Consider the following 72,089-nt stretch of genomic DNA (forward strand, 5'->3'; position numbering starts at 1 on the left):
TTAACTTTGTTCTTTCTTTCTATATTATTCTTAAGATTCTGTACTAAAATGGCGCCTTGTGTGACTACATTATACAGTTTCACTGTACTCCTGTGCTTTTGTAGTTGAGTACACATGACAACAAAAATCAAATCAAATCAAATCAAAATCAAAAACACTTTGTTGGCCCTGGAGTTACAAAGATAGAAGTGCTGCCTGGGTGCCTTTCAAATATGATGTTGGAATACCGATCTCTTTGGAGACCAGAACCTCCTGCCTGCCTGTCAGTAAAATTTGGAGATCTTTCTGCAAATCAAATGCAATAAGTTTTAACGTATGTTATCACGCAAGAAAATTCACCCACCCCCAGCTGGAGGTCTCTTCTGTTTCCAATCCTGCCCTGACGCTTAGCTGAAGAGAGAAAAAACTCCAGCCCACAGGTTTTGCTGAAGAAACCATGTGAATACCTGCAATACATCTTACAGATAGCCACCCAGTGCATTCATGGTACACTGATGTTGGAGGGAATGGATACTTAACCTGGTGGATGGGACAGTGATCATGGTGTAGAGTACAGAGTTGTTCCAACAACAAAAAAGAATTAAGTCTAACTTTAATACTAATAATAAACTTCTTTTCTAATAATGATGGAAGTGCACTGTTCTTGTGTTACAACTATTGAACGTAAATTGATGTATTAAAATTTATAAATGATATTCATTATATTCTGATGGTTAGAAATATATAATAAATAGATTGAAAGTTTTTGAAAATTTGTTTATATCAGTAATTTAGATTTGTAAGTAGTTAACCAGTCAATTGGGTTTATCAGATTCTAGCATGTATTAACAGATTGGGCTAGGTTTTAATGGGTGAGATGGGAATTGGGAGGAGGGAATTTTCCAGGAGGATCCCATCTGCCTTATTGTCATGTCAAAGACACAGGAATGGGCTGGAGATGGCCCTGCTGCCTCTGGAGGTAAGATAGAGGCAACAATGGGTCTCAAAAGAGAAAAAGGTGGACCAATGCTGATGTGGCACTGTTTTGAGGCCCATCATCATAGATGAAAGCATTGGTGCTACACCTACCCTTTTCACAACTCGTCAAACATTCACCTCTCTCATGCACTCACCCAAGTTTCATTTTTGACCCTATTATACTTTGCAATCCCTTCCAATATCCATAAAGTAAAATAAAAACAAAACAGTAACCGAATAAGTCATTGGAAAAAAAAGCTCCCCATTCAAAGTCCTGCCAGTTCTGACTAAGGACAATACACTTTCACTGCAGATTGCAGCATTTCCTGGTTCACTGTAAAGCAGGAGGCATTCTTCCTACTTTCAAATCACCGTTCATGACTTCAATCATCAGGAAGCCCTCCTGATAGCGGACATGATGTGAGCTAGCCATTCTTTAAAACAGTATCAGCAACTTTAAACAACAGATGGGGTGGTGCCACAACATGTCCCCAACCATGATGGTGAAAATAGCCAGAGCCAGGATTGGAGTTGGGAATTCTGGATCTGGAATGTGGCCCCCAACATTTCCCTGCCTTGCCTTCATTTCTGTCCCATCAGGGACAATGAAATTCCAACCCAATGAATCTCAAATCAATAGGCACAATTAATTAGCAGTCATATATAAACTACAATCCTATCTTTCGCAGGATAATTTTACTGAACCTGGTTGATGTGGTATGCTGCACAGTCCCGAATGCACAAACAATGTAATATGCTGCAGACACTCAAACGCAATGGGCAAATGATAGCTTCTAAATAGTATCCCACACTTTTAATCCCATTGTATTAAAGTGAACCCACTGAACATTTTTAGAGTCAAGACATATTAAATTCTAACAACATTTTACCTTTCTTCCCAAGGCTTTCTATTTCTCCCCACATTAACTGTTCTTCCAATTAAACACCTTCGCCCAGCTAATAAGTTGGTCCACAGTATAAAGTTTGAGGATTCATATTCAGGCATATGGCCATTGGCTGCAGTTTCTGTGAAGCTTCATATTAGTATGGATGCTTATCCTTCCAATTCAGAAATATTTCCTTCTAAAATGGTTGCACTCCCTACCAGAAAACTTGTTTTTAAAGAAAGATACTTTGATTATGGCTCAAGTAATGGCCCTGTCGAAACAGCAGACCAATGGAATTTTATATGGTTTCATAGGTTATATGCCTGGCATTACTTGTGCAGCATAATTTGAGGTTCATAAACACTTAAACATGTGTTACAACTAAAACATCAATTGGATTGCCTCTGCTTATTGTTTGTGTATGTTTCCCACTAAACCAATGCACTCCAGGATCCCCTCCAGCTAAAATTTCTTTTGTCTAGACATACATGGTTCTGTCGGTATTGTTAGCTGTACCTGGGAACAAAAGATCCACAGAAATGCTGTAAATTCAATGACAAATCAACCCTGCAAGTATGAGAAAAGACAACAGGGATACAAAGGCTACTGTGCCTGGACATACAAAAGAAAGTTATGCAATATTAGGTAATATACAAGTACAGATATTTTCTAAGGTCAAGACCATAATATTGCACCTAAATGCCTGTATCTCAATAAAATCCACAGCTTCATAAGAGAAATATAACCAGAACCTGAACCAGAACCAGGAACTGCCATGAATGCAATTAATATGAAAACAAATTACAAGAATAAATACCAAATATCAAACAATACATTGGTGATTTATTTATCTTATTGGATACAGTATTTTATTCTGGTTCATATATGTTTTAATAGATGTTTAAAAATAAATAATCAAGTTTAACCAGTGCAAGTTATATTTGCTGACATGAAACTCAAGAAGACATTTTGATAATCTATATGCAGTATTGTGCTAATCAACACTTTTAATAGATCCAATTGCAGTGCATATTCTCCCATTCAAAACTCTATTAAAAATCTTACTATTTTCAACTTGAAGAAGCAGTGCTATTCGTTTGTCAAACCCAAGAGGGTACAGGTATCCAGTGTAAAAATGAGGATGCAGTCTGAAAGACCAACTGTACATATTCATGGCCTGACATAAACCAGATCACTCCATTTGATCATATGTTTCAAATAACAAAATTAGGTGCCCCTTCAATAAAACTCCACTTAAATTAGAGCTATTATTTCCTTCTGTTTATTACAGGTATTGTAAAGCTGTCAGACGCCATACCGAAGCAATTACTAAATCACATCCAAAATTTACTTTTAACCACAAAATTTAAAATAAAGTTTTAAAAAACGGACACACACGCAATCATACAAAACATTGAAACTGAACTCCTCAATTAGATCTGGTTATGTATGCTTCTCACAGTAAAGTCATGAAAAGTTATTTTCTGCAGAATGAATGCTCTATACTGTTTAACCTTGGGAGTGTGTACAAACACTTGTCTTTGGTGTTTAGTGTTCATCCTAAAGGGACTGGTTCTTAAATGGGACCAGACGTTAAGGGACCTTTCACTCACTTGATACTGTCCATGAGAGTTTAAATGAACAGTTTTGGCTACTTAGCAGAATGGTAAAAGATGACAAAGGCTTCCTCCCACTGGTGGTAATACTGACCACAATCAAGAACAATCATGGTTAATCATTGTCCTGAGAGTTATGATACTCTGACAGTAGAATTATGAAGTTACATGTGTAACCCTTGGGGTAGAGTTTATCAACTATATCCAGAAAGCTCCAGTAACAATATTGTTTCATTTATAACCTTTGTCTTTTGTATTAGGTTAAAACACTTTCTTTCAGTTTTGGCCAGCCTATTTCTTGACGTATTACTGTAGCTTGCAATCATTTATTGAAGATTATTGCTCACTGATGTCAGTTGGCAAGCAACTGAACCATGTTTCACACTTAAGAGCTTTCAGGATAAGATTTTCAGAATTATAGTAGATTGAGTTCTGGTAGTCTTGCTTGTGCACATCATGGATATATATTCAGTACTGTAAATTGTCTTAGGACTAGCAGCTTGTCTAGTTAGTATTTCAGTGCAGCAGGGCATTGAAGGTTGAAACTGAACCCGATTTATATTAACAATTTAGGGACAAAGTATTATTTAACTAAATTCTTACATCAATAACTGAGAAGTATTGTCTTGTTAATGACAATCATTATTTTTAAGCAAATATTCACACACTTATTTCTCCTTTGGGGAGTAGTGAGGAAGTGATGGATTATCAGCCTGTTGAACATGCCATGAACCTTCCTTCTATGGCCAACAAGTTTGGGTGTGGACCTGACTTCTGGCCAAGAAATAGGGAAGCTACTACTTCATCACAAGATCTCCTGGCAATCAGTTGACTTAGAAGTACCACTAGTACACAAGTACTATTAAAGATGCACTCAATTTTTAGCACTGTCTAGCTGCCTTCTAAAAGTATCAGAGAAAGATATATCCAGTGCAATCTAAACTTATAGTAACTGGAAATGGCCATACTGATAAGTTCTCTCAAGCTCATGTAGGAATCATTTTGTTTTGTGTTAAGAGCATTATAACCGCAGTTTAATAGAGATTTTTAAAGATTTTTGAAAGGAATAGCTTATCGATAGGGGGATTTTTTTTTCATTGCTAGGAGAATGTAGGACAAAGGAACATAACCAAAACTCAGAGCCAGGCTATTCATAAGAAAAGTTATGAAATATTTCTACACATAAAAGATTGCATGTAGTTATGTTCATCTAGTAGATTTTCATCTCAAATTACGTTGCTATTTTAGTACAAGTATTATCGTTTTCAAATAATTGAGTTAATGCTTCCACTAGAAAAAAAGCTGTAGGTGCTAGCTGAATTAATAGCCTTAAATCTGCAATTGATAGACTTTGTTAGCTCAGGATAATATGGGGTATGGAGACAATAGGGGGTGGGTGAAGCTAGAATACAGATCCACCGTGATCTCATTGAATGACAGAACACATTCAATGGATTGAATGGCCTTCTCCTGTTCTTATATTCTGCTTGGAAAATATGCTTTTTTTTTTGCACCTAGCATAGCTAGAGTGCCAAGGGAATTTATTTTCCTAGTACTAAGAATAATACATGTGTTCCACATTATGTTACACCCATAAATTCACTAATCACGGTGAAAGCAGACACCATTGTGCTAGGGTGTGCTGGGACAAGCCTATCTCCCCAGTGTGTACCACTGAAATCCAGTACTGAGTAATGACATACGTTTCACTATTATGATGACATATCCAGTGATTACCGAAAATTTATTATACTCATAAAATATAAAATTACTAATCCTCAGAATGTTGCACATATAAGTTTGAACTGGAATCCTCCAACTCAAGGCAACAATTCAACAGCTGAGCAGTTGTCTGTTGCCAAAAGAATCTATATTCTTCCCAAAATGATACATTTCAGTTAAATATTCAAAAGACCAGGGATTGATTATTAATATTTCCCTCAAAATAATTTATTTATTCAATGTTTAAGTGTTGTGAACAAGTGTTGAGTGTTACGCCACAGTTCACCACTGCACTGGGGACTAATATACAATTGTTTTGAATTTTGGTCTACATTTTGTGCTATCAGTTATGTTCGTTTGATTTTGCTCAAATTATTTTGAAGACTGGAAAAGTGTAACACAATACTTAAAAAGTATAAAAAATATAAAAAATTCTTTGGCACTAACAGTTACGTCCAAATAGTAGAACGGACTAAATAATTTTGGGAGAAGTATAAGAATAATTTAAGCAGAAAGAAATTTTAACATATGTATCTCTGTCATTGATAGTGAAGAGAATACTTCACACTATAAGGTACGTTGACTGATTCTGTAGTGTTTTAATTTTATCTTTTAGATATATTGTTTGTCCACAGTGCTTAAGATTTGGGCTCTAATATAATGAGTCAGGAGATTGGGCGTAGTTATGTTCATCTAGTACATGTTCATCTCAAATTACGTTGCTATTTTAACACAAGTATTATCGTTTTCAAATAATTGAGTTAATGCTTCCACTAAAATGAAGAGAAATTACAGATGAATTTCTTAAGTGCTTTTCTAATAGCTTCCCATAGCTTAATTTCAGGCGTACATTTAGGTTGGGGTCAAAGAAATAGAATACACCCTACAACCATCGATAATAACCTAAAATTGAGTAGCCACTTTGCAACAATTTTGCAATTTGTTATGAAAAATGGACTAAACACAGATTTTTTTAGTGGAGGGAGCCCTAATCCTACTGAGTACCCCAGTGCTATTTAGCTGCACATTTTTCATAATTATTTAGATCAAAGATTTTTGATGATGGCCATTTGAGCTGCATCCTGAGAGTTGCTTTAAGATTGTGAGTGAACAGTCCTTTCATTACCATGGGCTCAAATTTCAACACAAGAAATGAAAATTTCTCATTTTGCTGTTTATTTAGGACTCCATATGAACTGGAATTGGATAACAAAAATGTTCATAATCTGCCTTGAAATTTTCAACTTGAATTAGAGCGGCTTTAGGATTGCTGTCATCTTTATAGCTTTTAGAAACTACTTGGAATTGTTACAAATTCAGGCCTGTAGACAATATCTTCTTGGGTACAGTGCTGTCAGTAATTTCCTTCAGTGGTCTAACCATCTGCTCCCTATAGACAGTGACTCCCACTGCTCTCTATCTATAGCATAGTAGCAAAATGCAACAGCATAACAATGAGACTCCTTTATGACTAAGATTGAATCTCTGGGTTTGTAACAGAAGCGAACTGTTTTGATTTCATTGTAATGACCCCGGCAATGCAGTATTTGGTTGTATTTATAAAATGTGTTTCTCCACAGAAGGCAGCCATGCAGACCATTAATTTGGTTGGTACAAATATGTGTAACTTGTGTTCACACTCTAAGGAATAAAAGTGCACTCGTCTGTTTCAGTAGAATATTTAATTTACGCTCACTGTGTAATAGAGGGTAACAAACATGTGGAACAAACAATTGGCAAGGATGCTGGAATAAGAAACTTAAACAGGTTTCTAGAAGGAAACCTCCAAGGCCTGTTGCTGTCAACAAACAAGACTCAGTTATTAGAAATACATTTTGTGCTATCCACACACTGTGGGTAGGCTTTCTCCTCCAAGGCACCTTGTGATATCTATTCATTTGGATGGAGAATTCCTCACTTTATCATTGTAACTGTCACAATTTTCCCCAAAACTACTTAATGGTTTCTGAGGTAGATAGTTTCTGCCGATGCTGGAGTCAGAGATAACAGTATGAAGCTGGAGGAACACCGCAGGCCAGGCAGCATCAGAGGAGCAGGAAAGCTGACGTTTCGGATCGGGACCGTTCTTCAAAAAATTCTGCAGTTTCGGACACTTTTTTTATTGAGAGTAAGCACCAGTTGGGTTTGCTTCACTGTTAAATACAGAAACATAAAGCTGAATTTGACCAAAACTCAGTTAAGTGTCAATTTGGGTGAGTTTCATGAAGGGTTTTTTTCCATAAATTCTAGTAAGTTAGCATGTAAAATTCTCTGCTGAATTACATGTCTACACTGCTGCTGTCATGCTATCTTGTACTCACTAGTGGCAGATATACCTGCCACTCTGGGACCTCAGGATTCCTGTTACCAACATAATTTTTAAAATCGAGAAGTGTACCGATAGTTTTTTACAGTACACGTAGTGGAAAGAGACCGAAAAAGAAAAGCTTCTGAGGGCACACAGTGGTGCAGCTGACACCAACGCAAGTAGAATATCACGTTCATAAACATATTGCCACTTTACATCTTCACATCTGTTTGACTGCCATAGTAAACTGCTGCTGCAAGTTTCAAGACAACACATTCTTAGCGCTCTACCATGTTTTGACCCTGTTTCTCTTATGCTCAGCACAACAAAACATCTCATCATTGCTTAGGATTAACCATGGCCCACTCCCCAACACCCCCACCAGCCAACTTGGAATGACAGCCCCAACAGATAAGTGACCAGACTCCTGACTGACTTATCATTAATCCCTTGCCTATTTGCTCTGGACCTGAAAGACTGATCACGGCCCACTACCGGGACATTAATTATATGTAACCCCTGATCCTGAACTTCCCAAGCACTTGATTGACACATTCAAGCCCTCGGACTGATATCAGGCTATACTCTTGATTTAACATGCTGGTATCCACTGACTGATAACAGTCCCACGACTTGACTGAGGTCTTCCTACACCCTAAGATTTTGAGACAGCCATTTGGTTGAAACACATTCAGCGGGTTTGCTGTGTTAGCTGTTGCCACATGCATTGGTGTGATAATAACACAGCACAACACAGCAACTGACACCTCCTTGACTGATCACTGCTGGAAAACATTACAAGCTGTCTGACTTCCTCTCTGCGCTAAAAGGCAAAGCAAGACAGAAGTGCAATGTCTATGTAAATTCTAAATGACAGGTCAAGAGTCAACAGACCAACAACATCAAAACGTTTACAGTCAGTGAAAGAAAATTTCATGCAACCCAGTTCCATTGCATGAGGCTCACAAAGAAGTCCTGCCTGCATTGTTTTGGCAACTCTTCTACACTTTAGGATGTTGAGGGTGCTATTCTGTCTGAAGAACATCCTCATATTCTTAATAAAAACTGAAAGAACGGCAGAAACTAGAAGTCAGAAACAAAAATAGAAATTGCTGGAAAAGCTCAGTAGGTCTGACAGCATCTGAAGAGAGAAATCAGTGTATCATGTCCCGTAACCCTTCCTCAGACCTGATGGTAGCTCAGGAAAAGTTTTTTTATGAAGAAGGTAGGGTAGGGGGAGGTGGTAAGAAGTAACTGATAGGTGGAGATAGAGCCTAAAGAGAGAGAAGGACAGTTGGACAAAGGAGTGGATAACAATCAGCCTGGGGGAATGAATAGCTACTCATGGAGACTATTAGTGGCTAACAACAGGTTGTGTGTAATAGCAGACTATATAATAACAAAGCCTGGTGTCTGGGGATTGGGGCAAGACATGGGAGAAGTTGCCTCAAGCCCGAAAATTGTTAAACTTGATATTGAGTCCAAATGGCTGCAGAGTTCCCAAGTGGAAAATGAGGTGCAGAGCAAACCGATGCAAACAAGTATGGTGGTGGGGGAACAAAAATCCAGGATAGTGTTCATGGTCTGAAGTTTTGAACTCAATGTTGAGACCAGATGGGTGTAAAATGCTTTGGACCAGCTTGCATTGGGCTTTGCTGGAACATTGCAGCGGGCCCAGGACAGAAATGTTGGCAAAATGGCGCATTGAAATGGCAAGCAACTGGAAGGCTGGAGCCATTCTTACAGACATAGTATAGATGTCCCATGTGGAGAGCGTTAAGGAGGTTTCTTATGACCTGCTTTCTGTGAGGAATCCATTCATCCAGTTTCTCAATCTCTGCCACAGTACCACATCTCTGTCTCTCTCTCTCTCTCTCTCTCTCTCACACACACACACACACACCTCTTCCGCATCTCTGGGCATCCTCACCATCTTTTCCAATTGCTCCTCCTCCCTCTTCGTTAACAACACAAAAAGACATCATTTTCTCACCCCCTTCACTTCTCTTGCCACAGATGTTGCCTGAGCTACAGAGTTTCTGTAACAATTTCCAGTTTTATTTTAGATCTCCAGCATCACAGGATTTTGCTTGTATTACTCAGATGTTTGACGCCAGATTATCGAGATTATTTGAAGAATTGTGTTTGATTGGGTCTAAAAGTGTCATTTGATGGATTAAATTCAGTAAGTGTCAGGTTTCATACTGCTATTCTCTTGAAAATGTCATTGTATTGAATCTACAGAAGGCTGAACAACATGTACTGCCAGTTCAATTAAGAACAATGAAAAAAAAATCACTGCCTTTGGCTTAGGCCAGAAGCTGCATTCATCTTTAAATAATACTTGACCTAGGATTACTCTGGGTATTGACATATCCAACTTTATAATCACAAAAAGACGAGAATAAAGCATCAATTACGTGAAGGGATGGCTACCTGGGCTGACTACAACATATCACTGGGGAGAAAACCAGTAAGAAAGAAATTAAGCTCAAGAATAATGTTTATAATCCAGCAACAAATCTGATGTCAACAATCTTACTGAAGGCAAGCGCTTTGCAATAAAGAGTTCCATGTTTTACTTTTTATAAAATTTTAGAGCTTAATTCTTTTTATCAAACTGTTTTCTAAATGAAAATTTCAGTCCACATTTCCACGGGTATATTAGAATTTTGCTTCTTTCTAGGTTTCGTGCAGCTGAAGGGGAATTTTAAATGTATTATGTTGGAAAAAAAGTGGTGAAAATGTCAGCAATGAAGGAGCATTGATAAATGGGGAACTGGGTGGTGCAGTTAGTTACAAAATTGAACTTCCACATGGCATGGCAACAGAAGAATCCCAGTACGGGGCTGGCTTTAAAAGAGACTGCTGTATTGATCAGGGCTGCAGGAATAACAGGCATGACAGGATGTTACTTCTCTTTTGATATTTGAAAACACAGAGCAGATGATCTGACTTTAAGTTACATGGCAATCGTTGCTATATATTTACAGGGAAACATGGGACGCAGGGCAACACTGTGTGGTGGTGGCCATTTTAAAGGTGATTAGATAAGGGTTGAATTCTGTGCCTGATTTACATTTTACATCAACTTCATGTTTGAAACTAGTACAGCAGACAACAAAGATAATCCACTCAGATCTACCAAATATGAGAAAATAAACAATTGCATTAGTTACCACTAAAATGGCAATAGAATTGAGTTGAAAGAATAAGTCGAGAACCATCACTGCCGCCCCAATCACTTCAAGTAAGACAGGGAGTCAGAGATATGATGTAGATTATTTGGAATGGGGATGCATTCCTCATGTTTAGATTTAGCAGGACAAATATTGCCTTTGATCAAAACATCAAAGACTGACCTGAGATCTAATAAGCCATCTTATTTACTGACAGTCATTATAAGTCAAGACTGTTAATTAATTCAAGCTTGAATTTCAGCCTTACTGGAATGTGTTCAAGCAAACCTCAATACCACTTGCAATGCCAAACATAATCATATCCGTTTATAAACAAACTTAATAAAAGGAAATCTGTAAAGGTCCTAATTGTTGCTTCTTGTTTAGGTACAGGTATACAATGTAACAGTATGAGAGCCTGCTTATAAATAAAGTTTTCTTCTCCCAACTAGACTTACTCGTTGTGGCAAGATTTAGTTATACTGCATAATCTCCTGTAGTTTTCTTTTCCATACTGATAATAGTTAAAAACTTTAAGCTTTAAATTCTGGTGTATAAATAAACACTAGCTGCAACCTTTGATTTCTACAACTGCAAAATATATGAGAAAGCCCTTTAAAGAAAATATATGCTTTCTTTTAAACAGATGGAACAAATGTCTCAGCAAAAATCTTTGAATACCTCATGTCAAGATCAAGATCCTCATGGATTATAGTTTATTAGACACCATGCCAAGTTTATAAACTAGGGTAATAAATCTTACTTTATGTTAGAGTAAATGTGTGTTCAGTACCCACAAGCCAGGACACAACATACGTAATTGTCAGCCTCAGTCCGTGTGAGATTTATGAACAAAATATTTCAGAGAGCTGTTGACCTCATCCAAACATACAGGGCACTTCTGTTAGACAGCACAACTTATTTTTATACACAAACATTAAGAACACAAATGTACAACTTTGACATTCAGGGAAAGTTCAAATAAAAATCATGGGCACATTCCAATGATTATATTCCATAATTGTGTAAAAGTATGTGACACTTCAACTTATATAAAGGCCCAGCCATACTTTGAGTTAGAGACAAAAAAAAAACTGCAGATGCTGGAATCCAAGGTAGACAAACAGGAGGCTGAAAGAGCACAGCAGGCCAGACAGAATCTGGAGGAAAGGAGCAGTCAACATTTTGGGTTTTACCCTTCTTCAGGATTCCTGAAGAAGGTTAATTATTGATTAATTAAGGTTAATTTCCTTCAGATGCTGCCTGGTCTGCTGTGTTCTTCCAGTCTCCTGTTTGTCTACCATACTTTCAGCACCTGCTTGATACCAGGGCCAGTCTAAAATTGACAAGAAAACCTGAGTTATACCCATGGTGCCACCTTACGCTGTGACTAGGTACAAAAATGCAAATACGTGAAAATCTATTTAACAGCAGCTAAATGTTGGTTAACATTAATGTGAATAAATAGACAAGATGGCAGTCAGATACAACATTAAAGGATTAAAATTTAAAAGGTTCTTTTATGTTTAGCTGCTAGGAAGTGACTCCTTCAGTCAGTATTGAATGACTTCAACACCAAAATAACACTGAGCAGTTTGCATCAATGTATACCTAAAACCATTGCAAAAATAATATCATACACCTAGTCCTTAACACCAAGAACTCACTGAAGCAGATTTATAACATTCATCGTTTTTATAAGATGTAGTCTCAGAAATTCTGTGCAACAAAAATTATAAAACAGTATAGCCTATGGATTAAGAACCATTGCACCAAATATAATTATGGGCTAAGAACTGTATTGGTAAAGGTTAAAAAGTTAATTAAATGATTACTAGATGGTGAACTGCAGTCATGCGGGACCAAGCTATTCAGGAAGCATGTTTACCACATTTTACTGAACACAGAATACAAGTTAGCTTTTAATCATTCTACAACAAGAGTAAACAATAATCTTTTTCTGGATAACATTATGTGATTTTGCCACCAACTTTTTCCATAGAAAACAGCAGGGTGTGAAACAGATTCCAGTGGAATACTCTGCTTATTTTGGCTCATTGCAACACATTTCAATGGTTCTCCAGTGAAAGTTTCTGGTATGCAATCTGGAGCATGTTTTATTTCCATAATTTAAACTAAAAGCCTAAAATAAATATCATTAATGGCATTTCTCATTCTTAAATATTATCTTGAAACATTAATGGTAAAACCCTGTCAAAACACAATTTCATACACTGCAATTCTGTATTGTTATAAATAATTTCAGATACACTGCAATTATCTCCTGTCCTCAGCATCAGGAGTTTCAATTAAGTTGCTACAGTCATCAATCTATCAAGGTTTGCTCTTTCAACCTGGAATTTACATGAGGAATGACTCAAATGTTCATGGTAGTTCAGCAAGCATTAAGTTGCCTCCGCCTGACTGGAAGACCATGATTTGAATCCCAAAGTGATAATTTAAATCCAAATGGATAGATTTGGTGAGTTTTGTTCATTCTCTGTTGGCTGACTTGGTTGAGTACTTAAAACATTCCACTTTACCCAGCGGGTGTTAGAAAATTTGCATTGTTTGACTTGATCTGAGTGAACCAAGTTCACTGATGCGGAACTTGACAGATAATCTTTTGGTTGTCACCCATTGCTCAAATAAATGCCTAGGTAACACTAAACACATGAATAGCTACACAGAATAAAAACAACATAAAGTCAATTGTTCTTCCTATAATACTTCGATTCAGAATTAAATATACAACAAGTAACACTAGGGCCACAGCTGCAAATTCAATCAAATATCTGAAGTACATGTAATACCGGGAATGTGCTTGAATAGGAATGAGCAAGAAATTGTGTATGGTATTTGAGTTAGAGCTTGAGGTCAGATGGGAAGAGAGTGACTATCAAATCTGCAGACTGTCATTTGCTTAATCATTCAAGTAGATCACTTCAGGATCGAATAGTGACTCTTATTTTTAAATATCAATCTATTATTAGATGTATTGCATTTACTCTTCTGCTTTTATTGTCATGTCTTGCCCATGTAATGCCATGATCTATACTCTTCTATAACCATGTTTCAACATCAGATCATTGATCAACACTAGTGAAGGCAGACTTGGAAATATTCATAGAACAAACTTATTGCCTTTCTTGATGAAGGAGATTATGTTGTGGCCAAGCAGCCTGGAAAGGGAGGAATACAATAAATAGCTTTAAGGAACTGAAAACTATTCTCAATGATGTGCAAGAACACATACTGCCATTAAGAATATTGGATTAATGGGAGCTGTTTCCTGCTTCAATTTAATGGCAGCAACAGTGGACACAGAATTTAATATAGGTGGAAATAGTGAAATAAGCTGAAACTTCCTGCATTTTCTTTTGTACCCAGTACCATTTTCCATTTGAATGGAGTGAAATTTAAAATAAGATTGCTTTTGGAAGATCTGTTGCTGCTTCAAGATTGTTATTACTTTGTTACTTTCAGAAGAAAAGGTGTTGACAGTTATCTGCTGCAGAAAATCCATTCAACTAGCTAGGAATTAGTTCATCTAATAAGCTGTAGCTAATTCTGCAATGAATCACTTAAAACTGTTTGGCTGAATATCCGTTCAATGTAGATATTTCTGCAATCACGCCACAATGGTTACTAATGGGAGAGGGATTTGCATGGGTATAGGCCTCATGGGAGATTATAAAAGGTTCAACTCCGCCAACTTACAGTGCCCTCAAATCACTTCAATCTACTGACTTGTGTTTTGCCAATAGGCTCTTTTCAACAGTTCACTGCTCGTTTATTTAAATTAAATGTGTTGCTGAACTGATTACTTAATTCTCATAAAACCTGGATTTGTTAAATATTGAAGAATCAGAGCCTGAACATTATTTCAATACTTAATGGCAGTTCAAGTGAATTTGCTACAAGCACGTAAAAGGTCAGAACTAATCAAGAAATCAAATACAACTTTTATGACAATTTTTAAGAGATGAATTACTGTTAAGTTCTCGTCCTTAAAATGTGAAGCTTGATTCAGCAAAAATGTTCTGATATGCTCGCCCTTTAAGGGGAGGTGATGGCCTCGTGGTATTATCGCTGGACTGTTAATCCATAGACCCAGATAACATTCTGGGGACCTGGGTTTGAACCCCACCACAGCAGATGGTGGAATTTGAATTCAATAAAAATAATCTGGAATTAAGAATCTAATGATGACCATGAATCCACTGTCGATTGTCAGAAAAACCCATCTGGTTCACTCATGTCCTTTAGGAAAGGAAACTGCCTACTTACTTGTTCTGGCCTACATGTGACTCCAGGCCCACAACAATGTGGTTGACTCTAAACTGCCCTCTGGGCAATAAATGCTGCCTAGCCAGTGATGCCCTCATCCCATTAATGAATTAAAAAAAGTTAATTTTTCAAAATATGAGAAAGGCACAACTAATGAACTCTAGCAATATGATATTCTACTTAATTTCTTGCAGTTTCTTATTCTCCAAAGATGGATTTACAACCTTCGTCATTACCAGTAACTGTTAATTTGCTTGAGGATTACTCAACGTGAGTCCAAGTTAATGAAAACAAATTGAATAAATTCACTCTACTGAAATTTCAAGCAGTATGTATTTCTCTATTAGACATTAGCTGTGTTTACAAGCTGTACATCATAAGCAAGTATGTACGGATCAAAGGTTGTTAAAAAAAACTTAGACAGAGGCAAACAGGTTGCATTACACAAGTCGTGTACTAGGTGAGATCAATGTCAGAAAGATCAGCATTATTTGAGGCTAGAGAGTCCATTCATCAGTCTAATAATGGCTGGGACGGAGCTGTTTCTGAACCTGCTGGTACGTGTGTTCGAGCTTCTGTATCTTCAGCCTGACGGAAGAGGTGGCAGGAGATCATTACCAGGGTAAAATGAGTCTTTGATGATGTTGGCAGCCTTTCCGTCACAACAAGCTGTGTAAATGGAGTACATGGATGGAAGGTTAGCTTCCGTGATGGTCTGGGCTATGCACACCACCTTCTGTAGTTCCTTACGATCCTGGGCAAAGCAGTTGCAATACCAGGCCGTTATGCATCCCAACAGTATGTTTTCAATGTTGTAACTGTAGAAGTTTGTGAGGGTCCCTGTGGACGTGCCAAATTTCCTGAGCTGCCTGAGGAAGAAGAGGTATTGTTGTGCCATCTTGCCCGACACATCTACGTGGGAAGTCCAAGACAGGTTGTCGGTTATTGCATAATCATCACATTTAAAATCCTTTCAAAATTTTGAAAATTATCTAATTGTTTGCTCTTAACAATTGAGGGATAATGGTGAAAACATCGACAATTAATCTATTTCAATTCAGTGCCATCTGCTGAAAAATTGTAGGGAATAAGGAGTGCCAGTTAGCGAGCAAGGATTCTAAAACTGATCATGTCTAATGGAGGTTACTACAATGGACTGTTTGATGGAAACTGCGGTCCTCATCGAGACATGTTAGCTCGAACATGAAGCAGTTTTCTTTGATTTAGCTAAAACGAATAAATTTCGACTGAAATTGAATCACTTAGGATTCTTTGCCAGAGCAACACGTGGCAACCTAACAACTAGTTTCTTTGATATTCTTCACTATGCCAACAGTACTCAATATTTGGTCTTTTTAAGAATGTTGCTAAGAAATGGGTAACAGTATACTTTATTCAAAAAAGTCTTCTGGAGCCTGTAATACAAAATAAATATAATTCCTCAGTGCCTGTAATAATAATCAGCATAATTTCTGTATCCTGACAATCTTTACTGTGATATAAATTACTAATAATTTTATAAGGAAAATGAAACTTATTTTAGGGTGGAATTTAAAAAAAAAACTGGTAGCCAAATCTACTAAAAATATTACAGTATTTCACTATTGCTGATTGGGGAGCTCGTTCATTATACTTTTTGGTTATATAAGTTACATTTGGAATATCTAATATAGAATCTGCTTGCTTCAAGCTCAAGGCTGAAATCATGTGAACTGATGTGTGACATTTCAGAGGAAAATTTGAAATCATTTTATTTGCCAGAGACCTTGAACTTCTGTGGGGCAGAACTGTTTCCATTGTGTTAGAATTGGTGTGTAACTTCTTTTCTTCTGTCTTCCTGTTCCATTCCATTCCACATCAGGATGTGGTTACAAAATAGACTCAAACAAGAATATTGTACAAAAAAGTATCTGAATTTTTGGAATATTTATGATTCCTTCCATACAATGCAAAATTTACACTAAGGGTTTTTCCACTGTGCTAATACTAAGTTTCACTCACTGAAATAACACAAAGACTAACTGTAAAAAAAAAATCAGTTATGCAGAATCATTTTTCCATTAAGATTGCACTGGTGAAAATGCTCTTACAGAAACACTCCTACTTGTGGCCACCCAACTGACATTGCCATTTCATATTGCCTCCTCATTCCAAAATTATCCCATCTTTAATAATTTCCTTGTAACGCTCACTAATCTCATTTACCTTCTGAATCATCCCTAGTTAAATACTCTACTTTAAGATACAACAAATTCTTTGAAAACTTCCAACTATGTCTAGCCTTGGTCTTCTATTCACTATAGCATTCTAATTGTGTTGATCTCCCTAATCAGACTTTCATATCAACCTTTGATTCCAAACAGCCAAGTGAAACCCTTACTCACTCCCACATTAGTTCCTGCCTCTGTATAGGCACCATCTTCACTCTCTTAAATCCAAGTTGTTGGGATTTCATCCCTAACAGTGTGGGTCTATCTAAAGCACATGAATTGCAGCAGTTCAAGGTGGCAGTTCACCACCACTTTGTCAAGGGCAACTAGGATCGGTAAAAAATGTTGGCCCTGCCAGAGACATTCACGTCCCACAAGTGAATAGAAAAAGGAACAGATTTGAATGTTAGAGATAGTAGGAACTGCAGATGCTGGAGAATCCGAGACAACAAGGTGCAGGGCTGGATGAACACAGCAGGCCAAGCAGCATCATAAGATTTGAATGTTTATAGTTTACAAATGATTTAGCCATTCATCAGCAACTCTGGCTATACCATATCAAGTATCTTTTGTAAAAACTGCTTACTACTCCAGGTCACCCTGGAATGTGAAGATAATCTTGACTTCTTTACAACACTAACAATCCCTCTTCCCTTCAACAACAAATGGAAAGAACTTTGTCAATAAGATTGAGACTATCAAGGCAGTTGCCTTTTCCCTCCTTTAACCCTACCCGTCAAACCAAGCTACCCTAAAGATTTTCCTTCCCCTAGCTCTAAACATCGACTAGAAACAAAACTCTCTCCTATTTTGGTTAATGCCTTCTTGGAGCACATTTTACCTACTAGATTCACCTCCTGCTTCTCTTGACCTTTTTTCCACTAAACTGCTGGTCACCTAATTTACCAACTTGCCATCCAAGTTGATATTATAATCAGCTCTTTCTTCTCAGGTACTAGTCCCTCTCTTTTAAATCTACAATTATCATCCCACTTGAAATGAAAACCCTTGCACTTTCTCACCTTCTTTTCTTTCAACTTTCTTTCCCTAAAAACAATAGAGCCTTCCAAATATATTTATTTTCCTGCATCCAGCAGTTACATAGGACTTCCAAAAGAATTATTTGTACTATTGAACTGATACGGCACAAATGGGGCCCGTTCAGTCCATCTTGTCCATGTCGTACCAAAGACATCCAGATGCCCTTTCTAATCATATCTTCCTGCACACGGCCCATAGTCCTGCAGCTCACAACAGTTAAGGTGCAGGTCCAGGTACTTTTATAAAGAGCTTAGGGTCTCTGCCTCCACCACTAACTCAGGCAGTGAATTCCAGACACCCACCAATCTCTGCATAAAGATGTTTTTCCCCATGAAGTCCTCTAATCTTTCTGCCACTTACCTTGAATCTATGGTTTTTGAACTGTCTGCCAAGGTAAACAGGCTCTTCTGTTTACTCTATCGCTACCCCTAACAATTTTATAGACTTCTCTGCATTCTGGAGAGGATGTGACCAAGAAGATAGATATGGGCAGATTGTACATGTTGTTTACATGGACTTTAGTAAGGTCTTTAATAAAGAATCTACAATGCAGAACCTTGTCAAAGTTAGATCACATGGAATTCAGGGAGAGTTTGCCAACTGGATATAAAATTGGCTCGATGGTTGGAGATGGAAGGTAGTGGTGTAGGGTTGTATTTCAGACTGGAGGCCTGTGACAAGCAGCGTTCCGCAGGGATCGGCGCTAGGTCCACTTGTCATTTATATACATGATTTGGATGAGAATATAGGAAGCATGCTCAGTAAGTTTGCAGATAACTCCAAAATTGGTGGTATAGTAGACAGTAAAGGTTATCTAAGATTACAAAGGGATATTGATCAATTGGGCCAAGGAGTGGCAGATGGGTTAATTTAGATAAATGCAAGGTGTTGCATTTTGGTAAGACAAAGGCAGGACTTACACAGTTAATGGCAGGGTCCTGAGAAGGGTTGTCAAACAGGGAGACCTAGGGTTCAAGTACATAGTTCCTTGAAAGTGACATCATGGGCACACAGGGCATTTGGCATGCTTGCCTTCATTGCTCACAGCACGGAGTATAGGAGTTGGGATGTCATGTTGCAGCTGTTCAGGACATTAGTAAGGCCACTTTTGGAGTACTGTGTACAGTTCTTGTCATCCTGCTATAGGAAAGATATTAATAAATTGGAGAAGGTACAGAAAAGATTTACAAGGATGTTACTGGGACCGGAGGATTTGAGTTATAAGGAGGGGCTGCATAGGCTGGGACCTTTTTCACTGGAGCATGGGTGGTTTTGGGATCACCTTATAGAGTTGTATAAAATCACGAGCAGCATAGATAAAGTGAATAGCCAAGGTCGGGTAGTTCAAAACTATAGGGCATAACTTTATGGCGAGAGGAAAAAGATTTAAAAAAGGGACCCAAGAGGCAGCTTTTTCCACAGAGATGCTTCATAAGTGGAATGAACTGCCAGAGGAAGTGGTAGATGCAGGTACAGTTACAACATTTAAAAGACATTTGGACAGGTACACGAATAGTAAAGATTTAGAGGAATATGGACCAAAGTCACTAAGCAACTTAGATTAAGGGAACTGGCTCATACCTTCTTTTACCAGACAATCTGTAAGACAAACTATCACATAAAAGGTTGTTGCACAAAGTAGAAGCTCATCCTACTGGTAGAAAACAGTAGACGTAAACAGGATCTTTTTCTGATTGACAGGATGTGACAAGTATTGTCCATGGTGCTGTGCTGGGGGTCTCAGCATTTTACAATTTATGGACATTTTTAATCAATGTGTTCAGAGACGCTGACATTGCTCTGGAGCAGATGGAACTTGAACAGGCCTTCTGGCTCAGAGGTACTGTTACTACCACTGCGCCAAAAGCATCTTTACAATTTATATCAATGATTTAGATAAGGGGAGCAAAGACGTGGCAGTTATCTTTTATACTATTGGCAAATTTGAGTAGCAAAGTATGTTACTATGAGGACTTAAGGAAGTTGTAGATGAATTTAGATAGGTTGGGAGAATGGGCAAATATGAATTATGTGGGAAAATGTAAAACTGTTCACTTTGGCAGGAAGAATAAAAATAGAACGTTACTTAAACTGAGAATGACTGCTGAGATGCACAGGAGTCTAGGTGTTCAAGTGCACAAGTCAAAAATAAGTTACCTCATATACAGCAGTAATTATAGCAACTAATGGAACACTAACCTTTATTACAAGTTGAACTGAACATAAAGGAAGGATGTTCTGCTTCAGTTATACAGGGTGCTTTTGACATCAAATACTCTGTGCAGTTTTGGTCTTATTTAGGGAAGAATAAAAGTGAATTAATGTTTTTTTATTCATTCATGGGAAGTGGGCATTGCTGGCTGGGTCTATTTGTTGTCCCTCCCTGTTTGCCCTTAAGGTGGTGGTTGAACACTACTTGGAATGTGGGTTGTCTTAAGAGGAAAGGTTGGACAGATTGGGCTTGTTTTAACCAGAGTTTAGAAGAATGCAGAGTGACTTGACTGAAGCATGTAAGATATTGAACAGTTTTGACAATGTGGATGTGGGAGGGATGGTTCTTCTAATAGGCGAGTCTAGAACTAGGGGGCACTGTTTAAAAAATTAAGGGTCACACTTTTAGAACAGAGATGGTTAGAAATAGTTTCTCGGAGACTTGAGACAGACTGGAACATTGCCTGGAGGGCAGAGGTGGATGAGGTGGGGTCAAATTGGATAGTTTTAAACAGAATTAGACAGATTATTGATATATTATATTTCCCTTGCCTATCATGTGTGGATGATAAAGTGGAGCTCAAAACACAAACAGATCTCATAAAATGGGGAGTAGACTCAAGCACAACTTCAGTTCCTAATTTCCATGTTTGTATGAACTAGCCACCACGAATGACTGAACCTATCCAGTACATCTCAAAATATTAATATTTCCTTATTTCATTAGGGAATACTTTGCCCTTAGAATCAAAACCTTTATAATCTTCAATGACTTGACACTCAACATCAGAACAGAAGGAAGAATCTCTCCAAATACCTTGAACAATTACATCCATCACTACAGTAGATTGACGGAACACTGTGCAACTGCACTAATGCAATGGTTTTATTGGGTGGTAGAAGGGAATTTGGTAGAAGACAATTAGGGTAACGATAAATTCCTGTCTGTTAAAATAAATGAACAGGCAAGTTCATACGATACATTGTTTTATACACTATGTTTGCAAAGAGAAGTAACATTCAAAAATGTTAACAAATATCTTGGAAGACGAAACATGTAGAATTTTTGTTCATGCACTATATATGTTCTAACACGTTACGCTATCATAATTGTGTAATAGCAAACAATTATGCCACAAATCCTCCGACTCTTTTAGCAATAGAATACAAATAGGTTTATTTATAGTAAAGACAGTTCTTTATAGTGTTGAAACAGTTACAATGGGACAAATAATTTAACTTTTTAACTGTTAACTGAACTGAACTGATAATCAGTATCCTACATTGTTGAAGGATATTGTAGGATTTCTTGTCATTTTTCAGCAGCTTGCTCCTGAATCCTTTATCACTCCTTGCTGAGGCAGGTACCATATTGGTTAGTTTCAGTACCTCAGAGGCAGCCACTGATTATACTGGAGGCTCAACTGTGACTATCTGGTGTGCAAACACGGAAGTGACAGTAAAATCTCACTGTGCATTGAATTTACATGCAGATGTCCAGTAGAAGCAGCTGCATTTAGTTCAAGAAAGTGATGTTACACATAATGACATCCTGGGCAGTTCACTCAACACCAAAGATTGAACTTGGGTTATTCCAGGTTAATACAATTAATGACATAAAATTGTCTGAGCTATTTGATGAGCTTGATCAAGGAGTCGATTGGCACCATTTTTTTTAAATAAAGTTACAGACCCTTCCAGAATAAATAAAGAAATGCATGTTAGGATAACGAAATATTCAGTAGAATAAAACTCAGCTGCTACACTTGATTCTATATCATGTAAATTATGTTTATGCTATTTCTAGAAACAGGCTGCATCATGACAAGAGGATGTGCCAGAAAATATTCCATCTAATAAGAAAATTAAATTACAAAACTGTTAATGGTTTGGAGCCATTTGACAGTTACTTTAAAAAAAACTCAATGAAACATAGGATTAGGTACAGATATTTTCTAATCAATCTGTTCATACTTTATTACATTCTACAAAACAGGCCACAGTAACTATATTGAAAAATGTATCGTGTACGAATCTTTGATCAATTAAAGTACAAAGTTCAAATGAAATAATATTGAAGCATCTAACATTTTGTATTTTCTAAATGCAACTTAAAAAAGCACATAATTTCAATGTTACCTTCAATACAATTGCATGCTCTGAAATCTAACTTGATGAAAACTTTGAAGTGGTATTCATTTACAGAAATAAAATCTCAACAGTGTTGATTTCAAGAAGATTATTAAGCGAATGGGTCGGTACGTAGTTGATTCAATGGTGCTGCCCAATAACTGAAACACCTAAACTTACAGTTTTCAACCTGCCCAACTCAAAGCTTTTAGTATTTCCTTAACAAATATTTGAGTTATTCAAAGATCTGTAGCAAAAATGCATCTACATATTAGTTAAGAATGAAATTGAACAGCAGAGGGATTATTTACTTAAATCTCATTTATGATAATACACTTCAAATTTAGATTTTCAATTTTCAGTAAGTGTACAGTGCAACAAACAACTACTGGAAGGGAGCCACGCATTTAACAACTGACATTTTACAATCACTAACCAACCTTCAATTTGCATTTCTTAAAAACATTCAATGATTAAAGAAAATATTGTAGTTTTTCTGTACAATACTTACAAAGTGTCATCAATAATGTACTTTTATAATAACAGTCTCAAATGTATACACATACATTGAAGATTAAAAAAAAAACAGTAAGTGCAGTTTAGCATTTAGCTAACAGAAAAAGTCATAAATGTTTCCAAATTATTTTTCCAAATGCTTCCACGATTTGGTTAGCATAGAATGGCTTCTAATTTCAAAACAGTTCTAATTTTCATTGTTTTATGGTATGGATGCTATAAAAATTGTGTAGTCCTATCATCTTAAGAGTTACAATTTGTGTGTCTGTGTACTGGAATACATTTGTTTAGCACAACTATTAAAGAGATAGTTTTAAAAAAACTCAGCAAGATTTTATTAGAACAGTCTTAATTACCAGTTTATGAATGAAAGAATGTTATTTTAACATCTGATACAAGCTTACTGTTCTCCTGCATTTATAAGATGTTTATTCAGCTAGACCAACAGCAGTGAAAATTCAGTTATATTGAAGCATTTTAACACCACAGTGTTCCGAACACATACCACATACACTCCAAAATTCGCAAACCATATGAAACATTTCTGAGGTTGGGGGCTGGAGAAAGGCATAAGTAGTTCGCAGTGAAGGGTGGAAAAAACACGAACAAAAGAGAAGGATGAAAATATATTGCATCTACAATGGGCAGATTGTTTCACGAGGAAACTGGACCATATGAACGCGTACACACGAACCCCTGACCCTCACTAATGAAAATAGTTGCAGAGAGCTCTGATATGTAACTGTTTCAAATTACGAGGAGATTTTGACATTACAAGCAAAATGTTTTATGAATACTGACTCTAGATTGCATGCCTAACACTAATCTGGCCTAAGGCAAATTATTGGGGATTATTTTACATGATGTGAACAAAGTGTGCAAACTGCAATGTCAACTCTAGAATTTATACAAATAGCTAACCAATTGTTTAAAATTGGCAAGAAATAATTTCATCACAAGTCTTACAGTTTACAGCATGGAGCAATATCCACCACAAGAACCTCCACTGTCGGCATCAGGCAAATCAGATAACCTAAGTCTACTATTCTGACTCTCACTTTCCCATAAGCCAGGAGTCTGAATAATTTTTTCAACGAGTTCTTCAAACGCACACTGCACACCATCACGCGTTTTTGCACTTGATTCTGGAAAATAAATGTTTGATAAAGATTTAGATCTTTAGTGTTCAGTAAGTTACTTATTTTTAAATGTGAAGTACAAGTGTATAGATGCACAATAACATGCAGTAATTGATTAATTGCAAATGAATAAAACTAACCACACTCAATGGTTGTTATGCATTTTAACCAAAATAAATACAGCATACACGAAAACAAAAATAGAATATGGGCAAAGCTATCAAGCAGTTCCAGCAACATCCAAAGGATAAGTAAACTGTATCTTCCTCATCAGATACCAACTAGCCCGCTCTACATTTCTGTAATTTTAGTTGATTTTCAGCGTTGACCTTTTTTTCTAGCAGAAACAGAAGTTAAACCACAACAATAAGTATATGCAGTAAAAATTGTTGAAATCCCTACTACACTACTCAAACCACTTTTTCCTCACTTTCACCCATTTCAAAAACAGAAATTCAGTAGTTACTTCTGTGAACCTACCTATAAATAACATAGAATGTTTCCTTGCAAACTTGAGGCCTTCATTCCGGTCTACTTCACGGTTTTCCTTCAACAGAATATCTTTGCATTAATAAATAAACAGCTTTGTACATGCGTTAGATAAACATCACTGTAACTTTAAATTCTGTTGTGATTCAAAAAGATACTTTGCAGAGTTATTAAACTATTTAAATGTTTAACATTAAAAGAAATCCTTAAAAAGGACGCTAAGCCCAGAAGACAGTCTGAAAGGAAAGTGGGGTGCATGTCATCATACCTGCTCCATGCCCCACCAGGACTGTAACTGCTATGTAGACCTGAGCTACAGCTGAACTATCAAAGATTCCTACTCTGAGAAATACAATGATCAGAAATACTGACTATCTTTCATACTGATCATCAATAGCTGTAGAAAATCCATAAATATAGGCCAAAGTGATGCCTTAAAAGGGTACCCACAATAGGAAAGGATTACCTGATGCAGTGGGTACCCTCAGGCGCTCCTTATTGCCCCAGAAGCAATGAGTATATTCAAGGGCTCTTGTGGCACAGTGATAGTGTCCCTACTTCTATGCCAGGAAGCCTCAGCTCAAGTACCACCTGCCTCAGAGGTATATCATAACAGGGAACAAAAACAAAGTTGCTGGAGAAGCTCAGCAGGTCTGGCAGCATCTGTGAAGGAAAAAGCACAGTTAACGTTTCAGGTCTGGTGACCCTTCCTCAGAACTCAGAACTCCATTCTGAGGAAGGGTCACCGGACCTGAAACGTTAACTGTGCTTTTTTCCTTCACAGAGCTTCTCCAGCAACTTTGTTTTTGTTCCTGATTTACAGCATCCGCAGTTCTTTCAGGTTTTATATTGTATATCATAACGTCTCTGAACAGGTTGATTAGGAAAATACTTAGAGCACACAGTCAGGAAATGCCACAGGGATAGTTTATAAAGAGACGACCTTGAAATCAGCCTCTCTGATTGCTAGCATACAAGCACTTGATCCACATATATAAAAGTCCTTTGATATTTTGAAGAGTAAAATGGATTAACAATTCAAAAGGCATTTCACATATTAAAATTGGTGTACAAGAATGTAATTTTAATATGCGCCTAATTTGGTATAAATTTGCCTGGTTTGGTAGACACTTGAAAGAAAACAAGAAAACAAAGCGCGAAATTATCTTGAGTTCCAACGGAAGACACAGAAATGTCAATGATTGCCACATAAAATGAAATATTTTGGAGTAATATTCCACCGAATGAGACAAATCACACTTCTTAATAACTTTTGATGGACACGTGTACGAAAGTGATCACAACAGATTTTGTGGAAGATCTTAAGCAGAAGCATTTATTTTTATAATGCTCAATAGCTTCAAAGTTGGATCTCCAAAGCGTTGGTATTCCTGGCATTAGCAGTTTAAAAATCACTGTTTTGTTCAAAGACTCACAACATTAACAAACTCAATGGAACAGGTGTTTAGCTACAATGTAGAAACAATTAAATTCCAAGTGCAGTGCTCAGCTTGGGCTATCACAATACAGAAGATTGTTTTATAAAACAGTGTGCCTGTTCTGGCAGGCTGTAAAAATGCAACAGTACAAATCTATTGAATTAAAATAAAAATGAAATGCAGGAAAACTAAAATTTTGGAAATAAACTGTTCCTCATAAAAATATTAGTCTCTTTCTCCTGTCAGCTGCTGCTGCATATTTCTAGCATTTTGATCTCAGTTCAAAATTAAAGAATCATCTATTAGTAATTTTAGGTTTTTCAAACTAAAAAGACAACAATAAGCAGCCATTTAAAATTTTGAGGGAGGAGCACAATTTATATGGTTTATATAAATCAATAATAGCATACTTTAAAACATTACATATATTTTTTCAATACTGGAGAGATTTTACTCATTAAGTTTGAACTTGAACCTGAACCTGATAAGAATGTCTGAGGTAAAAGATCACTGGATAATATTCTGAGCTAAGATTGTGCAAATTGAAGCAATGTTCTTTACGATAATTCAATTACATTCTAGTTTTCAAAGACAGACACCAATATGTAGGCATTTAAAATGATTAAGATTAATTTGAAGGCAGTTGAAACAAACAATATTTCAAAAGAACACAATGTGATTAGGATGTAGCTAATTACCATTAAGGAAGATATGGATACCTGTATTGTGCAAGTGCTCTTATTTTTAAGACTATTAAGCAACACCATAAACATTTTAACTGGTGTAGGAGAATTCAAAAGATTAAAAGAATTGCGAAGTACCACCATGCTGATTTGCAAGGATTAAATTGTCCCAACACAATGACCAATAGTACAAGAAACTATTAGACAAAGTTTGATATAGCATCGTTGGAAGGAAACTTTAAAATATCTATACAGGAATCTATATAGGTCATCAGCAAGCAATAAGACAAGGACCTGCCTTGGGACAGAGCATAAATGAAGGATGAAGTGTGCACACACATACATAAAAGTCCCAATAGCAGTCAGACTCCCAATTATCAGACTAGTCTGGGCTACGGAAATTCCCTGCACGCATCAACAACAAATTCCGAACTGCAGAGAAAAACATCATACTTTTACCTTTCTTTTTCTCTTTTACATTGCAAACATTATACTGTATATTGCTCCATCTACTGGCTTAGCCTTGCAGCATGTTGGAAAAGGCATGATGTGATTAGGCATGCTCAAACAGCCAAGAATTAAACTGAAGTTCTATTCTGTTTTAAATACAAAGTACTCAGCTGCTAATGCTACAAAATTGCCTGAAAATATTTAGGGACAAAGGCCAGGCACTTTAAGAAACAAGTCCCAACTCTACCAATGAAAAGGGTATTTCAGAAACAAGTTGCTTATAAATAATATGTTGGAGAGACAGAACGTATGTAGTACAACAGACTAAAAACAAAAATTTAACAAAATCTAAATTGCATCACTTACTTTATCAATTTTGTTTCCAACTAACATTTTCACAATATCATTTCTTGTGCAATATGTCTCCAGCTCATTCAACCAATTTTCTAATTTTATGAAGGTGTCTCTTCTGGTCACATCATACACTGGAAGAAAAGCATTTCCAAATTTATTAAATGCAAATAGTTTCGTCTTGGGGACAAAGCAATATTCAACGTGATTGCAAATATGACTGCAATATATTTGGTGCCTCATGTCTAAAGCTCCTTTACAGTAGAAAGGTTATATTGCTAAAAAATTTTAAAATTATTACTACATGATGTGTATTAAATCAGACATTTGATATTTAAAATAACTTTACCTAGTATAACACCTTGTGCCCCTCGGTAGTAACTAGGAGTCAAGGTCCTGAACCGCTCCTGGCCAGCAGTGTCCTGAAATTAAAAAACAATGACATCTAATGACAGGCAGTGGGGCCAGGTGGAGTGGAGAGAAAAAAGTTTTGTACTTGTGTTTAGTTGCCTTATTACTTTTCATAGTTGGTTTATGGTATTAGCATTTGGCTAAAGCAGATTAAGCATTAATTATGTGCTCAGTGGAATTTTTGGAAAAGGTAAAACAATACTAAATTTAGGTGTTCGATATTGTATCTTCTGTGAGAGAGAAATATACAATCATATTTCACCCACTAAACTATTTGTAACAAAAGATAGTTGGCACCTCTATATGCTTGAAATCCAATTTGATGTTTGAAATTGTAGGTTTAAATAAGGACTGAAGATAGATGATGGATTGCTTAACAGAACACTTCTGTTAGCTTCAATTTTTAACTACTGGGAGATTTGTCTAAAATACAAAAAATCAGTCTCGCTCACTTCATTATTATTTTCATTTAACATATATGTACTTTGATCCCATTATCACTACCTGAATACATTTGTTATGCTCAAACAGCTGCTCCTTAGTAATCCTGAGCAGTCTATTTCATCCAGTTTAAAAATTTTCATGGAAAGAGTGCCAATTTTAAATGAGACTGTGCCAAACAGATGCAATTTTTCAAAAAGCAACTACTGATAACAGTCCCTAAAAATCCTAGAAAGTGATGCATTAATGTTGCAAGAATGCTTATGAAGGAAACAGACTGATAACACAAATGGGAAGCTTCTTTATTCAGTGGCATGGATTAAAATGGAGAAGAACAACAAATATCATGTGGAAAATTCTGGCAAGAAGAAGTAGATTAAATATGTAATTGTGCTGATGCTAAACTAATTGTATAAGCTTTACCAACTGTAAAGGGTTTTTCATTTATCATTGCTAAATCCAGCATTCTAAAGCCGAGCAGATTCCATTTGTCATGACACTAGCAGCACGAGGGTTTCAGCTAAATGTCAGGGCAACAAAATCCATAATTTGGCTGCAAGCGCCCCCCTATGGCTAAGAACAGCAGTAGCCAAAGTCTTTGGATTTTTTTTGGACAACAACCTTTGTAAAAGTCAAAAATTCTTAAACTATTCCTGAAGATTAAATGCACCCAAGCAGCCAGTAGCATAATTTCAAACATGCCACAGACTGTGATGCCAGATGATCTTATAAAACGAGCTACATTGGTAAGACGACAGATTTTTTAAAAGTGATCTCATGGAATGTTAAGGAGATTAATTGCATAGTGAACGGTCCAAAAGTTTGTCTAAATTGTCAAGAATGAAATGTGAAGTTCAGCCAATCCAAGAATTTTACTTGAAGGATACAGAAGCAATTAAACAAAAAAGGATGGGTGGGACAGGTTTTTCTCAACTCCTTCAATTTTGACAGCAAGAGAGTTCTGATAATGATCCATATGTAACATAACTGATTCCAGAGGGTGAAAAGATTTATAAACAATAAGACATTCTTAGTAGCAAGGAAATCATTACAGCTAAGCTAGTACATATGCCCTTGATTCTAACCATTCCTCAAAATTAGAAACTCTATCTAGATTTAGCAATATTCATAGCAGAAGACATGAATACTTGTACAAGCAGAAGGGTGAACAAAAACCAATTTAATCACATGCTAACTCCAGGGCTGTGAAAGGGTTTCGCTCGTTCTATGAATTATTTGTGGTATACTTGATGGCTTTCAAACCTATCCAAGTGTACAACAAAGCTCAATTTAACAGAACTCTGTTAAGCAAAGATTTAGCAAGAGTGGACTGTGACAAGGGGAACTGCTTCAATTGCCTCTGAACTTTTGTGCTTTCTAATGAATGGTAATCTCAAATTTTAACTCTCTCTCCACGGATAATACCTGTCCTGCTGATTATTAACTGCACGTTTTGCTTTTATTTCCAGCTTTCACAGAATTTTATTTTTGTACTTCTAGATATTGTCTTTGATGAGCTTCTATCTGAAAGAAATCATTCTGGCAGTTTATTCAGATCATTTAAAAGGTAGGGAAACTTCTCAGTACGCAATTTCAGGTAATGCAAATTCCTTAACTGGCAAGAATTTGTTTGTATTATAAATTAGGTTTACCACATACTTGCAAAGGCCTTTCATTTTAGGATTTGTACTTTGCTGAATGCTCTGGTGGCATCAGGATCTCCAATGACGATTTGGTAAATCTCGATCCAACCCATACTAAAACCAAATCAGGTAGCATCCTGGCACAGAGTTAAACACTGGGTTTGCACTAAATTTTCCCTCATTCAGACATTACTTATTTGGCACAAACGAACAGGTACAGTTGGTAATCAGTAGGTATTCATTGGATCTATTAATGTCGGAAAACCCAGCTCAGTAAATGTTTTAAAAGGACAAAGAAAGAAGTTTGAGGTAACTAAAGCATTGCCAAAGACAGGCTAAAATAAACATTTGGCCACTCTAGACTGAATGAATTTTGCATACTCCCACATTTACACTCTTCAACAATCTCCCTTTCACTACATCTTTATAATAACACTAAATTCTGCTCATGTGAAAACATCAAAAAAAAAAACTTAGCTGTTCATCACATCTGACCTGTTCTTGCAGCATTTATATGGCTATTTCAGTTCAGTTTCTGGTCAATGGTAAACCCCAGGATGTCAACAGTGGAGGATTTGGTGATCGTAGTGTCAATGACTGTCAAGGAGCAATTCCTATACTCTCTGACGTTGGAGATGGCCATTACCTAGCACTTGTGTTGTGCAAACATTGCCACTTGACAGCCTAAGCCTGGATATTGTTCAGGTCATACACCATATAGACACTTACTGCTTCAGTCTGAGGAATGGAGAATGGTGTTGAACACTGCGCAATCAGCAAGCATCTCCACTTTTGATGTTACAATGCAGGGAAGGCCATTGATGAAACAGCTGAAGATGGTTGGGCTTAGGACACAGCTTTGAGGAACCCCTGCAGTGATATCCTGAAGTTGAGATGGCTGACTTCCAAAAGTAATTTCCTAATCATTCCAATGAAATTGGATTTAAACTATTGCAAACTTCTTTGCATTGATAAGTCACCATTAGCTGCTAATTTAGTTTTAGTGCTCTCCAACGTACCTGTAGCCCGATCTGCTTCAGAAGACTGTGCATTCTGACAACAACGTGTGTTAAAGGATCAAATTTGGTGCTAAGCTTTATCACTGCACAATACAAGGCGTAACAAGTTTGTGTCACCTCGTCTAAACCTATTCTTATACTGGTTTCTCATACTATTTATATCTCTCTTTTTTTTAAAAAAAAAGCATTCTTGGGAAGTTTTATCAAAAAAAATGTTAGTGAGCTTTACTTGTGAAACACTGCAGTCAGTATGGTCAGAGTACTTCCACAATGATGGAATGTAAGAATTTCCAAGATTTTGAGCCAGCACTAAAGAGCAGTACATGCCCAAGACAGGATAGTATGTAACTTGGAGGTGAAGGTGTTCCCATGCAGCTTCCCTACCCTACCCTTGTCCTTCGAGTTGCTGTTGGTTCTGAATTCATGAGATGCTACTGAAGAGGTCTAGGCTGCAGTGCATCCTGCAGACATACACAGTAACCAAGACCACTGCGGCCAGTGGTGGAGGACGTGGTTAGTTAAATTAATGGACCAGTCACCTATCAAGACACCTGATGTGTCCTGGATGGTGAATTCTTTGATTGTGGTTGAAATTGCACCTGTACCTACAGAAGCAGAGAATGTATGGTCACACTTCTAATTTGTGCCCTGTAGGTGGAGTCAGTTTTTTGGGAGTGGTTGGGGTCAGATGCTGACTCATTCCTGCAAAATATCAATTCTTGACACAAATGTAGGACCTATTCCATACATGTGATTGGTCCTGTTGAATTTCTGGTCAATAGTGACTCACCAGCATGTTGAAAGTGGGTCAGTTTGCAATTATCACTACACATCAACAGAAGTGTTCAAGATCTCTCTTGCTGGAAATGGTCATTACCTGGCAGCACAAGTGTTATTTTCCACTTTTTAACCCAGCCTGACGCTGCCCAAAAGTTGCAGACTGTGGGCATAGACTGCTACATTATCTGTTTAATTGAAAATGATAGTGAACTGTGATCATTAACCAACAGTTCCATTTCGGGCCTTATGATGTACAGAAAATCACTGATGAAATAGCTGATGACATTGCTTTGAGAAACTGTGCAGTGACGTCAAGGCACTGAAACAATTGGCCACTCCACAACCATCCTTCCTGTGTCCCAGGAATGATTCCAGTCACTTCATAGTGTATCCTCAATTTACATCATCTTCTGTTTAAGAACTCTTCTCAATATCACATTTGGTTAAGTGCCTTGATGCAAAGCATCTTGTTTCATCTCTGGAATGTGCCTTGCATAATGAATCCCAAATCAAACATTGGTGAGCAAGTGCTATTTATTTTAAAATAATTTATTCATTTTGCTTCAACCTTTTGTGGCGGACAATGTCAAATTCAAATCAGAACCATTCATATTGCAAACATCAGAAATTATCCCTTAACCTCATTGGCTGTATGAAAAACAAACTTGATTCACAAATACAATTCTTCCTCTTTATTCTATATCAAATACTTTTTTTTATTATTAATTAGTTTCCTATAATGGGACACTAGAGCCACATAACCATGGCACAAAGGTCTTTTATATATTTAGGCTTCCTGTGCCTCTAAACACAAAACAAGGCTAGCACAAACTAGTCTGACATCCTACTGCAGTACTAAATATGCTGTACAATCCGAATTAAATCTTAAACAGAAGCCTCGTCTACTCTCTCAGATGCACACAAAAGATTCCATTATGCTACTGTGAGCAGTGAGTTCTCCCAGTCTCCGGACCAAAATTTATCCCTCACTTGTAAGACGAAATCAAATTATCAGGTGTCACGCTGCTGTTTGAGACTGCGAGAAAATTTGCCAACATTGTACATTTCTTCAAAAGTAATTTTTGAGCAATACAGACCTGAATTGTTTATTTTACAAACAGTAGCCAAGCCATGATTTACAAAATGATTTTTCGTACATTCCATTCTGCATTACTACCTTGCACATGGCTGCTAATCTTCCCAACTGGTTGCTGTTAACCCCCAAGGACCAGTCATGTAAAAGGTAGGTAGCAATAAAATGGAATACCAAGATGGAGCACAAGACCAATTCAACTCTCATTCAACAAATAGGCTCCTTTGCCATAACGAGATATTTTCATCCTTGCAATGGTCAAAAAGACATATGGCATAGGAGCAGAATTACGGTATTCATACCATCAAGTCTGTTCAATTTTTAGTGAAATCATGGCTGACATGATAATCCCCAATTCCACTTTCCTATCTCTTCCTCTAACTGTTAATTCCTTACTAATTAAAACAAAATACAAGCCTTGAATATTCTTAATCACCCAGCTACTACAGCCCTTTACGGCAAGGAATTCCAGAGATTTGTCAACTTCTAAAAAGCAAGTCTTCCATATCTGTGTCTTAAATGGTTTGATCCCTTACCAAGATCATGCCCAGTCGTCCTTCCACAAAGGGAAAACAACCTCTCCACATCTAACCTGTCAAAACCTCTAAAATTCCAATATATTTCAATAAGTGTCTCTCACGCCTCTAAAATCCAATGATGACAGGCCCAACCTACTCAACATCTCCTCAGCAGATAATCCACCAAAGTATGGGATCGACCTGGTGAACTGCCTCCAATGGACAAGAGGATAAAAATTACTCTTTATCCTAGGTGTGGCCTGACCAGTGCCTTCTACACTAGTATCAAGACTTACCGGTTTTATAATTCACTCCCATTGAATTAAGGGTCACCATTCTATTCGACTTTCCTATTACCTGCTGATTTGAACACTAGCTTTTTGAGATTTATATACAAAGGACCCCAAATCCCTCTGTACTGCAGCTTTCTGCGGTCTTTCTCTATTTAAATAATGTTCAGCTCTTCTTTTCTTCATGTCAAAGAGCATAATCTCACATTTTTTTCACCGAATATTCTATCTGCCTAGTTTCTGCCACTCACTTAGCGTGTCTTGATCCTTCTGTATACTGTGTCATCCTCATCCCTTGCCTTCCCACCCATTTTATATGTCATCCTCAAATGTGGCGATAGTAGTTTTATTTCCCTTATGATTAATACAGTGTGATGCAAGGTAAGAGATATCCTTTATTTTGGAGTTTGGAGTTTGGATTTTCAACAAATGTAATATAGTTTTGGTGTATGTCTGAAGGGGTTTAAATAATTAACTTGTAAGTATTTCTGTAGCTATGGTGATTTCTTAAAAAAAGAATCAGTCAACAAAAGAGAGCTGGAGGAGTCCGACAGAAATTTGTTTACGTGGGGATAGTTGACAAGCAAAGTGAACAGCGTAGTGATGATGCATTCAAATAAAAGATCCTGGAATTCTTTTGGAATTAGGGGAAACACCCATTGCTTAGAAAAATGCTTCTGGGTTTCTGTTTAGCAGTTTTGCAGAAGTATTGGCTGAAACTGGATGTGTTATTTAGTTGTTCTTTACCAAAGGAGATGTTTTTGAACTGTTAAGAAATAAATTACCTCAGTGTAAGCAGTTTAAATAGTTCCAGACCAGACATATTTTGTTACAACCAAGGAGGAATTATTTGAAGCTGAGAATGTCTAAACTCAGTTGCATCAAGGCTCTAGAAAAAGGCCATCAACTTCTCACAACTAGGAATTGAAGCCAAAGTTAAATTAAGCCTTAAAAATTGTGAAAAACATGGGAATTTTCTCTGGTGTGCAGTGTTTTTGAGATCAACAGGATTGTATTTTACCACGTGCTTCAAAATCTTAATAGCGTTACATGTAAACAGTCTGATTTATTATACTTTTGCAAAATAAATTTGTTCTGTTACAACCAAATCTGCAGCATTACAGGCTTGTGTTTGAGTAAAACCAAGCAAAATAACAAAATATGATCTATCAAGCCAAATTCCACTCTTGGATCTACTTGTTCAGTAACAAGAAACTGGGGATCACAACAATATATCGTAAATAACTGTGGCCCCAGCACTGATTCCCTCCCTTGGCACTCTACTAGTTATAAGATGCCATTGTGCAAATACCCCTTTTATCATAACTCTGTTTACTAATAGCTAATTTTCTATCCATGCTAGTATACTACCCCCAAAACTGTGGGTTCTTACTTTATTAAGCAGTCTTATGTACACTACCTTATCCATTGATTTTTGGAAATCCTAATATATTACAGCTGATTCCCTTTTATCTATCTTGCTTGGTGGTACCTCAACAAAATGTCAATAAATTAGTTAAGCATTTCTCCTTCGTGAAACCATACTGACTCTAGTAGACTATGTTATGGATCTCTAAATGCTTTGCTGTTACACTGGGAAGTTAGAGTCTACTATAAACAATTTCTTCTGCTAGCTTAACATCTGAAAAGGCATAGAAGTACAGCATCAGGTTATAACACATCAAGTTGAGATTGCATGTGAAGTCCATACATGACAGAAACATGATTCAAATGTTAAAGGCGCAAACAAAAACACCATGCTGCACATGAAAAACATGAAGATTCAGATCGTCAAAAACTAACAAAGTAACTTTAATTTATCATTTTCTTGCACTAAAATAATTGTCTCAAAGACAAATTCTAATCACGTAGTCAAACATAGATAAAATATCATTGCAGAGAATTTTTTCCCCTATTCATTTGAAGTTCCAATATCCTGCCTGATATTTGCTCAATTGTTAAATATCACATACATACGTAGACATATGCATCTCCACGCAAGCATGCACACATGTATATAAATAACTATCACCATAAATTCTTAAACTCAATCAGGACACATTACATTTCCCACTAAGCTATGAAAATCACTTCCATTTGTGAGGCTTTTTATTTAATCATTTTTGTATCAGACAATATGGTGGACAGAATCACTCTTTAGCCTCCAAACCTTGTTAAAATATATTTCACATGCTGCATTGTGAAGCCACAGAAATAATTCACAAATCTGTGAAACATTGAAATAACTAGTTTCTGGGGACCATTATTTACTATATGACTGATGCAATTTTTGCAATGTTGTTAAACAGTCCAAATATAAAACTATTCATGAGAATTGAATATTTTAACTACAATACTCAGATGAGCAGATATTGATATTAGCAAAATAATGATATTCAGTGTTTATTGATAACATCTGAACTGTACTGTACTGTAAACTGTGCAAAAGATTTCCACTTGCTATTTCAAAAATACATTTTGCAGCATAAGGATCAATCACCACTTTTTTTTCCTTTTACAGTCATAGCATACAACGTTTACAGATGCAAATATTTACTGCTGAATACGAACCATTTTGTATGGGCTTGTCAAACTAAATAAAAGGTATTAGAAAAATCTCAAGTCAAGAAACAGTCACAATTTGTGCCTAAAAAACTGAAATGTCATAAATTATAGATATGTGCTGTTTTAGTCAATTAAGTTAGAAGCTTCCGTTCTGAGGAAGGGTCACTGGACCCGAAACGTTGAATGATTTTTTTTCTTCACAGATGCTGCCAGACCTGCTGAGCTTTTCCAGCAACTTCTGTTTTTGTTCCTAATTTGCAGCATCCACAGTTCTTTCTGTTTTTATTAAGCTTAGATTTTTATGTTTGCATACAGAACTGATTCCAAGCTTCACAATTGACCACACTGAGCATTAAAATTCTTTCAGTTTAGCACGCAAAGTTCACAACTGTACTAAGGTGTTCATGGTTTAAGGGCAAAATATTATTGTCTGTGGAATTATAATAGGCCATAACTTCAGAGAAATGGGGAACAAAAAAAATTGGCAGAAAAATAGGTAAACCAATCATGCATTTTGCTACACATTTAGCCAGAGTCATATCCAAATAAATAAAATTTAGGAATGATAATTTTTCTATGTTTACAGACAAAATATTTATACAGAAAAACTGCAACGGCAGATCAAACCAAGACACCCTAACTTCCGAGATAACAAGGTGTAGAGCTGGATGAACACAGCAGGCCAAGCAGCATCAGAGGAGCAGGAAGGCTGATGTTTCGGGCCTAGGCCCTTCTTCAGAAATGCGGGAGGGGAAGGGGGTTCTGAAATAAATAGGGAGAGAGGGGGAGGCGGATAGAAGATGGATAGAGGAGAAGATAGGTGGAGAGGAGATGGACCAGTCAAAGAGGCGGGGATGGAGCCAGTAAAGGTGAGTGTAGGTGGGGAGGTAGGGAGGGGATAGGTCAGTCCAGGGAGGACGGACAGGTCAAGGGGGCGGGATGAGGCTAGCAGGTAGGAGATGGGGGTGGGGCTTGAGGTGGGAGGAGGGGATAGGTGGGAGGAAGAACAGGTTAGGGAGGCGGGAACGAGCTGGGCTGGTTTTGGGATGCGGTAGGGGGAGGGGAGATTTTGAAGCTTGTGAAGTCCACATTGATACCATTGGGCTGCAGGGTTCCCAAGCGGAATATGAGTTGCTGTTCCTGCAACCTTCGGGTGGCATCGTTGTGGCACTGCAGGAGGCCCAGGATGGACATGTCGTCTGAGGAATGGGAGGGGGAGTTGAAATGGTTCGCGACTGGGAGGTGCAGTTGTTTAGTGCAAACCGAGCGCAAGTGTTCCGCAAAGCGGTCCCCAAGCCTCCGCTTGGTTTCCCCGATGTACAGGAGGCAACAACGGGAACAGCGGATGCAGTATACCACATGAGCAGAAGTGCAGGAGAACATCTGCTTGATGTGGAAAGTCTTGGGGCCTGGGATGGCTGTGAGGGGAGAGGTGTAGGGGCAGGTGTAGCACTTCCTGCGATTGCAGGGAAAAGTGCCGGGTGTGGTGAGGCTGGAGGGAAGTGTGGAGCGGACAAGGGAGTCCCGGAGAGAGTGGTCCGTCCGGAAAGCAGATAAGGATGGGGAGGCAAAAATGTCTTCAGTGGTGGGGTCAGATTGCAGATGGCGGAAGTGTCAGAGGATGATGCGTTGGATTGGGAGGTTGGTGGGGTGGTACGTGAGGATGAGGGGGATTCTGTTTTGGTTGTTATTGCGGGGAGTGGGGTGTGAGGGATGAGTTGCAGGAAATGCGGGAGACACAGTCGAGGGCTTTCTCGACCACTGAGGGGGGGGAAAGAGAGTTGCGGTCCTTGAAAAACGAAGACATCTGAGATGTACGGGAGTGGAATGCCTCATCCTGGGAGCAGATGCAGCAGAGGCGAAGGAATTGGGAATAGGGATGGCATTTTTACGGGAAGGTGGGTGGGTGGAGGTGTATTCTAGGTAGCTGTGGGAGTCGGTGGGCTTGAAATGGATATCGGTTTCTAGGTGGTTGCCAGAGGTGGAGACAGAGGGGTCCAGGAAGGAGAGAGAGGTATTAGAGATGGTCCAGGTGAACTTAAGGTTGGGGTGGAAGGTGTTGGTGAAGTGGATGAACTGTTCAAGCTCCTCGTGGGAGCACGAGGCGCCGCCAATACAGTAATCAATGTAACAGAGGAAGAGGTGGGGTTTAGGGCCAGTGTAGGTACGGAAGAGGGATTGTTCCACGCAACCTACGAAGAGGCAGGCATAGCTTGGGCCCATGCGGGTACCCATGGCCACCCCCTTTGTCTGTAGGAAGTGGGAGGAATTGAAAGAGAAGTTGTTGAGGGTGAGGACGAGTTCCGCTAAGCACCTACCTAACTTCTGGTGGTCAATTGAGGTTAAAGTTTTTTTTTTAAAGAAACATCGGAATAGATTTAGACAAATCTAAGCAAGTGTTAAAAGCAAAGTCCCAGAATTCACTTCAACGCTGAAATTAATAATGAACAACATATTTAAAGTGCTGTACTTCCGGACCCTATAATGGTGAATTGATGCCACAATTTTCTGGTTAAGTTTAAAGACAGTGAACAAGTTGGAAAAGGTGAGCCGATGTCTATTTCGGCTCCTTTTGCCAACAACTTTAAAACTTGCATTGTCTGTGTGTAATGTGAAAAGTTGCTTGCAGTTGTTGACATTGTTACTAGTGGTCAAAATTGACTTTCAATTCTCCATAGATTGCCAACACTCAAACCACAATTTTAAATGCACCAAAAAAATCAAACTGGACAAACACACACAGCGTGTGCCGTTAACGTCAGTTTCTAATAGCACTTCCTGCGTTATTTTAAATCTTGTCAACGTCACCATTTGTCGATTGTAAATATACGTGGGGTTACTGTTCATAATTCAGAACATTTCTCTATGGCTTATGATAAATAAGCCTCTGGAACGGAACTGTCTGAATAGGGCTTCTGCTTTAAGAAAAACTAAACAATCAATCGAGCTGCTAGTAGTTACGCTCAAACATTAAATTTTTAACAGAGATCTTTTCTTTTCTGACATTAAACCACATACCTGCAAGGATTGAGAATGCAGTTAATCATTTACCAAACTGTATACATGTATTATTTGCAAAAAGTACATGACCTTTAACACAGCTGCCCAGATGCAAGTCTTGCACTTATGATGTATGTGTACAATCTGACAACCTTGATTTTTGACTCTGTTCTTACTCATGTTTCTGAATCAACAACTCCCCAGTCCCAATATATCCACATTCCCCAGTTTGTCATTATCCAAGATGGGAAACTGGGTCAACTGTGAGATTAGAACACTGTGCCCTTTACCCTTTCCATAGGTGTTCTGCCAGAGAACTTAAGTCATGATTCAATAGCTCCCTGTTGGATGACCAGATTCTTGTTTCACGTTACAAATCAAATTGCCATGTTCTTGGAGAATAACCACAAGAAGGGACTTTTGCCAATTTTCTCATGAGAAGAAGCCAAGGTAGTTATTAGAGACAATATTACATCTCCAGAAAGAAATTGAAAGCCTTGGCCTCCTGAAAAATTCTGGAGGAAAGGACTCAACAGCTGGAGTCACCAAGAGTTCATATTACTGAATTCAAGGCTCAAATGAAGTGATACTCTCCTGATCATACAGTTCACAATATTGATTGTTACGAACACATAGACAAGGCAAAATATTTTCTGGCAGATACATAGTGTAAAAAATGAGTTGGGCTACTTCCCTGATGCACTGTTAGGAACATCAATCTACTTCTAAATCCAAGGCAATCTCTCTGGAATTTTAGTAATTCAATTTTGATCTCAGCTAATCTATATCAGGTGCTACAATAGTCATAAATTATTATTCTTAAGTAATTTGAAAAAATGCTGATTGATGCTTGTTGGTTTTTTTCACTGGACAAAGTCCAAAGACTTAAAAGCAGACTGGGCAAGCCCCAGATCCAGAAATATTCCCCATAGTTTATTGTAAGTATTTGCTCCTGAACTGGCTGAGGTACTTGCAAAAAGTGATCCAAAATAGCAGCACTTGTATTATTTGACCCCTATCTGGAGTAGCAATTGCAGCATACATCAAACTCATGGTGGTTGGTCAGTCAGGATCTCCCCTTCTTGAATAGTCCTAAATTTTATTTTCAAAGGGCAACCCCCAAGTCCATTTATAATTATTCATTCTACTTATTTATTATTTAGTGTTAAGAATTAAAAATAAATTGTAAAAGATAATGACAGATACAAAGTAAAGAATACACACTGGAAGGATCAGAGGCAACAATCAGAAAAGAGACTCACTAAGAAAAAAAAAGTCAAGTTCCTTGAGTTTATAAATAGTAAACAACTACTCAAACATTACCACAGTGAAATCAGAACGGATTCAGTGAATGACTGAGGTCTACTCCATTATTCCACTGACATGAACAGAACTTTCAGGTGTTTTCTACTAAGTCTATGTTCTCCCATGGGATGTGACTTGGAGATTACCAGACTCTGCTAATTATCTTACAATCATGGATTGACAAGAAAGTTGATTCTAAATTGCTAATTGAGTTCTGAAAATCATGGAAGAAGTTACAATTTGTTGAACAAACCATCCTCAATTATACCAACACGGTTTTGTGAAGGGTAGGTCGTGCCTCACAAACCTTATTGAGTTCTTTGAGAAGGTGACCAAACAGGTGGATGAGGGTAAAGCGGTTGATGTGGTGTATATGGATTTCAGTAAAGCATTTGATAAGGTTCCCCATGGTAGGCTATTGCAGAAAATACGGAGGCATGGGATTGAGGGTGATTTAGCGGTTTGGATCAGAAATTGGCTAGCTGTAAGAAGACAGAGGGTGGTGGTTGATGGGAAATGTTCATCCTGGAGTTCAGTTACTAGTGGTGTACCTCAAGGATCTGTTTTGGGGCCACTGCTGTTTGTCATTTTTATAAATGACCTGGATGAGGGCATAGAAGGATGGGTTAGTAAATTTGCAGATGACACCAAAGTCGGTGGAGTTGTGGATAGTGCGGAAGGATGTTGCAGGTTACAGAGGGACATAGATAAGCTGCAGAGCTGGGCTGAGGAGGTGGCAAATGGAGTTTAATGCGGAAAAGTGTGAGGTGATTCACTTTGGAAGGAGTAACAGGAATACAGAGTACTGGGCTAATCACTACCAAGATTCTTGGTAGTGTGGATGAGCAGAGAGATCTCGGTGTCCATGTGCATAGATCACTGAAAGTTGCCACCCAGGTTGATAGCGTTGTTAAGAAGCCGTACGACATGTTAGGTTTTATTGGTAGAGGGATTGAGTTTCGGAGCCATGAGGTCATGTTGCAGCTGTACAAAACTCTGGTGCGGCCGCACTTGGAGTATTGCGTACAGTTCTGGTCACTGCATTATAGGAAGGATGTGGAAGCATTGGAAAGGGTGTAGAGGAGATTTACCAGGATGTTGCCTGGTAGGGAGGGAAGGTCTTATGAGGAAAGGCTGAGGGTCTTGAGGCTGTTTTCATTAGAGAGAAGAAGGTTAAGAGGTGACTTGATAGAGACATACAAGATGATCAGAGGATTAGATAGGGTGGACAGTGGGAGCCTTTTTCCTCGGATGGTGACGGCTAGCACGAGGGGACATAGCTTTAAATTGAGGGGTGATAGATATAGGACAGATGTCAGAGGTAGGTTCTATATCCAGAGAGTAGTAAGGGCGTGGAATGCCCTGCCTGCAAAAGTAGTAGACTCGCCAACTTTAAATGGTCATTGGATAAACATATGGATGATAATGGAATAGTTTAGGTTAGATGGGCTTCAGATTGGTTTCACAGGTTGGCGCAACATTGAGGGCCAAAAGGCCTGTACTGCGCTGTAATGTTCTATGTTCTATGTTCTATGTTCAACGTCTTACTGACTCTGAAAACCTAATTTCTTATTTGTGGAAATATCTACCGTGGTTAACAAAATTGACATTTTAAATAAAAAACCCTTTTGAAAAGTCTCCACTTTTATTTTTACTTTAACTCTACCTTAACAGAGCTTATATTTATTTTGCTACCTTAAAGTTATATCAAAAATTAAGGATTTAAGTATTTCTAACTTTGTGCCTTGCTTTGAGGCAGTATTTCAGATTTGATTAGCTGTTTATTCCTGCTGCTGCACACTAAGACGACACCTTGATTTGATATCAAATTTGTCAACTTTGCTCAAGGTCAACGAGGAGCATCCTTGCTTGACAACTGACCACAAAAATCCACATAATTGTGGCATGTAAGATATGGAGTACAATAATGCTATTATAGTGCATTCTTATCTGTAAGCTATTTCTGGTTAGTCAATTGGGGGAAGAATCTTATGGTGGCAAAAGGGATCCTGGTGGCCAGGTAGACCCTCTCGTCACCTTTGTTTGGGGAAGGCCCACCCCAACCTTTGCCAATCAGGCATTCAACAGGTTAACAGCAAGTGTTCTATGGGATGAAGAACTCCAGAGGCAGAAATGCCACCGGGCAGCTGCCAGGCATTCGAGGCTGGCAGCTCTTTGGTATTCAGCAGCGTCATTAGGAAGGCAGTGGCTGGTGTTATCATTTACTAGAGTCTGGCAGTGATGCCAAAAACCAAGTGAAACTAGGGGCATATAATTGTTGTGTGTTAATTAAGTGGTGAGAACTTGACTGGACATTGACAGGGTGAACAAATAATGAACGTTATTGGAATTTTTTTATATGCAAGTTGAAATAAAACTCTGTTCTACAAAAATAAATGTCCGAACTCGATGTCACCAACCTTTAGTCTATGGTTTTAATAGTTGGTGCCAAATGACTACATCCAACAAAGCTCCCGGATCAAGGAATTGAGGTGAGGATCATGGTGAAAGCAGCATGGTCAGGAAGACAGCTGTCAGCATGCACCACCATTCCTGATGCCAGCTCCCTCAATTAGGAACCAAACTCTTTTGAACAAGGTCTCCCCTTTCTGAGGGAAATATGTTCCCTGCATTGTGAGTTTCCCATTTATTGCTGGGTCAACATTAGGCTTCACGAGATGAAGTCCTTAACTGGACATTGATGAGTGAGAGGGAAAGGCTGCAGGATCTCCAAAGGCCACCCTCATGCTTGATTAAAATCTCTCGTTGCCACCAAATGAGCACGAGTGAGAGGAAACAATTTTATCCCATGACTCTGTTGCGACTTGAAAGAGAGGACTGAGGGATATCTTGGTAGAAGATCTCTAAAACAATGAGAGGGTTTGATTAGTAGACGTACAGATAATAATTCCAATTGCAGACAGAGACCAGAACTAGGGGTCATTAATGTAATACAGTCACCAGTAAAGAAAGTAGACCACTTTGTCAAGCGCCTGCGCACGGTTCATGACAAATGACAACACCTTCCTGTCGCGAACCACTTCAACTCCCCCTCCCACTTCCTGGACACGTCCACCCTGGGCCTCCTCCAGTGTCACGACACCACCCAGAAACTGGAGGAACAGCACCTCATATTCTGCCTTGGGAGCCTACAACCCAATGGTCTCAATGTGGACTTTACCAGTTTCAAAATCTCCTCACCCCCAGCCTCATCTCATGACCAACCCTCCCTCTCATCCCCACCTCCTTGACCTGTCCGTCTTCTCTCCCACCTACCCGCTCCTCCCACCTCACTGACCAATCCCCACCACTGCCTACCTGCACTCACCTATCACCATCCCACCTACCTTCCCCAGCCCCACCCCTCCTCTCTTTATTTCAGAGCCCCCTTCCCCCTCCCCTATTTCTGAAGGTCCCGACCCAAAACGTCAGGTTTCCTGCTCCTCTGATACTGCCTGGCCTGCTGTGTTCCTCCAGCTCCAGACTTATCTCTGACTCCAGCATCGGCAGTTCTTACTATCTCTCAGCTCCTATAAAAGCAGTTTCAGTTTATAACCTAACTCTGAAGAACAGGATCTCAAAATTAGTAACCTGCAGTTTACAAACGCAACACAATAATTAATATAATAACAACCAACCAGATTAAAGGAAGGAAGCATTCAGTTACTGCACAGAGGACAGATTTAGGATGTTAGTCATCAACTCAGACAGATCAGATTGAACTGAATACAGAGATCAATATCTTCAAAAGTTAACCAAATCTTTTAAAAAAAAAAAAAAAAGGCTTGATTTTACACACCATCTTTCATAAAGGCCGGAAGTCACAATAGCTTCACAGCCAATAAAGTATTTCTAAGTGCGTCGTTACTGTAGCAACGCAAAAAACGAGAGTCAATTTGCACACAGCAAACTCCTACAAGAAGCAATGTACTAATGATCAGATCATCGGCTCTTGTGATCTGATTCAGGGTTAAATATTGGCCTGGACGCTGAAATAACTCACCTGCTTTCCTTGAAACAGTGCCATTTTACCTTTTATGTCAAGCGAAGCGTCAACTGGAGTCTTGATTTAAAGTCTGACTTAGAGGATACTATCTCCAACAAGTGTGTTTTATTCTCCAGTCTTTCATGGCATGTGAGCATCATCAGAAAAAGCAGCTTTTGAACTTGTTAGCCCAGTTCAGAGGGCAGTCAAGAGTCAATCACATGGCTATGGGTCTAGAGTCACATGAAGGCTAGTCCAAGTAACAATGGCAGGTTTCCTTCCCTAAAAGGGAATTAGTCAGCCAAATGGGTCTTACAACAATAGATAACTGTCTTGCCATGATCACTGACCCTAGATTTCAATTCCAGAGTTATAACTTAATTCAAGTTCCACTGGTCTGAAGGCATTCTCCCCAGAATAGGGCCTTTGGATTACTCGTCCAGTGACATTACCACTATTTCTCCATTTCAGTTGAATGTAATATCCACTCTATGTTGCATTGCTTCACCGTGAATTTTGCATTTAAGTCCTGGTTCAGAACTGTAATGATGTCCCCCACTATATGATTGACTCTGGCATTACTTTGGTTTCCTCTCTCTAGCAACGTATATCTCCATTTAACAGTTCTTCTGACCTAGTGGGAAAAGTGCTACCAACTGAACCACAACTGAGAGAACAGAGGGCTGAATGCTGCCAAAAACTAGCTAAGTATCACTGTTGGGGAGTTTCACGAAACATTTCCCTTCATCATGGGAACTAATTCAGCTTCATGAGCTTTGAACACATCAGCATCATTTCTTTTTACCAGAGACATCCCTTGTGATTGTACAGACATCATTTTGAATGTACAGACATCATTTTGAAGAGATATGCACTCACCTTCTGGAATCCAAGGCTCATTTGGAATGGATTTTTCAGCTAAGACGTCAGCTAATACTTTCTGAAATTTCTCTCTCCTTGGCCTATCTTGGCAGAGTTGCACTTCTATCTACAGAAACACTGGAAGTTTGTGCTTTCTTTTCAAATTAAATGGAACACTTACAACAGACAAGAGTGTGATGAGTTCCAGAGTTGACATAATACTTAGATCTGGAGTGCAGGATGCCTTTCACATTCTGAAATTGTACATGCCTATATTTTTAACCCATCCAATGATGCACCTTTGGTTCAGAATCACCATGAGATCCGTATGATGTTAGGGCATGACAACAACAAATTGTCATGGCTATACTCAAACTGTCCTGCTTGATAATAAAAGGCATTAGATATTTTTACTTGCAGTTTCTCATGTTGCTTTAGTTTTACCACAGTACGTTTACTATTATGAAAATAAAAACAAAGTACTGTGAATGCTGGAGATCTGAAATAAAAATAGAAAGTGCACGAGAAACTCAGCAGGCCTGGCAAGATCTGTGGAGCAAGACACAGCATTAATATCCAGTCTGATACGACTGAGTCCGACAGACCGAACCATTGCGAAAAATTCATTGCTCTCGAAACATTATCTCTATTTCTCTCTCCAAAGATGCGGCCAGATGCAAGTTTCTCTAGCACTTTGTCATTATAATGTTGCTGCAAGTAGTCACTGTATACATAAATCTCTCACTATGTTAAGCCTAAACAATGTTTAAAGTCAAATCAGAAAGAAACAGGAAAAACGCTACAGCTAGTGTTGCTTTTTGAAACAGATACAGTAGTAAGCGAAATTTCAAAGCACTGCCTTGAATCAATTGAAGATAAATAATGAACAAAATAGGACTGTGATAAATGAATTACAAATATTGCACAATTGATTTGTTAGAAGTCAAGCAGCTTAGAAGAAAATAAAGTTACCAGAATACATTCATCGCATTAACAAATAGACTGAAACCAGGAATTGCAGCATATTTAGGGCAGAACTGTTGGCACTGAAAATTAATTTGCAGCAATGCTGCTGCCTTTATGGACAAGTCTATACAATTATATGGCATAATTTTATCCAGGCCTGAGATTCCTCCTTCAGAACTTCAAACTGGGTTAACGTGTAGTCAAATAAAGTGCAAACTAAAGACATCTCTTTTTAGAGATAATTTGTTTTGACTCACCCATATTGCAAGTTTTGCTTTATTTCCATCAACTGCAATCGTTTTCACTTTGAAGTCAACACCTGCAAAAAAAAACAGTATATATAATTTATTTTAATTCTGAAGTTAATATGTATCATGTATCACTCAGTATGTATCATGATCAATCCCAGTGTATTACAGACAAACATATGAAATAGGTGTAGAAGCAGAATTTTAAAATTGAGGCATTATTTAAACTTGAGTCAATGGAAGATCATAAGCATAGGGATAATGAACAAATTGATCTTGGTAGGAGTTAGGATATAGGCAGCAACACTAGAACAATCAGGTCCTCAAACAATAGAGGTATAGATTAGAGCTTTTACAGTAGGAAGGAGAATAGGAGTAGAGTGATATTAAAAAAGTGGAAACAGGTAGAGAAAGGCACAAAATCTATGGCAGGAAAAGGAGTTTGTAGCAGGGAATCAAAGACAATGGGTTCAGTTTTCTCAACACTTAGGATGAAGATGCTGAGAAAATTCTTTCTTTGCACTTTGTGGAAAGTAGTTTTGCATGCTATCCAGGCAAATCATACCTTGCATTAGTACAACACGGCAATAGAACAGAATGCAGAACATAGTGCTATAGCTACAGAGAAGGTGCAGAGAAAGATGAACTCTAATTCATGAGAGGTCTATTCAAAAATCTAATAACGGCAGGGAAGCAGCTGTTTTTCAAATCAATTGGTACATATTTTCAAACTTCTGTGTCTTCTGCTCAATGGAAGAGGGTGAAAGAGAGTATAACCAGGGTGAGAAGGGTCTTCAATTATGTTGGCTGCTTTCCCAAAGCAGTGGGAAATATTGAGAGTCAATAGTTGGGTTGTGCGACCGATTGGGCTGCATTCATAACTTTAATTTCTTGTGGTCTTGGGCACAGCAGTTGCCATACCAAGCAGTCATGCATCTGGATAGGATGATTTCTATGGTGCATCTATAAAAATTGGCAAGAGTCATTGTGGATATGCCGAATTTCTTTAGTCTTTGAGGGAGTAGAGGTGTTGGTGTACTTTCGTGACCGTTGTGTCAAGGTGTTTGGACCAGGACAGATTGTTGGTGATATTTACTCCTAGGAACTTGAAACTCTCGACCACCTCCACCTCAGCACTATTGATATAGATGGGGGCATGTCTTCCACTCTGCTTCCTGAAGTCGATGACCACCTTCTTTGTTTAGCTCACATTCAGGGAGAGATTGTTGTCTTTACACCATGCCACTAAGCTCTCTATCTCTTCCCTGCAGTCTCACTCGTTGACGCTTAAGATCTGAACCAGTGTGGTGGTGTCATCAGCAAATTTGTAAATGGAGTTAGAGCTGAATTTAGCCACATCGTCATGAGTGTAAAAGGAGTATAGTAAGGGGCTGAGTACGCAGCCTTGAGGGGCACCAGTGTTGAGGATTATTGTGGAGGAAGTGTTGTTGCCTATGCTTACTGATGGTGGTCTATGGGTCAGGGAAGTTGAGGATCCAGTTGCATGGGGGAGCAGAGTCCCAAGTCTCGGATTGTAGAGAGGAATTTTTTCAGGTTTGAGGATAATTTTGCATCCAAATTATCGAAAACAGATTTTTCAGATACAAATGAATAGGCATCCATTGCTCTAAGATCATCTCATTATCATAGACTCAAGGTGCAGATTTGGATGCCTGAAAGGTACAAGTAGTGGGAGGAAAAATTGTCTTTGAAGCTTAGAGATGGAAAGAATTAAAACCGAGCTTCAAGTTATTGAAGAATTAGGTCACAGAAACTCATCTGGCTTACTAACGATCTTTAGGGAAGGAAATCTACCATCCTTAACTGGTATGGCCCATACATAACTCCAGACCCACAGCAATGGGACTGATTCTTAACTGCCCCTAGGGCAATTATGAATGGGCAATAAACGCTGACCTGGACAGCAACGCCCACATCGCATGAACAAATATTTAAACAAATGTCAGGCCACATATGTGCACCAGCAGTAAACTTGCCTTGAAAACGTGGGGGTCCTTATGAACAAAAACTGACACTTCTAAGCGTATATCAAATTTGATAATAAATTTAATAATGACAAAATCAAGTAAAGTTTTAGAGAGAAACAAAAAAAATGAATGTGAAAGATTGAGAAAGTATATGAAGGCGGGCAGAGACCATTAACAGAATTAATAAATGATCTTATAAAGATCTTATAAATAACAAAATAATAAATGGTAATCATAATGGGAGAAAAAGAAATATCCCCATGAAGGCTGAAGCAATAAAAAAAATTGAATAGTTATCTTAATTTTTTCATGGATGTGGATTCACTGGCAACATCACCATTTATTGCCTGTCAATATGTCCTTTTGAGAAGGTTACAATGAGTCCAAGCAGATGCTCATGGAGATAAAAGCGCGCAAAAGCAGAAGAAGCCAAGACTTAATAGTTATTTTTGACTGTACAATTGATAACTAAAGGCATCATGCCAGCCTAGGCCTTACACTAATTCCATGTAAAACAATGCAATTAATTGTCAAGGGCAAATGTGAGAATTATCTGTACAACAATAATCTGATTCACAGCAGTCAGTAATTCATTCAGAGTTGAAAATTGTGCTTAATGGTCATCTCAACTGCTCTTGGGTCTGTTACAATCCAAGTGGACAGACCTTCTGGTTTAGCTCAATTTCCAAATGCATTGTTTTAAAAATAAAGTTCAACATAGAAGTCTACTACAGGGGGAAGTGTGACATTGTGACGTGACTGGATTAGTAATCCTGAGGTCTAGGTTAATGCTTTTGGATCAAGGACTCAAATTCCACCATGGCACACCCTATGAATTAATAGAACAAATAAATAAATAGGAATGACTGTGCATAAGTTTACATCCACTATTTTGAATTCTTAACAAGTAGCTTGATACCAAAATTTGCAGACGATAGCACTAGGGAGTATAAAATAACATTAGAAAACACACAGACTGCGCAGTTAAGTAGCAAATCAAATTTAACATAGATAAATTAAAGTTACGAGCTTTGGTGGGAATAATAGAAACATTATCTACAATTTAACAATTAAAAAACTAAATGGAGTAGAAGGGCAAAGGGATCGAGGGATATAAATATACAAATGAAGTCATTAGTAATGTTAGAAAAAATCCCTAGGTTGTTTAAGCAAAAACTGTGATGTCAAAGTTATAAAGAACCCTGGTCAGACTGCACTTCAAGTACAATGCATATTCTGGACTCTATATTGTAAAAACGGCATTGAAGAACAGGAGTAAATGCATGAAAGATCTACAAGGATGGTACCAGAATTGCGTCTCAATTGTTATCCGGAAAAGTTGGATTGTTGCCTTTTGTGAAGAGACGATTTAAATGCGACATAATAGGGTCATAAATGGTTTGGATAGGGTGCACATGGAGAGAATGATTCCATTTATTGCAGAATCATAACTAGGAACCATAAATACAATATAGTTGCTAATAAATGAAACAGAGAAATAAGGAACAAACTATTTACTCGGAGAAAGGCTCCAAATTCTAACCTATCATCATAGGAAGTACTTGGTGCAAATAGTTTAGATATTTTAGAAAGGAAACCAAATGACAAGGAGAGAAAAGGGAATAGCTAGATATGCTGGGAGGCTAGAAATGGGCGGAGATTCACTAGGGGTTTAAATGCAGAACAGAATTGCGCCAAGTGGCCTGTTTCCATGATGTATATTCTATGTAATCCTTTGTAAACCCAAAGCTTTTGGGATGGAAAGTACAGCCTGAGAATAGTTAAGAAACTGCACAAAGTACATCTGACAAAGCAAAACGTTTCCTATTCACTGATTCATCAATCATTAAACACTATTTACTTCTCAAATGCGAGCTAAAATATTATAGCCCTCAAAAGAAAGTTGCGCTAAAGTTAGGGGAGGGTTGACATAGTGGTAATATCACTGGTCTAGTAATCCTAACTTCAGAACATTGACATGAAGTTCTGGGGTTTGAATCCCACTGTAGCAAATTTGAATCCAATAAAAAATGCAGTCCAATGGCAATCACCACTGTTGATTGTACAAAAATCCATTTGTCCTTGAAGGAAGGAAATCTACCATTCTTCCGTGGTCTGGCCCAGGTACGACTCCTGTCCCACTGCAACGTGGTCAACTCTTAACTGCACCGTGAGCATTTAGGATCAATAATAAATGCTGGCCTGGCCAGCAATGCCCAAATTCAATGAAAGAATTAAAACAACAATGACATTTTTCTCAAAATTTTAAAGAAAAAACCAGTCACAAGAAATTAATTGTCAAATTTCTCTTCATAAATTATTTCCTTCTCAAAGCTGTGTATTTGCAATTGGATCATCTCCGCAAACTATGAAAACTGATATTCAATGCTTTGAATACAAAACTGGTTAGTAAAACACTTACTGCCTGCCCAAAGAACTTGATGAGAACAATGACAAATACTTTAGACATTTCAGTAACACAGCCAGTTTAAAAAAAGTTCAGATAATTAAATTATTGGCTAGATGCAGCAACATGGTATTTATGATTCCAAATTAACTACCTATAGGTCATGAATGTTCTTCCACCATGGCAATTTGTGAAATTAATTTCAATAAATGTGGTAATTTGAGGAATAGGATGGTGAATGGAAAAGTGTCATGAAAATTGACAGATTATAACAAGTTTACAACAGATTCATTAGTAGAAAGAAACCTACTACTGTCCGTGACTACAGGCCTACATAGTATGGTTAACTCCAAATGCAACATGGGAAACTAGGAATGGAAACTAGGAAAGGCTGTTTAGCATGGGCCCTCGAGCCCTAGAACAAATATTTTAAAAAGTGCATTAAACACACAGCTCAGTAAATTTACCTTATTTAATAAAGATCACTGCGGCATCGTTGTGCTCAAATAATCTGGGAAGCCAGTAATTGGAAATGAAACATGATGGGACATTTCAATATTAAACATTCCTAGGTTAGATAAAGAAAGGTTAAAATAATTGATTCTGCTGGACGCATTTTAAACACAAATTAGAAGACTCTTTCAACTGTACAACTATTTTTTTTGCTTAGCATATCAGCAATTGTCTGAATGAGGTTGACAGTTTGTCTTTTAGTGCCAAAGTTATTTGAAGTAAACCTCAAACACTATGCTCAGAGCTGGGATGAAGCTGCAGACTTTTTCACTTATTATGTCTACAGAGGGAAATTAATTCCTTCAGTCTGGGTCAAAGTTGCAGATAGGGTTGCAATAGATCTGTTGCACTTAGAGGTTCGTTGATTCACTTACCTGCCTTGATATAAGCTGAGCTGTTAGTTTCAAGGCACTTAGCTCATTTTCAAATTAGAGTAAATGTGACTCTACATGACAATAACATGAACTTAAGAGTGTTTCACAAAAGGAGATTTACAAAACAGATAAGGGAAGAAAAAGCATGCTAAATGGGAACTGAGAGGAGGGGAGGGAAGATCAACGTGAAATTGTAGGTTTTGAAGATGATGAGAGATGTAGCAAGGTACAGCGTATCTGAAAATAGAGCGCAGGAGCGTGATGGTAGAGGAAAAGCAACCAGGTAGGCAGATAGTACATTAAAGACCAGATTACAAAGAGGAAAGTAGATAATAAAACATAAAATTTAGATGAAGTTACTGAGGTTTGCTGAAGCAAGGGCACGAAGGCAATTTTAAGTGATGGCTGAGATTTTTAATGACAGTAGAGACTGATACTTTAAAAGAAAAGGATTACTTTTCCTAGCTACCTATAACTCATGCTAATTGTCCTAAGGAAATCCTTATTACAACAGCACTTCCACAGTGGTGATAGATTGGAAACTTCTGGATTTGTACCTTTCTATCACATTGCTGTATTATTTGGTCAAGTGGTATTAGTATGGATAGGATTTGAGAAGTATGCAGGATGATTCGAAAGCTGTGATGGGTGAAGCTCATGGGAGAACTTCAGCCTAGCAGTTTGATGATGATTTTAAGCCAAGACTAGTATTGCAGAAGTTACAAAACTGAGTTGTCCAGCAAATTTATATGCCACTCTTTCTCCTTTGTGAAAAGAAAGTTTCAGGCAAAGATTAAAAATTTAACAAAGCTATGCTAGACATTTATACATTAAGCCTCAGCTATAGTATCATGTGCAATTCTGAACAGCATACTTTTGGAAAAACATCAAGGACTTAGAGGGTTAAAAGCAGCACCAGGGACGAGGGCCTTCAGGTTGACAGGTTGGAGAAACCGGGATCTTTTTTGTTAAAAGCAAAGAAACTCAAATGGAATAGCTCAAACTGGCACGGGCACACGTGCTGAATGGCCTTCTTCCACGCTGTAGGATTCCATAATATATTTCAACCATCAATACAGTTTTCAGTGGTCTGTTGTCCACATGACCAGGCTAATCATAAACTGAATATTTTTCCTTGGCATCTAAAAAAGGCCAGTTCAGGAAATATACGCAAGTGAGAGTGTTTTCTTCAGTCTCGTATATAGTTGGAGCTTTATTCTGAACTTTCTTTAAGCGCATAGAACTGTCACTGTGTGCTGAAAGTGGAGAAGTATTTCATTCCTTCAGTACTGACTGCAGCTAGATCCGTGTGACGGAAACCGTAAGAAATTGGAAATAATTATACAATAAAATGCTATATGCCCTGCAGCAATCATCTTAATTACAAGATGGATTCATTCACGTTTTACCAATAAGTTATTCATGATCTGAGCAAATTCATTAAACGGGATTGGCTTTCTGTAAGACCTCAAATACATTCTCCATACAAAATGATTTCAAAAATTTAATTCACAAAAACAGTCTATCATCATTAATCAACTAAGGGTGAAACTTACCAATTGTTGCAGCAAGTTCTGGGTCAAAGGTATCATCTGTGAACCGTAGTAGCAAACTGAAAATATTAAAGGAATTGTCAGTCAAAAGACAAAATCAAGCTCAAGATTTTACAAAGGATTCAAAAACACAGCTTTCAAAAGTTAACCTTTTCCCTGTTTAAAAAAAAAGTAACTTTATTAATAAGATTGCTAGGATTTAACGGGAACATTTTTTCTTCATAATTGTAACAAAAATAGTGATATGATGACACTTCAAAGCATTTATTCTAAGCCACCTACAGTATAAGAATAAGGAAGTCTTGCTACAAACACAAATAGGAAATGCTGGAGAAACTCAGCAGTTAAATTAGAAACATAGAATCCCTACAGCGTGGAAACAGGCCCTTCAGCCCAACAAGTCCACACTGACCCACAGCGCATCCCACCCAGACGCATCCCCCAATAACCCACTTAATCTACACATCCCTGGACACTACAGGCAATTTAGCATTGCCAATCCGCCTAGCCTGCACACTATTGGACTGTGGGAGGAAACCAGAGCAGCCGGAGAAAACCCATTTCTGGCAGCATTTTTCTTATTCATTCACAGGATGAGGGCATCGTTGGCAAGGCAGCATTTATTCCCATCCCTAATTGCCCAGAGGGCAATTAAGAGTCAACCACACCGCTGTGGGTCTGGAGTCACATGTAGGCCAGACCAGGTAAGGATGGCAGTTTGCTTCCCTAAAGGACATGAGTGAACCAGATGGGTTTTTTAATCATTGACAATGGATTCATGATCATCACTAGACCCTTAATTCCAGATATTTACTGATTTCAAATTTCACCATTTGCCATGGACAATTCGAACCTGGGTCCCCAGAACATTGTCTGGGTCTCTGGTTAACAGCGCAGCAATAATACCATTGGGCCATCGCCTCCCCTTAGCATCTGTGGACAGAAAGCAGAATCAACATTTCAAGTGTGGTGACTCTTCGTCAGAATTCAAGTCCTGCTACAATTGCATCAGTATTGGTGAGAACAAACCTGGAGCATTCTGTAATTCTGGTTTCTATACTTAAAGGACAAGTAGCAAACTTTGTTTTAATTGGCACCTTATGAACTAGCACTCTCGGTAAATCGGCAAAAATTATACACCTCAAATATCATGAAGTTTGCTACATTACTCTCTCCAATTATTATGGTTTTTAAAATTTATTTTCCTCAATGTAAGTGCATTTGTTGTTTAATTGAGTAGCCACACATAATATTAACCATTGACTCAATTTTGAGTCAATTTCTCCTCAAATATTGCAATCTACTGCGATATACAAGTAGTCAGTTGAGTATCTAAGTGAGAAGACTCTTTTCCAATAAGTTTCGTTTAAGCCAAAGTTGTATTATTATTTATGTTGTAAATAAAGTATAACAGTGATACGGTATACACCTGCATTATGTTTCTAATACTTAGTGTATGTTTTTACCTGGATTAATGTGGACCACTTGATTGTCCGGAATATTTGATCAACTGGTACACACACTCCTGATCCCACAGGTGCCAGTTAGTAAAAAGTTCGCTGCATTTGCACTGGAGGCAGGACACTGAATATTGACTAGATTGACTCCTGGCATGAGAAGCTGAATAAATGAGAATGAATAAATTGGGCCTGTGCTCTGATGTTTTAAAGAATGATAGGTCATCTCATTAAAACGTATACAAGATTGTGATGGGACAGATGGGTGCAGGGTAGACTTAAGAGGATGTTTACCCTGCCTGGGCAATGAAGAACACAGGTTTAGAGTGTCAGGATAATGGGCCAACCATTTATGGCCAAGTTGAAATTTTTGTTCCCTCAAATGACTGTGAACCTTGAAACTGTCTACTCCAGTGTAGTGGATGATGCAGCATTGAATACATTCTGCCCTCTCAAGCAATCAGGGGATATGATGAAAGGGAACAAGAGCACAAGCATGAGAGGACCAGAGCGGCAGTGTGACAACGAGAGTGAGAGCGCACAACTGAGTGAGAAAGAGAGAGAGCGCGCACAAGTGTGAGAGAGCGCGCAAGTGAGTGAGAGAGAGAAAGTGGAGAGAAAGTGAAAAAAAAGAGAGACACATCACTTATCCATCTTTCTCGTCAGTTCTGAAGAGGTTCATATTGGACTTGAAATGTTAACACCACTTGTCTTTGCAGATGCTTCCAGGCCTGCTGGGTTTCTCCAGCATTTTGTGCTCTACAAGTAAAATTTGTCTCTTTCTTTCAAAGCATACTTGAAATACCAAAACTGCTCTCATTTGCTCTGTACAGAATTAGTTAGATCTTATGTACTCCAGCCAAATGCAAGATTTAATTATTGGAACAATGGCTTGTGTTTGTCCACCAATGGGGGTGAAGCATTTGTCATTACACCAGAATACCTAAAAAGTCAAAAGGGTCAATTACATAAACATTTAATTCAAAATTCTTAGATGCACCTATGGAAGACAGTCAAAGCATGGAGCTCCTACCACCAGTTCAATACAGGAATAAAGAAGACTTGATCACATATACAGCTGGTCCAATTTCAAGTCCTAAGATATTGTTAATGGGGAATTTAGTGATGTAATTGAATGCAAAGGAAAATAGTTATATTGCCTAGCACTTGGATGAGATGTATGCTACTTGCCACTTCTCAGCCCTAGCGCAGATGTCCATGTCTTGTTGGGTAGTTTCATTATCTGAGAACTAACTTGCTTAGAATGCTGGACAGGACAGCTCAACGTGTTGTCTTATAGTGGCAGATGGAGTACAATGTGGGAAAGTGTGAGGTCATGCACTTTGGTAAGTAGAATAAAAGCATCGACTATTTTCTAAATGGGGAGAAAATTCAGAAGTCTGAAGTGCAAAGAGACTTGGGAGTTCTAGTCCAGGATTCTCTCAAGGTAAACTCGCAGGTTGAGTCAGTAGTCAGGAAAGCAAATGCAAGGTTGGCATTTATTTTGAGAGGACTTGAATATAAAAGCAGGGATGTACTACTGAGGCTTTATAAGGCTCTGGTCAGGCCACATGTGGAGTACTGTGTGCATTTTTGGGCCCCATATCTCAGGAAGGATGTACTGGCCCTGGAGCAGGTTCAGTGGAGGTTCACGAGAATAGTTCCAGGAATGGAAAGCTTAATATATGAGGAACATTTGAGGACTCTGGGACTGTACTCATTGGGGTTTAAAAGGATGAGGGGAGGGTCTAATTGAAACTTACAGAATACTGAATGGACTGGACAGAGTGGATGTTGGGAAGATGCTTCCATTGATAAGAGAGACTAGGATCCGAGGGCACAGTCTTACAGTAAAGGAAAGACCTTTTAGAACGGAGGTAAGGAGAAACGTCTTCAGCCAGAGAGTGGCAAATCTATGGAATTCACTGCCACAGAAGGCTGTGAAGGCCAGGTCATAGAATACATTTAAGACTGAGATAGATAGGTTCTTGCTTATCAAGGGGATCAAGGGTCACGGGGAGAAAGCGGGAGAATGGGGTTGAGGAACTTATCAGCCACGATTGAATGGTGGAGAAGACTCGATGGACCAAATGGCCTAATTTCTGCTCCTATGTCTTATGGTCTTATGGAGAGAGTGCTGGTCATAAACCAAATGATTGCTGCCATAGTATTGGTAGCAGCTAGTCACTTTGGTCCTTCCCCTCAAATGTGTCACAAACATACAGACTGGGACAAAAAGCAACACTTGGTCACTGCTGAGGTACTGAGTATCCTGCATTTTTTTTGCAGGGGGGGCTGTACGGGGTAGGGTCAGATGTTGGTGCACCTCTGCATCCAGACAGCAACTTTCCACCTTCAGGCCCCACAGCAACATCTTGATCTTGATCTTCCAAGGTGGTGTGCCCTGATAAGATATCTTCTGTCAGGTACATGGGCTCAACAATGACATGCAGTTCCTATTTATAAAGCGGATAAGTCCTTGGACTGTCTTCTAAGAATCGCCTGACTTCTATTTGGACCTGATTAAGGTTTGGGACATGGTCATCACCTTCAGGGACTGGCAACTGTCACAAGGAAGCCGCTGCTTACGTATGGGTTGCCCCAAAGTTTTTAGTAGTTGGTAGAGGAGAGGGCTTGAAATGCTGGTTTAACCAGACTAGGAGACAGAGCAGTGGACTAGATATCATCAGCATAACTGGCTGTAAGGATGTCAGTTAACTCCCAGTACATTACCTGAGTCATCCAGATATTCCTGACTATACTACTCGACCAAGAATGCACAGGGAGTGGAAGTGGCTCAGGTACTGCCATGAACTTACAGATGAACTGACAGTGATCTGTCTGGAACCTGACTCTAACACTGGATACCAATCCTCCCACAGTATGCGATGTCCCACAATCTAAACCATCTCAGGAAAACCCTTCATGTCTTTCAAAAAGGCAAAGAGGAGTTTCCTGAATGGACTGCTGCTGCACACTCTCTGCTTCCTCATCTTTGTCTATCGTTTAGGTACACCTTGGTATAATATTTTACCTACTAGCGGTGAAGATCCCCAGTGGAACACCCTCTAAAGGGGGTCCTTTCATATTCCATCAGGAACCCAAGATGGAGAATGTTGCGCACAGCAGTCCCACGCTATGGGAAGTTAAGGAAGTTCACTGGGTGCCTAGCCATACATAGTTTTTGTGGCCTAGAGGAAAATGTTATTAATAGCTCTTAATCGGCTGTTCAATGATCGGTTGCACTTCAGCTCCTCACTCCTAATCTATGGGCATTCTGCACAGAGGGCCTCCTCATTGGGCTGGCCAAAATGGCCATCAACAGGTCCAAGCAGCAGGCATAGTACCCAACTGTCTGCCCCTCTAATATTGTTATATCTGTGCTCAGGTGCCCATTGAGAGGGAGCATGCAGTGTCATTGGAACAATGGGGGCCTTTACATGCCAGTGGTCTCCAAAGGGCCTGAGGTGCATCATCATCCCTGGAGATGTCATTAAATCTAATTTTGATAATTTTCTGTTACTCATTTTACTTTTGGTTTTGTTGCAATGCTCTACAAAGAGCTAACCTGAATAAAGTTTCTATTAGAAAAGTGGAAAATGGATTCATCAGACTGTACTTTTAGAATGCTGGGTTCAGTTACAGTCTCCCTGCTATGAGGAAGTTGTTATTAAAATTGATAGGGCTCAAAAAAAGATTCATATGGATGTTGCCAGGATTGCATGTTGTGAGCGAATAGGGAGCGGCTGAATAGGCTGGGGCTTTCTTCCCTAGAGTGTCAGAGGCTGAGGGGTGACCTTAGAGAGGTTTATAAGATCATGAGGAATATGGATAGGCTGAACAGCCAAAATCCTTTTTCCTTCCCAAGGTAGTGGAGTCCAAAACTAGAGGGCATAGATTTAAGGTGAGAGGGGCAAGTTTTTCCACAGAGGGTGGTATTTGTATGGAATAAGCCACCAGATGTAATGGTGGAGATTGATGCAATTGCAAGACTTAAAAGGCACCTGGATGCGTGAATGAACAGGAAGGGTTTAAAAGGGACATGGGCCAAATGGTACTAGATCAGTTTAGGCTGGCATGGCTAAGTTGGATCAAAAAGGGTCTGTTTCCATGCTGTATAACTCTATGACTCTATTGGAGTTACAGGGCATAACCAGAAATATTCCACATTGTTAGGTGGATGCATTTGTTGTAGTTTACCAGAATAGTTTGGCTAGGGGTGCAGCAATCCGGAGCCCATTTTCACAACTATTGCCAGAATGTTGTCACGGTCCATAGCCTTTGCAGCATCCAATGCCTTCAGCCATTCCGTGACATTATGTGGAGTGAATAAAATTGACAATATAGATTTCAGGTTGCAGTACGTTAAGATTATGGGGCTAGGGTTTGTCGTGTTGCATTTTAGGTGGCTAGAATTAGAGACATGAGCTAAAGAGTTTTTAGAGATATGGGGATTGTCACTGTCATGTTAGGATAGGGGTAGATTAGGGTCAAGAGGGGTAGAATGTACAGATATGTCAGGACATGAACTGTTAATAGTGTGTTAGGGATTAATGTTTTGACAAAGACTGGGATAGTTTTAAGGTTGGGAGGTTGGAGTCAAGTCTAGAGTTTAGGAGATACGAAGACTATCATCGCTATGGATTGTGTATGATAGCTTCAATGTCACATTAGCTGCAGAAACAGAATATTATTGTTCAAATGAAGCACCTGAAAAGGTGACATTTACAGACCAATGGGCCGGGATACTGGACGCTGATGTGCTGCGTCAGGAAAGCTGGGGCCTACAGCTCGGCTCCGGAAGCCAGGGTCCGAGAACCACCGGATCGAACCAGCAGGAACTCGGCACCACCTCACCTGGACTTGCCGACGCCGCTCTCGCCGATAATTAGGATCTTGAGGGTGGTCAGGATATCCTCGTCCATAGCTCTCAAACAACCCGCGTCGTCAAACCAACCCACACTGCTTTACGGCACCTCCCTCTCACTTACAAAGCCTCACAATTTACGGCAAGTTTAGCGCTTTCCCCGCCCACTAGGGTCAAAGACCCGCCCTGGTGACGTCACCACGCGTTACGCAATGATTGACACAGACTCTAACTAATCAGAGGGAGGTCCTGGCTCTTACGCAAGTAAATTCTGGAAAGGATTAGTTGAAGCAAATAAGGAATTTGCACAAATGTATTTCACTAATGCTTCTTCACATTTAATTCCTGACGGAAAAATAGAGATAGCATTACCAACTATTCTCACATGAAACATAGTGGAAATAGCAACAAGTTGTTATTTGTCCACTTCACCAATCACCCTTGTTCTCAGAGATAGTAGGAACTGCAGATGCTGGAGAATCCGAGACAACAAGGTGCAGAGCTGAATGGACACAGCAGGCCAAGCAGCATCATAGGAGCAAAAAGGCTTCAGAGATAGTAGGAACTGCAGATGCTGCAGAATCCGAGTCAGCTATGATGCTGCTTGGCCTGCTGTGTTCATCCAGCTCTGACCCTTGTTCTCATTCTTGATTTCAAATTTCTCATGTCCTCACACTTCCCTATTCTTGTAATCTCTTCCAAAGATATATCAGTGCTCCCCTAATTCTGGCAGCTTGTACATCTTAATTTTAATTACTCCAACACTGGTGATCACACCTTCAGCTGTCTAGGCTTAAAGCTGTAGTAGAATTTCCTTCCAAAATCTCTCCACTTTACTGTCTTTTTCCTCTTTTGAATCCTGTTTCTTTAAACAAGACTTTGGCCAATGGCCATCTGTTCATAACATGCCCTGGTTAACTTTTAATGGTCCTATTAAATGTTTTATTCAGTTAAAAATGTTATAACAAATATAAATTGGCAGTCTGAGACAACAAGGTGCAGGGCTGGATGAACACAGCAGGCCAAGCAGAAGCAAAAAGGCTGACGTTTCGGGCCTAGACCCTTCATCAGAAGTGGGGGAGGGGAAGGGGGTTCTGAAATAAATAGGGAGAGAGGGGGAGGTGGATAGAGGAGAAGGTAGGTGGAGAGGAAACAGACAGGTTGAAGAGGTGGGGATGGAGCCAGTAAAGGTGAGTGTAGGTGGGGAGTTAGGGAGGGGATAGGTCAGTCCAGGGAGGACGGACAGGTCAAGGGGGCGGGATGGGGTTAGTAGGTAGGAGATGGGGGTGCAGCTTGAGGTGGGAGGAGGGGATAGGTGGGAGGAAGAACAGGTTAGGGAGGCGGGGACGAGCTGGGCTGGTTTTGGGATGTGGTAGTGGGAGGGGAGATTTTGAAGCTTGTGAAATCCACATTGATACCATTGGGCTGCATCCCCTATTCCCAATTCCTCCACCTCCGCTGCATCTGCTCCCAGGATGAGGCATTCCGCTCCCGTACATCTCAGTTGTCCTCGTTTTTCAAGGACCGCAACTTCTCCCCCTCAGTGGTCGAGAACGCCCTCAACCTTGTTTCCCACATTTCCCGCAACTCATCCCTCACATCCCGTCCCCGCAATAACAACCAAAAAAGAACCCCCTCGTCCTCACGTACCACCCCACCAACCTCCGGATCCAATGCATAATTCTCTGACACTTCCGCCATCTGCAATCCGACCCCACCACCAAAGACATCTTTCCCTCCCCACCCTTATCTGCTTTCTAGAGGGACCACTCTCTCCATGACTCCCTTGTCCACTCCACTCTCCCCTCCAGCCCCACCACACCCGGCACTTTTCCCTGCAACCGCAGGAAGTGCTACACCTGCCCCCATACCTCCACCCTCACCCCCATCCCAGGCCCCAAGAAGACTTTCCACATCAAGCAGATGTTCACCTGCACATCTGCCAATGTGGTATACTGCATCCGCTGTACCCGTTGTGGCCTCCTCTACATCAGGGAAACCAAGCGGAGGCTCAGGGACCACTTTGCAGAGCACCTATGCTCAGTTCGCAATAAACAACTGCACCTCCCAGTCGCGAACCATTTCAACTCCCCCTCCCATTCCTCAGACGACATGTCCATCCTGGGCCTCCTGCAGTGCCACAACGATGCCACCCGAAGGTTGCAGGAACAGCAACTCATATTCCGCTTGGAAACCCTGCAGCCCAATGGTATCAATGTGGACTTCACAAGCTTCAAAATCTCCCCTCCCCCTACCGCATCCCAAAACCAGCCCAGCTCGTCCCCGCCTCCCTAACCTGTTCTTCCTCCCACCTATCCCCTCCTCCCACCTCACCCCGCACCCCCATCTCCAACCTACTAACCTCATCCCGCCCCCTTGACCTGTCCGTCCTCCCTGGACTGACCTATCCCCTCCCTAACTCCCCACCCACACTCACCTTTACTGGCTCCATCCCCGCCTCTTCGACCTGTCTGTTTCCTCTCCACCTATCTTCTCCTCTACCGATCTTATAATCGCCTCCCCCTCTCTCCCTATTTATTTCAGAACCCCCTTCCCCTCCCCCATTTCTGATGAAGGGTCTAGGCCCGAAATGTCAGCCTTTTTGCTCCTATGATACTGCTTGGCCTGCTGTGTTCATCCAGCTCTGCACCTTGTTGTCTCGGATTCTCCAGCATCTGCAGTTCCTACTATCTCTAAATTGGCAGTCTTATTGGTTTCCCATTGTTGATAGAGAAGTGAAGAAACTAATTAGAGAGTGCATTTTTAGTATACACTGTCTGAATCAGAAAAATCACTTGAGTTCAGTCCTTGATAATTTTGTTGATTAGTCTTGACTTTTGGAAGATCTATCCTTAAGGCAAAAATGTGAACTGTTGATGCCCAACATGTTAGAACATGAGGAAGATGTTTGTTTGAAAGGGACCAATAGTAGCAAGGTCCCATTCCATTTTGATATGCCTTACCGAAATGTTTTATCATTCATCTTTCCATAACATTGCCAAATCTCCATAATCCTCAAGAGTCATTGCGTCATAAGTGATACAGCATGGAAACAGACCCTTCGGTCCAACTCGTCCGCACCAACCAGACATCCCAATCTGACCTAGTCCCATTTGCCAGTACTTGGTCTGTATCCCTCTAAACACTTCCTATTCATATACCAAAGCAGATGCCTTTTATATGTGGTCATTGTACCCACCTCCACCACAATGGTTCAAAACCTCTTGAATCTTGCAGCCCCATTACTGAGAGGATGTTTCATTGTGAAAAGTTTACATAGAAAGGTTTCATAATAAATCCAGACATAGCATCATGATTTTATATGTAGGAAATACAAAAATAAAAGGCATTGAATTACACGTACATGGCATTTTCCAATTATCTCTGTCCTTATGCACTTTCTACCTAAATCTCGCTTCGTATTCAGTCCCTGGGTGGAAATTAATTATTTTGTGTGTCATAACATATTGATTTGGGAATTTATTTGGAGTTGAAATTAAGGGAATTTTGGACAGAAGTGAAATCAGAGCAAGCATAACAAATTGAAATTGTAGTAGGAATCAACAAAGATGAGAAGCCACTCACTGCAGAGACAATTTGGTGATGGAGGAAAGCGGTGAATTAGAATTAAAATTAGAATCAGAATTTGCTTTATGGTCAAGTGTACTCAAGTACAGAAATAGAAGTATTGTGAAAAGTTTACAATGTCACCACACGTGGCGCCATCTTAGTAACAAAATACCAGGTACAAATCTTAGAAACAAAATAGAGAAATCAAGGAAAAATGACTTACATTACCTTACAGTTACTTATATTATAAATGAGATATATAAGAAATAAAGTTAAAAAAGAAACATTACAGCCTTTCTATAAAGTGCCAGCAGTAGATCAGCACAGGTGACTTCCACATGTGGTCTGACTGAGCTCACAATCCATTGACCATCCACACTGTTCTGGGTACACTGGCCATCCTGCTCCACTCAGGCTTCCAGCCCGCTAGCCGTCCCCTCTCAGCTCAGACCTCCAACCCGCTGGCCATCCCGCTCCACTTGAGCCTCCAGTCAACTTTGCTCCATGCCTCCAGCCTGCTCTGCATCGCTGCTCCGAGGTAAGTTTTTCAGAAACACTTAAAAAAAAAACTTAAAATAAAAGAGGAGGGAAGAATGAGAAAAGAAAACAGAAAAAAACAGATGGAATGGATGAGCCCCGATCTGAGGAGCCTGGATGATGCCTACTCTGCCACTGACATCTTGAAGATGTCTTAGTGAGAAAGTTCTCACAGAATTTAAGTTCTTGGCTGACCTGAGACCTGTTCACAATTGAACGGGCATTGCAGCAACAAATTTGGTGAGGAGTTGTGATGGATTATCCACTGGGGTAGTTCACAGGTTGAATTGAGAGAGATAAGTTAGAAAAGGAGGAAATTGGCAAGGTTAATCTTCTGTGCCATGCTAGTATATATTTGGGCAGTTGGGTTTCGGGTTGCTGACATGAAGAATGATAGAATTCCAAATTTTCAGCTGCAAAAGGCTGTTTAAAAAGTATTCATTGTAAATTTCAAACATGAAGTTAATAGTTTTTTTGTTACATAAGTGAATAAAAGAAAGGTGAAATTAAGACATAATCAATACAGTGTGGAGTTGGAGGAACACAGCAGGTCAGGCAGCATCAGAGGAGCAGGAAACTCTATGTTTCAGGTTTACACCCTTCATCAGGACTGGGGAGAGGGAAGGGAACTCAGAAATAAATAGAGGGAGAGGGGTGGGGCTGTGGGAAGATAGGTCGGATGGTGATAGGTAGAAATAGGTAGGGGGTAGTGGTGATTGGTCAGTGGGAAGGGTGGGGCAGATAGGTGAGAAAGCAGATGGACAGCTTGTGTCAGGTCAAGGGATGAGGGGGAAGGTTGGACATAGGATGACGCAGGGGTGGGGAGATTTTGAAACTGGTGAATTCTATGTTGAGGCCATCAGGCTGTAAGCTCCCAAGGCAGAATATGATGTGTTGTTTTTCCAATTCGAGTGTGGCGTCATTGTGACACTGGAGGAGGCCCAGAATGGACATGTCACCGAGGGAGTGGGACGGGGAGTTGGTAAATGGTTGGCAACCAGAAGCTGTTGTTGATTATAGTGTACAGAGCGCAGATGCTCCGTAAATCGGTCACGGAGTCCACACTTGGTCTCACCGATGTAGAGGAGACCACATTGGGAGCAACGGACACGCTACATCTGCTCCCAAGATGAAGCATTCCACTCCTGGACATCCCAGATGTCCTCCGACTTCAAGGACTGTAACTTCCCCCCTCCATGATTCATAATGCCCTCAACTGCATTTCTTGCATTTCCTACACTTCTGCCCTCAAAACCCGTCCCCCCAACAAAAATAAGGACAGAACCCCCTTGGTCCTCACACATCACCCCACTAACCTCCCCATCCAGTGCATCATCCTCCGCCATTTCCGCCACCTACAATCTGACCCCTCCACCAAAGAGATATTTCCCTCCCCAACCCTATCTGCCTTTCATACAGACCACTCATTCCATGATTCCTTTGTCCGCTCCACACACCCCACTAACCCCACCATCCCCGGTACCTTTCCCTGCAACCACAGGAGGTGCTACTCCTGCCCCTACCCCTCCGATCTCACCTCCGTCCAAGGCCCCAGACAATCTTTGCAAATCCAAAGAGGATTCACCTCAACCTGGTCTACTGTATCCATTGCTCCAGATGTGGTGTCCTCTACATCGGTGAGACCAAGCGCAGACTCGGTGAATGATTCATGGACCATCTGCGCTTTGTACGAGACAAACGACAACACGTTCTGGTCGCCAACCATTTCAACTCACTCTCCCACTCCTTGGGTGACATGTCCATCCTGGGCCTCCTCCAGTGTCAGAATGTCGCCACCCGCAAACTGGAGGAACAACACATCATATTCCACCTCAGGAGCTTACAGCCTGATGGCCTCAACATAGAATTCACCAGGTTCAAAATCTCTCCAACCCTGGCATCATCCCATGTTCAACCCTCCCTCTCATCCCTGCATCCTTGACCTGATACAACCTGTCCATCTTCTGTCTCACCTATCCGCCCCACCCTTCTCACTGACCAATCTCCACTATCCCCTACCTGCATCCACCTATCACCTACCTTCCCCCAGCACCAACCTCTTCCCTCTTTTTATTTCCAAGCTCCCTTATCCCTCCCCAATCCTGATGAAGCATGTAAACCCAAAACATCAACTTTCCTGCTTCTGTGATGTGGCCTGATCTGTTGCGTTCCTCCATCTCCACACTGTATTAACTCTGACTCCAGCATTTGCAGTTCTTGCTATTTCCAAAATTAAGACATATGGCAACTACGGTTTAATTGAATACTGCACCAAGCTTGAGGAGTTGAATGGGTTGTTTGTGTTTCTACATCTCTGTTACATCAATTAAGATCAAAGCTCTAGAAGAAGGGTCCAGACCCGAAACGTCAGCTTTCCTGCTCCTCTGATGCTGCTTGGCCTGCTGTGTTCATCCAGCTCTACACGTTGTTATCTCTTATGACAGCTAATTAAATATTTCTACAAAGCTTTGTCATTATAGTTATGCAGGAAACATTGCAATGGATTTGCTCACAATAAAGTTGGACAAACTGCAGCATGATACTGTAATTAATTTCATTCTTGTTGGTTGAAGATAAATGTTGTCCAGAAGCATACTATCCACGTGCATGATGGCCTGGTACAGCAACTGCTCTGCCCAGGACTGGAAGAAACTACAGAAGATTGTGTGCACAGGCCAAACCATCACGGAAGCCTACCTCGCATCCATGGACATCATTTACATTTCTTGTTGCTGCAGAAAAGCTGCCAACATCATCAAAGATCCCTCCACCCCGGTATTGCTCTCCTACAACCTCTTCCATCAGGCAGAAGATGCAGGATCTTGAACATGTGTACCAACAGTTTCAAGAACAGCTTCCTGAATGGACTCTCTAACTTCAAAAAATGTTGATCTTGCTACTGTTGATCTTGCCTAGCGCACCTCCTGTACAGTGTAACCTTGTATGCCTCAATCTGTCTAAGCCTCCTATGAACTGTATGCCCTGTTTTCTATGACCTGCTTGTACTGCTCGCAAGGCAAAGCTTTTCACAGCACATAGGCACATTTGACTTGAATGAATCAAATTAAATCAAAGAATGTCCTGGAAAGCACCAGTTCTTCTTTGAAATATTGCAATAAGATATTTTATGACCACCAGATGAGGAAGACAATTCTTTACTTTAATGTAACATCCAAAAGATGGTACATCCAACAGTGAAGGATTTTCAGTGCTGCGCTGAAGTGTCAGTCTAGATTTGCGCTCAAGTCAATGTCATTTACTAGGGGACATAGGTTTAAGGTGAAAGGTGCTAAGTGCCTGGAACGTGCTGCCAGAGAAGATGGTGGAGGCGGATACAATAGTAACATTTAAGAGACATCTTGACAGATATAGCCAGGGAATAGAGTGATATGGACTGTGTAGAGGCAAAAATTTTTTAATTTAGAAAGATGTCATGCATCAGCGTAGGTCTGTTGTGCCGAAGGACCTGTATCTGTGCTTAGAGATAGTAGGAACTGCAGACGCTGGAGAATCTGAGATAACAAGGTGTAGAGCTGGATCAACACAGCAGGCCAAGCAGCATCAGGGGAGCAGGAAGGCTGACGTTTTTCTGAAGAAGGGTCTAGGCCCGAAACGTCAGCCTTCCTGTATCTGTGCTTATACCTTTTTTTGTTTCTAAATCCCTGCAGGGTGAATTAAACACACAGTCATCTGACTCAGAGGTGAGTATGACTACAGAGCTCCAGATTACATATTAGTAGAGTATGCAATGGGAACAGAAACTCACAGATGTGAATCAAGGTAGAATTAAAGTAAACCTCTTAAAGCAATGTATCTTTTACCTGACCAGTAATTGAGAAGTCCAGGCTAATGTTTGAGGGACATGGATTCGAATCCCTCCCAGCTATTGGTTGAATTTAACTCAATTAATAAATCTGGAATATAAAGCCAATCTCAAGTAAAGCAACTGTAGTCCCAACAGGCTGCTCTCTCATTAGAGAGAGACTACTGGTGGTTAGTTAACCGAGGATCACCACACCTCAGGTGAGGCAAAATTTGAGATGCAGGAATTTTCATGGTAACCTCAGCTGCTATAGGAATTGAATCCATGCTGTTGGCATCACTGTGCATTACTGCTAGAATTCTTTGAGGAAGTAACGAGCAGGGTAGACCAAGGAGAGCCAATGGATGTTATCTACCTGGACTTCAAGAAGGCCTTTGACAAGGTGCCACACAGGAGGCTGCTGAGTAAGATAAGGGTCCACGCTGTTAGAGGCAAGGCGCTAACATGGATAGAAGATTGGCTGTCTGGCAGAAAGCAGAGAGTAGGGATAAAGGGGTCTTTCGCGGGATGGCAGCCGGTGACGAGTGGTGTTCCGCAAGGATTGGTGCTGGGACCACAACACTTCACTTTGTACATTGATGATCTAGATGAAGGAACTGTGGGCATTCTGGCTAAGTTTGCAGACGATACAAAGATAGGTGGAGGGACAGGTAGTATTGAGGAGGTGGCGAGGCTGCAGAAGGATTTGGACAGGTTAGGAGAGTGGGCAAAGAAGTGGCAGATGGAGTACAATGTGGGAAAGTGTGAGGTCATGCACTTTGGTAAGAAAAACAAAAGCATGGACAATTTTCTAACTGGGGAGAAAATTCAGAAGTCTGAAGTGCAAAGAGACTTGGCAGTTCTAGTCCAGGATTCTCTCAAGGTAAACATGCAAGTTGAGTCAGTAGTCCGGAAGGCAAATGCAATGTTGGCATTTATTTAGAGAGGACTTGAATATAAAAGCAGGGGTGTACTACTGAGGCTTCACTATCATTTCTCCTGCAATTCCCTTCTTAGGAAGGTGTCTATTCAATCCCAAGATGTAGAACTCTGCTCTATGTATCACCTTCAGGGGTCTATATGAAAAAATTCTTCCTTCTTCTCTGAGCATTTGACACCTCATGTAATATCTTCAAATCTTTAACTAAAAACAAGAGACAAATTGTGGTTTTAACCATTGCAATTTATTTTCTCTATTCATTCATGTGATGAGGGCATCATTGGGTAGGCAGCATTTATTGCCCAACCCTAATTGCCCAAAGAGAGGTCGGTTAAGGGTCAACCACATTGCTATGGGCCTGGAGTCAGACATAGGCCTAACCAGGTAAGGATGGTAGTTTCCTTCCCTAAAGGACTTAAGTGAACCAAGATTAAGACCAGGACTTGTCTTTAAGCAATGTGTATGTGATAGATTTGATTAGTGTGTTGTGACTCTGATGGGAGCTGTGTGCTGAGATCAAGCCCCACCATTCCAAAGATATGCAGATTAGTTGGATTAGCCATGCTAAATTGTCCAATAGTGTCCAGGGATATGCACACTAGGTGGGTTAGATATTGAAAATGCAGGGCTACAGGGTTAGGGTGGGGGCCTGGGTTTGATGGGATTCTCTTCAAAGGTCAGTGGGCCGAATGGCCTCTTTCCTCACTGAAGGGATTCTATGGTCCTACTCCAGCAGCTCTACCAAAAGTTGGAATGTTTTATTTAATCTCCAAAATCATCAATTGGTCTTTCTTTTGTATTACTGTCAGAATATCCATCAGGTTCAGTGATTAACACAAAAACAACTTGTTTATTATAAGCAAACCTGTTCTACAACAAATGTAAAAATTGACTAACAACTAAGGTACCATATTCAATTAAACCGTATCGCATTAAGCCCAGATATAAGCATTCACATGACCGACAACACTGTACAGTTCAGCAGAGAAGATATGGTATTTGAAAAAAAAATGAAAAAGCAAAATAACAAAGCACCACAGTGGGCCAAGAGTTCAAACAAGGATAAAAATTAGAAAACAATTTCCTGACAAATTTTAGATGCTGACATCCATGGAATCTTTACAATCTTAAAAGCAGATTTGAGTTCAGACAAGGGTCAGTTAGAAATCCTGATATTTAACCTTAACAGGTTCATACAATATTTCAGCCAAATGCTAGGCCTTCGAAGCTGGCTCTGCTTTATGGTTTTCTGCTACTTATTCAGGGGAGACAAGATTTGCAGTTTCCAAATGAACTTGGATAAGTTGCTCATAGATTCGTTGACATTTACAGCACAGAAGGAAACCATTAGGCTCATTGTATCCCTTTGGTCAACAAAAATCTAACTGTAGAAATTCAGTTTTCCAGCTCTTGGCCCATAGCCTTGGAGCTATGGCAACACAAATGACTATCACAGAATTATAAAAGTTACAAGAGTTTCTGACTCAACCACACCTTCAGGCAGTTTGTCCAAGCCTGTAGTCATTTGAGTATCTAGTTTCTTCAGCCATTTCTTAATCCTAGCAGATTGGAGAGTGGCAAAAAAAGGATGGGGACAGGGGCAAACTGAATCAGAGACCAAATAAAAACCAAAAGAACCACACATGCTGTGAATCAGAAACAAAAAATAATGCTGGAAAATCTCAGCAACATCAGAGGACCAGGAAAGCTGAAGGGTCTAGGCCCAAAATGTCAGCTTTCCTGCTCCTCTGATGCTGCTTGGCCTGCTGTGTTCATCCAGCTCTACACCTTGTTATCTCAGATTCTCCAGCATCTGCAGTTCCTACTATCTCAGAAAATCTCAGCAGATCTGGTAGCATTTATGGAGAGAAATCAGAATTAACATTTCAGGTTGAGTGACCCTTCCTCAAGTCCTACGTAAGAGGTTAGTTTGCAATATTAAAACACATGGACTTGGAGGTAATATGTCAGTGTGGATTGAGAATTGGTTGAAGATAGGAAATGGAGAATAGGAATGGGTCTTTTTCAGAGTGGAATGTGGTGACTCGTGGAGTGCCAGAATGGTCAGTTTTTGGGCATGAGCTATTCATTGTATATGTCAATGATTTGGATGAGGGGATCAAAAGTAATATTTCCTGGTTAACTGACAGCACAAAACTAGGAAAAATTGTCAGTAGCGGGGAAGAACTAAAGAGGCTTCAAGGCATTTTGGAGAAGTTGAATGAATGGGAAAAACATGGTTGATGTAGTATAATATGGATAAGTGTGATGGTATTCACTTCTGCACGAAAAACAAAAGGCAGATTATTTAAATAGTCATAGATTGGGAAATGTTAATGTTCAAAGGGACCTGGGTGTGTTATACACCGATCACTACAAGTAAGTATGCAGGTGCAGCAAGCGTGATAAGAAGCTATGTGGTATGTTGACGATCATTCCAAATGGATACGAGTGCAGGAGCAAGGATATCATGCTGCATCTTTGCAGGGCTTTGATAAGACCACGCCTAAGAATGGATACACTTACCATAGAGGGAACACAGCAAAGATTTACTAGACTGATTCCTGGGAAAGCATGTTTGTCATATGAGGAGATTTTGCATTGATAGGGGCTGTATTCACTCGAGCTTAGAAGAATGAAAGGGGTTCTCATCGTAACACATACAATTCTGACATGGATGGACAAAGGGATAATGTTGCCCACGGCTGTGGTCCAGAACAAGTGACCTTAGGATAAGACTCAGATGGTTTGATTTAGCTCAGTTGGCTGGACAGCTGGTTTGCAATGTAGGTTGATACCACCAGTGCATATTCAATGTGCTGACTGAGATTACTATGAAGGATAAACTTTTGCAATCCCTTATCTGAGGCATAATAACCCTTAGGTCAAAGCCACCACCAGCCATATCACTTTGTCTAATGGGAGAATTGCCCTGTAGTCTGATTGGACTATGTGGTGACTTTGCCTTATTTCTGGCTGATGTTGGGTGCAAAATTTATCCCTACACAGAATCCACCAGGTGGCAGAAGTGTAGCAGTACTGCAAATAAGGATCGTTGGAGAAAGTCAGTATCTATCTTTAATGTTTCAAAACTGAAGGAAATCAGTTATTGGTTCAGGTGTCATAACATACATGTTGGTTCAGTGGTTAGCACTACTGCCTCACAGTGCCAGGGATCTGGGTTTGATTCCAGCATCAGGTGACTGTCTGTGTGGAGTTTGCATGTTCTCCCTGTATCTGCATCAGTTTTCTCCAGGCTCTCTGGTTTCCTCCGACAATCCAAAGATGTGCAGGTTAGCTGGATTGGGCATGCTAAATTACTCATAGTGTTCAGGGGT

At 39.5% G+C, this 72,089-nt stretch overlaps 1 protein-coding gene across 1 annotated transcript; it reads right to left on the reverse strand.

Moving 5' to 3' along the window:
* Positions 1–21,581: 21,581 nt before the first annotated feature.
* Positions 21,582–60,044, reverse strand: LOC109913470 (ras-related protein Rab-18). Its single transcript, XM_020512985.2, has 7 exons — positions 59,893–60,044; positions 53,582–53,637; positions 46,753–46,814; positions 27,968–28,040; positions 27,634–27,752; positions 24,687–24,753; positions 21,582–24,212 (listed from the first exon to the last, which is right to left on the reverse strand). The coding sequence occupies exons 1-7, from the start codon at positions 59,958–59,960 to the stop codon at positions 24,037–24,039; spliced, it is 621 nt and encodes a 206-aa protein (XP_020368574.2). The 5' UTR covers positions 59,961–60,044; the 3' UTR covers positions 21,582–24,036.
* Positions 60,045–72,089: the final 12,045 nt, after the last annotated feature.

This window comes from Rhincodon typus, chromosome 2 (genome assembly GCF_021869965.1).
Source record: "Rhincodon typus isolate 14 chromosome 2, sRhiTyp1.1, whole genome shotgun sequence".
NCBI lineage: Eukaryota > Metazoa > Chordata > Chondrichthyes > Orectolobiformes > Rhincodontidae > Rhincodon > Rhincodon typus.

Excerpts from the sequence above, each read along its gene's own strand:
- LOC109913470 (XM_020512985.2), bottom strand. The coding sequence starts at position 59,960 with ATGGACGAGGATATCCTGACCACCCTCAAGATCCTAATTATCGGCGAG. Across the intron at positions 53,638-59,892 it reads AGCGGCGTCGGCAAGTCCAG|TTTGCTACTACGGTTCACAG; the intron begins GTGAGGTGGTGC and ends TAATATTTTCAG. Across the intron at positions 24,213-24,686 it reads ACATTCTATGTTATTTATAG|AATCAAGTGCAAAAACGCGT; the intron begins GTAGGTTCACAG and ends TTTATTTTCCAG.